The sequence below is a fragment of the Ambystoma mexicanum genome, chromosome 6p (assembly GCF_040938575.1).
Source record: "Ambystoma mexicanum isolate Mex_15411 chromosome 6p, UKY_AmexF1_1, whole genome shotgun sequence".
Lineage (NCBI taxonomy): Eukaryota > Metazoa > Chordata > Amphibia > Caudata > Ambystomatidae > Ambystoma > Ambystoma mexicanum.
The window spans coordinates 860523467-860595555 of record NC_090935.1 but is presented as its reverse complement, the minus strand read 5'-3'; positions in this window follow the sequence as shown (position 1 = coordinate 860595555).

Sequence of the window (72089 nt, the reverse complement as noted above, 5' to 3'; positions counted from 1 at the left end):
GTTTGAATCTAGAGGGGCCTAAGCTTGGTGAAGGGAGCCCTGAGAGGCCTAACAAAGCTGAATACTTATTTTGGAAACAGAGAGGCACAAGCTTGGGGAAGGGAACCTGAGAAGCATAACAAGAGTTGTGTTATATTTTGTTTTGTGTTGAACTTCGTAAAGAAGGGGATAGGGTTGAGGAAGGGAACCCTAAGATGCCTACTAAAGACATTGTTGAACTTTGTGAAGATAGGCCTATAGTTGGGGAAGGAAACCCTGGGAGGCCTAACAGGAACTGTCTCTTTTTGTTTGGAACTGGAAAGATTGAAGCTTGGGGAAGGGAACCGCGAGAGACCCAGAGACATTGTAAACTCAATTGACTTACTGTAAGAGCCCTACGTAGAAGGTTCCAAGGCCAACCCTTTTGAGATGAACTATTTTGAACTGGCAGAACTACACCTATTGGTAAGACTACCTGAAACCAGCTGTGGTTTACATTTCCTTTTTAACCACTATTTTTCTTTAAGAAGACTTCCTATCACATTTTGTCAAAGAGTGAGGGCAAGCATAGGTTTAGATACAGGCGTATTTTGGTTTTGGACTTTCAGAAATCAACAGCCCTTAGAAACATCACTTGAGGGAACAATCCCTTTAGAGGTAGGGCCGCTTAGGTATTACACCATTCCTGGATCTTTATTAAATAAAGTTTTTGAAACTGTTACCTTTGAATCTGTGTCTCTCTTGATACCATGCCTGTATCACAACTTCCAAAAATAGTATCCCGCTATGGTGCAAAAATGCCATGCCCAACACTGGCTCCCACACATTGTAAAGTGCAGTGCTGCTCTTGAGCTAAGTTTGTGCTAGAAACGATAAAATATAACAAAATAAATAAGTACCATACCTAGTCCTTAATGAAGCCCATTGGTGGTGTGGGGATACACTTCCCCATTACTCTTCCACTACAAGAGGCTGAAATCTTGGTCAATATTTTCATGTTGAGGTATGATATTTATTTATTTAATTATTTATTTTAAACAATTGTATTGATTTTGTCTCAAACAAACAACACACAACCAAACTTGCAGTACATGTTGCATTATTTCGAATTTTGTACAACTCAATCAATGTCTACTGCATTCCCGCCCCCCCCCATTCGAGCTTACTCTACTTCGCGATCTACTTCTTTATCTTGCAGAGGGATTCCCTCTTCTATATTCTCAGCTGGGTCCTGGTCACACGACCAGTCCTGAGGGGGTCCAAACAGTGTGGCTATTAAATGTTTCCAGGCTGTCAGGGTTTCTGCCTCTTCCTCCCCTCCTCTATTGCCCGCTTCTTGCCACACTGCTGTTTCAGCTTCTGCCCATTTTTGAAGGTCTTTCCACCAGATTTCTATCCTTGGTCTGTAGCATGCCTTCCATCCCATGGCAATTCTATGCTTCGTGAGTATATATGCCAAATCCTTTAGTTTACTTACATGTTTTAGTTTACGTGGTCTAGGGAACCCTCCTACCAGACATGCTGATACTGTGGGCTCCTTCTCCCCAAAATTTCTCAATTTCTGGGCATGCCCAGAACATAAGCGTCATCCCGGCGTTTTCTTCGCTGCATTTGGGGCATGCTTGTCGTTCTGCGTTTTTAAATTTAGCTATCCTCTCGGGTTTCATAGAAGCCATGTGGGTTATATATAATTGTATTTGCTGTAGCCTCACATTCCTTGACACTTTCTTGTGGTATCCTTGGACACGCACCCACATCCCCTCACTCATTGGGGCACCTACTTCTTCCTCCTAGTCCTGTCTCAGTTGTACCACTTCCTTCCCCACTTTAGACATCACCAGCTCATATATCCTGGATATCTCGTGCCCTCCTTCTGCTATGTCGTATACCATTTCTATGGCAGCGGCCGGTTGCTCCTCTAGTATTATTTCGGACCATGTCTCTTTGATCCGCCGCACCAGTCTATGATATGTAATATATTGTCCCGTATGCAACCCTGTTTGCTCCACCAACATCCCAAATTCTTTTATTCTCCCCTCTTGCCATATGTCACCCATTGTTGCTATCCCTACCGGTTCACAGTGCTTTCTAATCATCTTCATTAATTGTCCTTCTTTTCCCGTCAATGTGACAAGTGGCACTTGCGGGGAACACGGGATGGGTTCTCCATTACCTGACAGGCCTTATGCCATACTTTCCATCCCAGTGTCATCATCTCTGGGCGTTCTTTCATATCTAATTTGGGCAGCCATATCATTTCTTTCAGGAAGAACGGGGCACTTTCCAGTCTAAACAATCTAGATTCTGAGGTTGGATCTTCTGATAACCATTTTGCCACATATTGCAGTTGGCTAGCTAGATAGTAGATCTCGTAATTTGGCAGTTTTATACCCCCTTTATCATATGAATTTTGTAACTTTCAAAGGGCAATTCTATTCCTCGTCCCGTGCCAGAGAAATTCTCTACATATGCTATGTATCTTAATAAAAAATCGTTTTGGTATCAGATATGGTATGTTCCCGAAATAATGCAAGAGTCTCGGCAGAACTACCATTTTCAGCATGGCCCCTCTTCCCATCATTGCCAAGGGGAGCTTTGCCCAGAACCTCATACTGTTTTCGATGTTCTTAACCGCTTTCTCAGTTTTATGTTGGTGCTCTGCCTCCACCGTATGATTTATGTCTATCCCAAGATATCTGAACGTCTCTATCTCCCATGGTATTTGTAAAATCAGTAATTGATCTTGCGGGATCCCTACATACCTACCCAGCGGAAACATACACGATTTTTTGGGATTTACCGCTATGCCAGATAGCAACGCAAATTGCTCCATCACTTCCAGAATATATTGGAGGTTTGCTTCCGGGTATCGTTAAGTACAACAGCATATTGTCCGCATATAAGGAGACTAAGTGCGGCTCCCCTTTTATGTTAATCCCTATTATGTCATACTGCTGCCTTAGATATATCGCCAGGGGCTCTAGCGGCTCTAGCGCTAAGATATACAACATAGGGGACCACAGACATCCCTGTCTGGTGCCCCTACTAAGTTGCCACCTCTCTGATATTATTGCTCCTATTGGTCCTTTGACCCATTTAAGATACCCAGGCCCTATCCCACAATTGGTCAGGGTTGCAATCAGCCAGGGCCATTTGACTGAATCAAAGGCTTTTATTGCATCCAACGATACAATTGCAATCTCACCTGTGTCATCTTTCGTGTGTTCTATAACTCGGTGAAGTCGCCTAAGGTTATCGGATATATTCCAATGTGGCACATATCCGGTCTGATCAGGATGTATCAATTTAGTAATGACCCGTCTCATTCTATTTGCCAGAACCGATGTGAGAATTTTGCTATTTTGATTAAGCATTGACAGCGGTCTGAATGATCCGCAATCTGAGCCAGTCTTATTGGGTTTAGGGAGTGGTATGATGATCGCCTCTCTTAGGGATTCTGGCAACCTTCATGATTCGTATGCTTCGTTCAGCGTTGACAAGAGCGGGGGAAGCACCTCATTTCTATACATTTTATAAAATACACTAGGGAGTCGGCCCCCGGAGTCTTACTAGTGGGTAGCTGCACTACCACCTCTTCTAGTTCCTCTAGAGTGATCGGGGCATCTAAATCCTCTCACTCTTCCGCACTGATCCTTGGCATGCCTATATCTTCCAGTGTTTCCCTTATTTCTCTGCAGTCGCTTCCCCTTACATCCCCATACAGTTGTTGATAGTATTCTAGAAACTCGCGATTCACGCCCTCTTGGGTGTCCACTATCTGCCCATCCTCCCTCATTATTACTCTGATTGTAGATCTGGGGGTTTCGTTTTTGTATAACCATGCCAGCATCCTCCCTGGTTTGTCTCTACCCGCATGTTGTCTCTCTACATATTTTTTGTAGTTTAGATTGCATAGTCTTTCCCATTATTCAGCACATTTCTGTTGCAGCCCGAGTATGATTTCAGTATCATCCTTGGTGTTACACTCTTTGCTCAATGCTATTTCTAGCTTTGCTTCTGTTTCCTGGAGTTCTGTTAATATCCCTCCTTGTAGTCCCTTGGATTTAGCTATAGCTATCCCTCTCACCACCACTTTGAAGGCTTTCCACAGCGTGCGAGCGGACTCAACACTGCCTGTGTTGGTCTCAAAGTAACTTATTATTTCTTCTCTCAAATCCTCCCTGAACATTATATCTTTTAGTGCTTCAGCTCTAAGGCGCCATGTTGGTATCCTAGCTCTTGGGGGTCGATACTGCCCGATTAGGACCAGTGGCGAGTGGTCTGATAAGACCCTCACTTTGTATTCTGTCTGTGTTATTTATACCAGTAGCTCCTGTGTGGCAAACATATAATCCAGCCTAGTATGCACATTTTGTGGGGCTGCATAATGTGAATACTGTCTGTCCTGTGGATGGCGCACCCTCCATACATCCTCGAGCCTGTAGTTTGTCAGCAATAGCTGCAATGCCTTGGCTGCAGGGGTGGGTCTACCTATTTTGTTATCTGATCTATCTACCTTTGGGTTTAGTGTACAGTTAAAGTCACCTCCCCAGATCACCGCCCCTCCCAGGTACATGCTCATTTTGTTATATAGGGTCTTGAAGTATGCCACCGTGTCCTGGTTTGGGGCATATGTATTTATGATGCATATTTCTTTATTTTCCACCAGCCCCCTTATTGCAACCATCCTCCCATCTGCTTCCACTGTGGACTGTAGTACCTGGAATGGAACATGCGGTGCTACCCAGGTGATCACCCCTCTAGCATAGGCTGAATATGTTGAACCTACCACGGTCCCCTTCCACTTCTTCCGGATCACCTCTAGTCTTTCTTTTGTGAGGTGAGTCTCTTGTATTAGGGCTATATCTATTTTCTGTCTACGCAGATACATCATACCCTTATTCCTTTTTAGGTAGTTGTTAAGCCCTCTAACATTCCAAGTGATTACCTTAAGGTCCCCCATAATCCGAGTACTTCCCGCTCCTCCCATTGTAAGTCTCCAGATCTTGCTTGAAATCTGTCGCTCGTGTATGTAAGCTCGTTCCCCAACTTCAAACTATCCCTCCCCTTTAACTTTGCTACTTCCACAACTTCCCTCCCTCCCTCGCCCCACCCTTCCCAACCCCAACTCCAACTCTAAGTCCCCTCCCGCCCGCCCCGCCCCCAACCCAACTGATACCCAGCTCCATCACTGGATCTCAGGCACCCCCGCATCTAGTCCTTTTTTCCTGGCTATTGCCTGTACTCAGGACACAGCAGGGAAATATTGACCTAGTGGCATTTCTACTATTCTACCTCTTGGGGATAGGTTGCTATCTCCTATGGCTCCTATATTAGCTCCAAATCACTGCGCACTTCAATTTATCTGACATGCACACTTCCTTATTCCTGTCCAACAAGTCTGTACATCGGGTGTGCCAGTTACTTAGCCCTGGCCCTGTTGTAACATGCCCTTTGCACCCCCTCAGGCACCATTACTTGTAATATCTCTCCCCCCAGCATTATCAAACATAGCGTCGGATTACTTAACCTGTCCATCTTGCTCCGGCCCCTCTCTAGACTCTTGACATCCCTGGGCGTCCAGCCATCGCTCTGCCTCGTCCAGGGTTTAAAAAAAAGTTGCTTTGCCTTTGTGTAGGATCTTGTTTTTTGCGGGGTACAAAAGCATATATTTGAATCTAGCCATTCGTAGTTTTCTTTTCACTGCCACATAGCTATAACGCTGTCTCTGTACCAACGTAGTGTAGTCCAGCTATGCAGTGGTGATCGCTGATGCTCGGGTTATAGTTCCACCTTTCTGAAAAAATTCCAGGATCTTTTCTCTATCTCTGTAGTTCAAGATCTTTGCTACGATCGTGCGAGGGGGAGCCCCGGGCTGGGGCCTCTTCATCAGGGCCCTATGTGCTCGTTCAATCGCAAATCCCCGGGAGGGCCAGCTGGCCCCTATTTCTTGAATTATCATATTTTCCACATAGTCCGCTGGGTCCGAGCCTTCTTCCCCTTGAGGCAGACCAACCACGCCTATGTTGTTGCGTCTTGCTCGCCCTTCCGCTTCCTCTGCTTGGTTTTCCAGGTTGGACACCTGTTGTTTTAATATGTGGACTTCTTTAGTATTGGTGGCACTTGCATCTGTGTTGGTTTTCACCGTGCTCTCCTGGTCACTCGTCCGTTCTGCCAGTGCTCTCACATCTTGTCTCAACAGGTTGACCACTATTCCTATCGCGTCTATCTTGGTTTCCAGTGACGCTTTTGGGTCTGCAATTGCTGTCCCCCGTTAGGATTTTAGTTATGTGATTGCTGCAAGAATCAGGTCATCATCCCTTGGTGGGACCCCCCCCTTCCGATGTAGTGGCCAGAGTTTGTGCCGGCATGCCTGTGGACTGCTGCTGTTTCGCAAATATGTCCATTGTTGGTTGTTTGCTTTTTCCTTTGCCCCCTTTAAGAGCCATTGCTCTGGACGCCCCCGGTCCTGCACATCCTCTGGGTGAGGGTGCGGCTCCTCAGCGCTGCACCACTTCCGCGCCAGTCTCCTGCCCCACTCAAATGCACAGGCCTGCTTATGGTGTCCTTCCGCTGTCACGCGAGGCCGCTTATGTGGCACAACAGGGCCGCAATTCCAAATTCCCACACGGGGAGCCCTTCTGATACTTGGTCCTTTCAAGCAGTGGACTCTGGTCCAGGGTACAGCGCGATATTTCTTCCGGCTTTGCTGAGTGTCGGGGTCCAGGCTGTGGTTATATATGCTAGGTGCGGGATGCTATGTTTGTTGCCTTGTCTGCCTGCTATCTCTTCTATAGTTAAGGGAATTCCATGTGTCAGCTCTGTTGTGCCCGTTTGCCACCTCTTACAGTGTGACCCACGGGGGCACCCCAACTCGCCTGCTGCTATCACCAAGGTGTGCTTTGTGGTAGCAACATCTCCTGTGTGCTTTGTGGTATTTAGCCCCGTCCAGCGAACGGTATGAGCCGCCAGCGCCCAGAATGGCTGCGTCGTGTTTAAGCAAGTGTTCGTGGGCACCATACAACATTATTTCATCAGTCAAGTGTTATGGTTGGGCCTACTATTCTGCGGCTGCCTTCCAAACCTTCAGGTCTCTGGTGGGTTTTTATACTCACTTTTATTTTCCTTTAAAGGTACTGGGCAGGTAGGAACATCAACAACTACAGGTAGCACCACCAAGTAAGCTCTGCTCGCAGTCTGCCCTGTGCTTTCAAAATCCCTCTCATGCAATCTGTTTCTGTCTTGGATAAAACTTCAGAATCAGGCCCCCATCAGCTACATCCAGTTACCCCATTCAACACTTCTTGTGTCGGACAAGCTCTCCTCATCTCCAGATTTCCTAAAAACGCTCTCAATATCCTGTGTGTTTGCCCTTAAATACCGGATAAAGGCCACCCATGCAGCATTGTTTGACATAACATTTTCTCATTGAATGGGTCCTATGATAGGTTCTGCTCAGTCACTGATGACCAATTATCCTGCCAATTATCCTTTGTTTTGATTGGGCCAATATATTTTGCTACATGCAACAAGGGTAGGTTTTTTTTCCTCCTATCTGGAGTTATGATCAAATTGGATTGAAATCTATTTTCCTCTCAGAACGTCTGTTATGAAGCTGCATCATTGTTGAGGTCTATGAGGATCATTACAGCTTTCCCGGTATCCAGCTGGTAATTCCGTTGGGATACCGGGAAAGCTGCATTACTATCTCTGCCACCCATTATCCCAGTATTACTGGGATATTAGGGTTGGAGGAGTAAAGGTAAGCTCCCATTCCCATGCAGTCCGACAGAACTCCATGGGATGGGAACTACTGAATCACCAGCATTACCAGTGCCGGTGATTAAGTCATTTAACTGCCAGTGGGGACCTGATCTACCGGCAGGTTTGGCCCCCACTGGCAGACATGTACTTTGCCGGTTTGGAAAAAATGCTGGTGCCGGAATTACCAGGATTTTTTTCTGTCATTTTTTACAGACTAGCAAAGTTATAATGAGCCCCTATATGTTTGGAATTGCAAGAAAATCCCAAATGTGTAGCAATGTTTCATGTTTCAATAACTGGTAATATGAGAAAGTTATTGCGTTATATAAATGTATTAATAATTTGCATATATTAGTATATCATGTCAATAAGTGTGTTATGGGGAACGCTTTGCTAGATTCAAATCTGTTTTTCTTTTTTAATTCAAGCAAATCATTCCAAACTTAAGCCGATAGTATGATTTGATTTTGGTGCCATTTAAATGAATAATTTCCTTCATTTTTTCCAAGTCTGTACATAGCATATCTCTATGGAACATTACCTTAAGTGCTGAACTAATGCCTGCGAGATTCAAGGCCATGAAGTCGACACATAATAGTTAATGGGTAATAGTTAATGGGTTATAGATCTACCTCTGATCAAAAGAGCAAAAAGGTCTAAGGAAAGTTGGTCCTTTGAAGCACAGTTTCACTAAGTAGCAGACCCATTACGTTTTGATCTTGCGTCACTCAAACTGTGAAACTTCCACAAATTGGCGATTTCCTTAACACATGGGCCTTCATTCCTTGAATTTGTAAAAATGTACTATATGATCGGAATACACATGCTCTGCATGACTGAGCTAATAGATTGGTTAATGATTAACGGTATATCTTGTTAAACCAGAGCTGCCCTCTGGACCTTTTGTTTTAGGAACTGACCTGAATAAGCCATGGCAGATTTCAGCTGCTTTTGAACATTTTCAAAAGACATACACATAGAAAGCAATGCTATGATGTAATTTTACTCAACCAGAAAGTTGGTGATCCAAGTCTTATCAATAAATGTAATTCAATATGTATAATGCATAGTACATATGTACTTAATTTTCTCACAGAATATTAAAATACACTTCATGGGACATTTATCTAACACTGTTTTCTCAGAGGAACACTGTGTTGAACATTTTTTGGGAGAATCTTATTTTGTGAGATTAACATTGTGGGGATGAAGATCCAGGTACAGTGCACCTTATTTAGTGAACATATATAAAGTATATTAAATAAACTTGAGTCCTAGAGAACCATAGTGATATCAAGACAATTTCGAGTTCAGACATCTAATTTTTCAAAACATTGAAACCCCTTGTGGTTATAATGGGGCTACACACTTGGAGCTACTAAGACGTAAAACCCCACAATCCTACACCATGGAACAACAGTGATCATCAGTGCATTCATATATTACTTTGGGATTGTGCTCTCAGTAAATCTCTTGTAAGTGAAGAGTTGGCAGCTATCTCTGACAGGATATCTAAAAGAATACAATGAAACTCAAATTTAAGTAAAAATATATATTATAAAACACAGTGGAAAGGTTTGTGACAGTGGTTCTGAAAATCTTTAGCTAGCTTTGGGCGCTTCTCTCTCTCTCTCTCTCTCTCTCTCACCCTCCTCCCCCATTTCCATCTCTTATTCTTTCAGCCTTCCTCCTTTTTCTCTTTCCATCCCCTCTCTCCATTTTCCCTTACCTCTCTCCTCCTTTCTGTCTCTCATCCTTTCCCTTTTCTCCCTTCTCTCTCCCGATCTCCACTTCCCCCTCTCAAAACCATCCCTTCCTGTTTTCTCTATCTATCTCCCCTCCTCACCCCTTTTCCTCTCTTCCTCCCTCGCCCTTCCTCTATTGATTCTTACTTCCCTTTGTCTCCTCCTTTCCCACTTACTTCTTCTCTATCGCTCTCTCCCGTATACCTTCACTCTCTCTCCCTCTTTAACTACTCCTTCCTTTAGATAGGTTTTGGATTTAATATTTTGCTTTTCACAGTACAATAGGTCTCTTGAGTTAGCCTTTCTTTTTTTTCATTACTTTTTGGGGTTTTGTGGGAAAATCAGAAGAAGGACTCGGATGATTGTGAGTCATGTTTCAAGGGTCTTATTAAAAGAAAGGAATCAAACAAACACCTAATTTGCCTTATTTCTATGAGGGAAATTCCCTACCTAACAAAACAAAGGGTTGATGCTAAAGTCCAAACTAAAGCTCTTTAGTTTGAATCCTATCCAGCTAACTCACCTTAACACTATAGAAAACAGCTAACTAAAAGAAGAAAAAGGGAAGGTTTGTACACTAGCCTCAGCAAGGCCCAGTTTATACTTGACCTGTTTTCAGTCTTCCAAAGTTCCTTTACCTTATCAGGATATTCTTTCCAGCCTTGATACCGAATTAAGCTTTGCAATCTCTCCTTTTAATAAAGAAAACTGTTTCTTGATGCTAACAGTTCCATTCCTTCAGGATTGGTTGGGAACACACACCCAAAAATATTGTATTTCTTTCCCTCTTTGATGAATTCTCACTGGTAACCTCTCCCCATGCGGCCAGGGGACGTCAGCTGGTACCTGATCCTGACCCTGAGGGTGGCTATATGAGGGAGTATCACATGGGGGGGGAGACAACTTCTGGAGGAGTAGCAGGGCACCATTGGACAAGGCATGGTATTCCCCTTCCTCTCTTGAGGATACTCCATCCATACTCAATGCCTTAATGGCATATTGTTACACCTATCCATATCCATCCAGGAAAAATCCGAAAGACATTTTCTCAAGATCTGTATGGAAGTTTCATGAAAACACCTTTTCAAGTCATTTAGAGCTGACTTACCCTTAAGGATCACTTATCCAGACCTTGTATTTAAACCATCAAGATTGGACTACCATTCCCATAACTACAAGGATACTGGGACGAGGAAGATGAGCCGATTAATACAGAGTAGAAAAGACCAAGAGTACAGGCTGCGCTCTAGTTGTTCGGTGTGCACACCTGAAAGCTCCAAAAGCTAACTAGGGCTTTGTGCTGAAGGGAGAAAGCTGCCTCTTTCGGTTTGAACCGAGAGACGGTGAGACTGCACAGAGTGCTGTGGAGCCATCCGGCTCAATGAGGCAGAAGAGGGAGGATGTCCACAACAGAAAACACGCTGCTGGAACGCCAGAGGCCAACACAGGGCTCCTGGGCATTTGCAGCTGTTGAGCGACAGCATTTACATGATTTAAGCCATACGTGGAGCAGAAGAGCCCAGCAGGAACCGCGAGAGGCAGAAAAGCCGAAGAACGAAGGCGGCAAGATGGGAAGAGATGCCGAACGGCTACCACCGGCTTGCCACAGGAAGAAGGAAGTACACCAGTAAGAGCTGGTGAATCCCCAAAAGGGAAGCAGGAACACTGTGATATATTGGCAGCCATGCCACATGCAAACACATGTTAAGAAATCAAATAGTGCTGGAAAGAGAAGAAGCCAGTGAGCATTTTGTTGAAAGGGAAACCAGAAGAAAAGTATGACTTGTAAGTGTGTATGTGTATGCAATACACATTTAAGAAAAGCCCTGGCAGGATAGTGTACCAGGCACAGACACAGTATTGGATAAAGCAAATACAAGAAGATATCACGTTAGGAAGTGTGCTCAGTGCCCACCCGAGAAAAGCCCTGGAAGGAGGAGTACAACAGGCAAAGTAAAGCTGCAAGTGTGTGCATTTCAGAAAGCCCTGGTAGGGAAGTATAGTAGGCAGTTGCAAGTGTGTCCATTTAAGAAAGTCCTGACAGGAATGTAAACCAGATAATTGCAAGTGTGCTCACATAAGAAAGTCTGGGTAAGGAAACACAGCAGGCAAGGACATAGTTTTAAGTGCGTTGATTTCAGAAAGTCCTTGCAGGAGAGTATACCAGGCAAGTGCAAGAATGTGCATGTGACAAAACCCTGTTGGGGAAGGTATAAGGAAGGCATGGTATAAAAAGTAGGACAGACATAAGTGAGCATAGTTCAAGGGTGTTTATTGAACTTCAATAAGGGTTTGAAAAACGCAGATCTAAACCTAAATCTAAAGATGGGAGCAAGCTATGACTATCAAATAATAATAACGCAGTACTACTGGTGTCTTGTCAAAATAAAAGGGCCTATACTAATAAACCTATTGCCAATCCTTACCTATAAATACAAATAGTGGTGGAAACAATGTTATGTAAAAATAAAAGTGTTCAAGAAATCATATGTCAGGATATTCTTCCCTGCCCCACGTTTTTAGCATGGGACAAGGTGGCACACTCGAGCTTAGCACAGTCTCTGGCTTCTTCCGCACAAGGCTACAGTTCAAAACTCCAACATCATAGCCTTCTGCACCAAAGTCTCTTTGCCGTTCAAAGTCTCCTCTTTGAGAAGGTCTGATGCAACAACCAAATAACTAAGTTCCTTTACTTTCCGGATTCTCCTACACACACTTTCCTCAGGTGATTTACTATTCAGTTAGGATCTCCCTCCGTCAGGCTCAGATCCACTTTAACACAGTTCAGTTTTCACATATACACAATTTTTGTAGGATTTCGACGTATCCAATTTCTCGGGTGACATACGGTTCTCCCCGGATCCAACTCTGCCGGGCTCAAATCCGTAATAACCCAAAATATTCAATCAGTCTCCCCCTGCCAGCCTCGGACCAATTTGTCTATTATAACACAAACTTGCTTTAACACAAAGCTTTCAATTGATCTCCCTCGGCCAAGCTTGGACCAACTGTATCTGCCTTGCCATGAACATTCTTTACTGTATTGATATTGAAGACTTTCGATTGTGCACAAGATTTAGCTTGACCCGTTGCAGGACCATTTCGATTCACAATCCTTTGTCACTCTTTCACTTTTGTCAGCTCTCAGCTGAACACCTTACAGAGACCTTCAATTGAGCACGCATGTGGTGCCAGACCACCCTGTCAAAGGTATCATATATTTTGGCTTCAAAGTTCAATCACTCATCTGCAGTTCAACTTTACTTGCATTGGTTATCACATGCGTTTCATACAATGTTCTCAGATTCAGCGCTCACCATACAATGTTGCCGCTTGCAATCTTGGCACACAATGCAGGATTCCTCAGCCTGGTTTCCTGGTCTTAAGTTTTCTATTATTGAGGTTTCATGAAAGTAACGGTTCCTTGTCGAAAAGGTCAAGAACTTCCCTCCTTGCAATCCCCTTCTGTTTCGCTGTCTTTCTCCTCTTGTTAAACTTCCATCTTGGAACTGCTGTTTACTTTTGTGCTTTGCCTTGCTTGGAGTGTATTCTCGTGCTCCACCTTTTATCTGTGTTGGGAAATGTACTGGAAGTCAGGTGATGGTCAGTAATTGCCTGTCCTCACCTGACCATTGTATTGGGACACGTCAGGTATATTGCTCTGGCGTTAGTCTGTTTTCTCTCAGAGCAGGCTGACCGTGAGAAAGTGTTTGTGTTGTAAAAAGGGGGGGGAGTTGAGTTCCTAAATATCCTACTAGGTAGGATTGGGTAAAGTTATTACAAGTAAGGGGATATCACATCTCGCAATCCGGTGTCCCACTCCCTGAAAACCCCTCATCCAGGGGATGATCCCACACTGGTCCACCCCCAGGAACTGGATGCAAAAGCAATCGCTCTGTCCTGGCCACCTGAATGACAAACCACCGGGGACTAGCGGGAGAGACACCTTCTGGTATCTCACAAAGCACACCAGGCAAGGACAAACTGAACAGTGTGTGAGAGATATCAGGACTAGGAAAAGGCTATGTAAAACCAAACAGAAGAGGAGCAAAAACCTGGCAGGAGAGTACGCTAGGTAGCCTAACAAGACAAAGAGCCAAGTTGTTTTGTGTATCGGTTGTATAGTGGAACAAGAAAAACTAAAGGAACTGATATTTTTGAATAGACTACAGAGAGAAGAAAAATCCAGGGGAAGGGAACCACCCTCTGGAATAAGAAACTCTATGCTTTTGTAATTTTTGTGTTGTAGTTATGGATTTTCCTTTTTGAACCTTTATAAACCACTTAAGGCCAAAGACATTAGCCTTTTTAACTTAGAGTTTATTTTGTTAGTATGTGAGGGCCAGAATAGCACTTTGGATACAGGACAGTTTTGCTTGGGACATTCTGACATTGGCAGTTTTGGTTTTAGGTAGGGAAACCCCTCTGTTGCAGGGACAGAGCAGTATTTTCCCACCCCTTTTATTTTAATAAAAGTCTTTGACCAAAACTATGAATTCCTTGTGTATGAGTATCATTCCTGGCTCCTCACACCTCCTTCGAGTCCTGTAGTCCTCAGATCGCTTCTTTTCTTTCACACAAGTTATTTTGGATAGGTTGTTCAAAATTGTGTCGTTTTTCTGGCTTTCTTAGCCTTAATTCAATCATCCATATCACCTTTTCCACCCTTTCATATGATAGTTGCATACTCTGGTTTCTCAGGTTCCTGTAACCTGAATAGCTTTTTCTAGCCATTGTTCACAATGCTCATATTACTCTCTGTGAAGACTGGAGGGGCCTGTATGTACTTCTTTCCTGTATATAGTAGGGTAAAGGAACAGAACACCCCGTCAAGGCTCTCAATTTGATAAAACATGGCAAGCAGCCAGGCTTAAGCTTTCAGGAGGTGATGCAGGCAGGTTCTTATTTACAGTTTTTCCCCAATGCCCCCACTAAGGAATGTCCACACACTTAGGTGATAACACAGCTTCTTTATATAAAATGAGATCGCTATTTCTACCAAACACATTGAAATAATAACACTTTGTACTTGGAATACTTGTCCAAAGAATGGTAAATATATACATTCTACGTGGTACCACACGTGACTTAAATCCAGTAATAGATGCACTAACTGCAGACAGTTTTAAATAGGCAGGTGGATTCCTAAATTAGGTATAACAGCATAGAATAGGGAAAAAGGCAGGTTCAGAATCAAACTCTCACTCCCCCTTTAATAAGTTATTTGCATACTTGGCTTTGTTAGGCTCTTACAAACTGCATATGTAACCCAGCTATAATTTGCAATGTTCGTACCTTGTAGCGGTATGTCTTTTGTTGGGTTTCTCAGGCTCCCGAAACCTGGCTGACTTTCCCCATGGCTATGTATCTCTGTAGCTGCAGTCTGATGTTCACAGAGCTCGGGGATCCGGGCTCCCTCAGACGTTCTGGTCTTGGCATCTGTTACCAGCCTCCGGGGCCACCAGAGGTCCTGCGTGGTCACACCACCAGACGAGACCAGTGCCTTTCCGTCTCTGCTCGGATTCCGACCTGGGCTTCTAGGTCGGATAGAACGCCAACCTCCAGGTATTCGGTTACCGTTTCAGTCCTTGCTTCTGCTGGCTCCATGGCTCGGCGTGGCTCTGCCTGTCCGGGACGTCAATGCTGCAGAGGCTTGCCTCTGCATAGCAGTCCCACTTCCTCCATAGGAGTCTGCAAGCTACGACCATCAAATAATAATAATGCAGTCCTAGTGGCGTCTCGTCAAGATAAAAGGGCCTATACTAAAAAAACAATTGCAAATCCTTACCACTAATTTACAAATAGTGTGGGGAAATGTTCATGAAAAAGAAAAAGTGTTCACAAAATGATAAGTCAGGATTTTCAGGCCGTTTGCCTCTCTTCCCCATGTTTCAGCACGGGACAAGGCGGTTCACTCAAGCATAGCACTCTTGGGCTTCTTCGGCACAAGGACACAGTTCCATTACCATCATCAGGGCCTTCTGTGCCCAAGTCTCTTAAGTTATCAAAGACTCTTAATTCAGAGGGACTGATGTACCAAAACAACGAAAAGTTCCTTTACAAACATTCAAGTCGGGCATTTCACTCTTCACCCTGGATCCCCCTCAGCCAGGCTCAGATCTTTTTTTCTACCAAAATCCTTAGTTTGGATCCCCCTCTTCCGGGCTCAGATCCTCTTCTCCAATGCTTATGGAATATCTTTTCTCAGGTGACTCACGGTTCACCCTACATCCCCTCAGCCGGGCTCAGATCCCTGTTACACAATTAGTCTCCCTCAGCCGGGCTCGGACTACCTACAGTTCGTATTAGCTATCGAAGACTTTCGAATATGCACAGGGTTTGGGTTGAACCTTTGCAGGACCACTTCGATTTCAAAGTTCACAATTTTACACTCTCAGTTGGATGCCTAACAGAGACCTTCAAATGAGCACACAGGCGGCGCCGGACCACTCTGTATATGGCAACTACCTTGGTTTCAAAAGTTCAGTCACTCCCTGGATATTCAATTATATTCGCGTCGCTCATCACATACACCTTACACTGGGTTCTTTGCAGATTTCTTCATACAATGTTGCTGCTTGCAACCTTTGTTCTAACACAGACCAGTATGCTATCAGTCTCCTGGACTCACCGGCTGTGCTGACATTTACTGGAGCGTCTTTGTTGTAAGAGCCACAAACAGTATCACTCGAGCAATCGCTCCTCCCCGCCTCGGCTATCGATGCGGGAGAGCCCCGGGTACCTTCAACACACAATGCACCCTTCTTCAGCTTTAATTCCCAGTGTTATGTTTCTTATTCTCGAGGGCTTGTGAAAGTAGCGTTTTTCTTCCTCTGAAAAGGCCAATGGCAATTCCCTCCTTGCAACCCTTTCTGGTCTTGCCGTCTTTCTCCTCGTGTTACACTGCCATCTCAGAACTGCTGCTTCTTCGTGTGTTTTGTCTTGCTCAGAGTGTGATTTCGTGCTCTACTTTTTATCCGTGTGGGGAAGCATGATGGAAGTCAGGTCTGTGTAATTATCAGTAATTGCCTGACTCTGCCTGACCCTTGTGTTGGGACATGTCAGGTATACAGCTCGGGTGTTAGTCCGTTTTCTCTCACAGTGACCTGTCTGTGAAAAAGTGTTTGTGTCGGGAAATGGGGTAGGGGGGGTTGAGATCCCAGGTATGCTACCTGGTAGGATTGGGAAAAGGTGTTACAAGGAAGGGGATACTGCGTCTCACCCTCCAGTGTCCCACTTCCACTCCCCGAGGACCCCTCATCCAGGTGATCCTCCCGCCTGGTCCACCCCGAGATACTGGATCCAAAAGCAATGGCTGTGTCCTGGTCACCTGGATGACAGATCCCTGGGAACTAGCGGGTGAGACACCTACAGATTTCTTTCACTATGCTACGCTTAGAAAAATGCAGTGCCTCAATTACTTTTTTTCACGTGCTGGACTCTCCCATTATCAGATATGAGTATGTCTTTGTTTGTTCTCTGGTTTCTGTTATGCTTTGGGATCCTATGTAATTTATTTTGCAACAGCAATAAGAACTAATATATACCACTCCCATAAACCCTGCCTAGAGTACATGGCCCTTATCAACCTCTTTCTTACTGCTCTGCAAGAAGGTACGTTGTGGGTCTTCCCTCCTGGGGAAGTCCTTAATTACCCCTTTAAAGAACCCAAGATAGCTACTTCCTTAACCAAATACGACTGAAACAATGCCAAAGTGATCGAGAAGGCCTTTCAAACATGCCAAGACAGACTGTTTCCACTAGTTAAAAATAGTTATTTTGCAGAGGAAGCCAAAGCCTTGGTTACTGCGTTGGATCCTGAAGTCATTAGTAGCTGGGCACAAAGGGTTCTTTTTTGGGTGGGGAGGCAATGCCTCAATTGTACATGAGTGGTGTTAGATGATGTTTCTTAAGATAAACCCTAGACCTAGGGGTTTGGCAGAGTCTTGGGTGCTGGAAGGCACAGGTTCTGTTGTAAATCAAGGGATTCAAGTTCATTAAAGTAAAGAAAAAGCCTCCACTATCCTCGCTTCTATGATAGTGAAGGATACCGATCCTAATAAAGAACAAAAGGGTGCTCGTCAGGACGCCCTACACAAAAACCCTTGTCCTCTGTTCAATGTACTGAACCTGCCAATAATAACAACAGCATAAGTTGGCCTGGAGAGGTATTCTTACTCTGCCCTTCTCCTTTCTTTTGGCTTGTGCTGGCTGGTGCATCCCAAATGTCTCTTAAATTCTCCTCTTGGTCTTTTAGGCCCCTGCTGTTCATACAGTTCAGACAGTTCATTGAGTTCACATACACAAAGTGGCCTCCAGACCCCCTCAGCAAAGTCTTGCTTATCCTAGAAATTCTGTTCCTTAAATGCAAGAGTTGAACTTGTAGATCCTTCACTTTTGTAGCTTGTATCTCTTGCTGACCCCTTCATGACGTATCAACTCCCTTGAAGCAATGCATTTTCTGGAAACAGCATGGATCTTCTGGCCTTACTGGTAACTTTGGTTGGTCATGGTTTGCCATCCTTTGTGAGTGCTTGAGTTCAGAACCCGGACTTGGCTCCTGGGGCCTTCAGAACTATTGTTTTTCTGGTGGCTCTGACCCCCTCGCTGGGTCTTGGTTTCAGGGTCACCATTCCAGGGTGTTTCGCTTTCTTTCTGGAACCCCCTTTGCAGGGTATTTGTTTCAGGTCCAGCCCACATGGGTGTTTCTATTTCTCTCGGGTCTGTAGTAGCCTCAGGTGGAACCCGCGCACTTTAGCTTATCTCGTACTGTCCTCATCCCCTTGTGACGCTCCTCTGAGCTCTGCTGTCCTCCTCCCTGTCCTTGGTGTTAACCGCTTACCTGATTTTTTGCTGCGTTCTTCATTGGGTCAGAGACCAACTCCATTAACTGCGGAACCGCGCTTCTCGGGTCGTCGGTTCTCCTGCAGCGCTGCTTCGTTACGGCATTGTGATCTGTGTATGCCAGTATGCTGCATCTGCAGCAGTTCTGTCTCTCTCTGCCTTGGGCTCTCCATACTCCTGTGCTCAGCAGTGTTTCACAGGGTCTTGGATTCCGCTACCCACCACAAAGGCAACATGGTTCTGCCTGCAAGCTGGTTGGCTCAGCAATACAGCACAGGCTTCCACTGTGCACAGCCTTGCTAAGGCTGAACCTCTTCCAGGCACTGGGTCCGTCCTCAGAGGCCATCTCTCTCCTCGCAGGTAAGGTCCTCCCTGAAACGAGAGCTATAACACCATTGGTCCATGTTTCTGGCATCAAGGTGGGGTCAGCAGCCAGACCAAACACACTTAAAATCCCCTGTACATTATTAGCATGTTCATCCCCATGTATCCAACTAACAACTGGAACTCTTGGGTTAAGGGAGATGTTGCATATTTGACAGCTGGGGCTTCCTTGTGCCCCTTAAGGGGGGTCACCCCCAGTGAGATCTTGCTTGCCCTGTTCCAAAGAGAGTGTTTTGCGTAGTGGGCTCACCTCCATAGTATCAGAGGGGGTGTCTCCCCCTTGGGGAAAACGGATACATTCCCTGGTTTCATCACAGTCCCCTCCACTTTGGGGACAAGTTTGTGAAGGAACTCAAGAAATATATACACACTTTTGCTTCCTTAGAGAAGGCTCAAATGCATATTTCCCTGGGTATCTTGCAGTTCCAGCTACAGCAGGTGTCGTTTGGCCATCTGCAACTCACAACGTGCAAGTGCAAGCCTTATGGGACAGAAGCATTTCAGAGGTTAGCCATCCTCCCACCATCCCAGAAAGTCAGTCTTCTATCCCCACCCAGCCACAGAGCCTATGGCTTCATGACCATGGGATGCAGAGAGGCTGGAGCGAAGAGCTGGATTGCACAATGATAGGTATCTTTTCTGTAGGTGGGAAGCATAACTTCCCTGTAGGTGGAAAGTTACACTTCTTTATAAGAAATTGGTTGCTCGTTTCTCTAGAGTCTTGGTGCTGAGGATGGTGAAGGGGCTCAGGTTGGTGTTCCTGGCCAAGCTTGTCCAGCCAAGACCCAGGAGGATAGCCATGTTTTACGAGAGCCATTTGTTAATGTTGCTGAATAAAAGACACACAGGCACCGCAAGGAGTTTCTTCCTTGCAAAGAAGCACAAGCGATACAGCCTGGTAATACACCTTATGAAATGCAACGCTTTTGTGAAATATCAGCGCTTCAAGACAGAGATGATTGGCATGCTGCAAGATATAGGCGTATAATACAATAAAGAGTAAGATAACACGTCTTGTTTTACTTACATCCAACCCCCTTTACACAGGAACTCTATAAGGTTTTCCGGCATCACTAGTCCTGACAAAATGGACCGTCTGCTATGATTGATTAAAAAATGTGTATAACAAATTTTTATTCAAATAATTCGAACTGAATTTAAACATAAAACACTACCCTCACCTAACACAGTGTACTAAACACTAAAAAACAGTTACTAAAACATGAAATACAAAATTCACTTATTTGCATGACACAAAAGATATCACATAACATAACACAAAAAAATCTCAATGTGTCTCTAAAACAACAACCATCCCAACATGTTTCTGTTCTTCACTGCCCAGTTCGGGCGAACATTCTTCAGGGGAAATTTTTTTATTTTATTTTTTTTATTTTTTTTTTTTCTTCAACACCGTGCTGAAAGGGTAGATTCAAACGTCTATACAGGCAAAGGAAGGAAAGAACCTCCGAGCCTTTAAATGGTGAAACTTTAAAGCGCGTCACAGGATGACAAATTCGCTGGTTTCTCGCCAAATGAGAGACCACTACTTCACAAAAGCGTCATAGTCCGCTAAAGTATCGCCACACCTTCACAGATGTAGGGATCAAGACTGTAACAAGCAAAGCAGCAATCAACGTGTTTGCAAAGGAGAAATCCACATAGTCAAGCCGTAAAGTATCAATCTGTACACTCAGAGGGATTAAATCACTCTAATGGCAGCTTCCAAAAGCACACAGCCAACACTGAAAAAAAAGAAAAAAAAAAAAATTCCCCTGAAGAATGTTCGCCCGAACTGGGCAGTGAAGAACAGAAACATGTTGGGATGGTTGTTGTTTTAGAGACACATTGAGATTTTTTTGTGTTATGTTATGTGATATCTTTTGTGTCATGCAAATAAGTGAATTTTGTATTTCATGTTTTAGTAACTGTTTTTTAGTGTTTAGTACACTGTGTTAGGTGAGGGTAGTGTTTTATGTTTAAATTCAGTTCGAATTATTTGAATAAAAATTTGTTATACACATTTTTTAATCAATCATAGCAGACGGTCCATTTTGTCAGGACTAGTGATGCCGGAAAACCTTATAGAGTTCCTGTGTAAAGGGGGTTGGATGTAAGTAAAACAAGACGTGTTATCTTACTCTTTATTGTATTATACATATTGATATCCCTGTCAGTAGAGTAGGATGTTATTATAGGGACTGTTTATACCTATTTGAACATACTGCAAGATATAGGCGCTCATCATGAGTTTGCCGGTCTGGAAATAAGGTGCCGGTAACAATGTGTACCAGCACCTTTCCGGACTGGCAAACTCAAAGTCTGCTTGTAGGGGCTGTGATCTACCTACAGGCCTGACCTGCTGGTAGATCACAGTACCTGTGATTGCAGCATACCCATCCCATACTCCATGGGAATCGGAATTTACTGGCCTCTCCATCACCTGTAATATCCCGGTAATATCTGGCAGCAGGGTCGGTACGGTAGTGCCCCAGTATCCCACCGGAATTACCGGCAGGTTACCAGGGGACTTGTAATGGGCCCTATTGTGAAGCCATGAGATTGGCTGGTGAGACTGGACCTCAAAGATGGCTGTTTCGTGGTTTCAGTCTACAAGCCACTCAGGAGATTCCATTGGTTTCTTTGGGCGGAAACCTTTTACCAGTTCTTGCACTTTGGCCTTTCCATTGCCCACTATGAGGGGTCAGAAGTGTGAGGCGGACAACTTTGTGAAGGTTTTTCAAAAGATGCAATTTTTATTAACTCAAAAGGTTGGTTAAACACCTCTCTATTCCTACCCTAACGAGGCTTTCCCTGCCGAAAATAAACTAAAGGAAAATACTCACACCTATATACACAATAAATCAATAAGGAAATATATGTCAGTTTAACAACCACAAATATAACCGTATAAGTCACACCACAATAGCTGCTTCTTCTGATAACCTGGGCGTACTCCCCTTCCACAAATTCAAGCAGGCTTTTCTTTAAATGTTCAAAAAAGGAAAACGAAATCCTGTGTCATAACAAACAGTTCCACTTCAGGTCTCTTTTTTTAATCCAACTTGACAACTTCAAAAGTTCTAACTTGGATTCCAAAGGTAGTTCACAATTGTTAACAAAGTCTTCCCCTTTCCACTTATATCCAATGTCTTGAGATTGCTACATGAATTTCCACCTTGTTTACTCTCTACAGGTTTACTACTACATCTCTCTGCTCCAGTGTATTCCTACCAGAATAGAACAATTGGTTACAAGGGCTCTTGCTCTGGTATAGTCTCCTACCAGCCAAGATAACCTACTGCAGTTCTACTTCTAAATACTTCTGTGGTAAAGGTCCTCCACTTCAATTGTTTTAACAATGTCTTCTGCTTTACACACATGGGTTTGGGATTTTCTTCAAGTGAAACAAGTATCACACTGGTGCTAATTATTACACCTAAGTGTTTGCCACACGCAAGACAGGCCATGCTATCTTCCCCCTGAACCTCTTTTATCAGGTGGGCAGCTATCCTGCCAATCTTGTTCCACCTTTATTATTATTAACCAAATGCTGATAATAACTCTTTCTCTCCTTCACACTTCATTGGCTTTGGCAATGTGGGTTTAAGGCATTTTCTACACCTGGGAAATATTCTTCGTACCCACTGTTAGGCTCAGCTATCTTCTTTTGGTCTAGCCAGCCCTGGTTTTTTATCAATTGCCTTAATGTGCATCACTTTTGGCTTTGGCAATATTTGTTTGTGTTCCCTTCTTGAGGTACTGTCCCTTGGTGTGGTTGGTTGTTATTAGTACCCACTATATCACAATCACCTACTTCAGGTGGTATCTTTAAAGTCTCTTTATGCCCTCTGCCTTATATCAGCTTGGTATAGGTCATTTATTCATTTATTTGTTTATGTATATGGCGCCGTAGTCCACAGCATCAGGGTGCGTACATGAAGACAAGGACAACAATTAGTAACGGGACATCCATATTTGTTTCCTGAGGTGGTGCTAACTAATTACTTGAATAAGCTTGTTTTCAATCTCTTTCTAAAGATCGCGTAGTTCGACTCTAGTCTTAAAGAGCAGGGAAGGCCTTTCCAGGTCAGCGTGGCTCTTACAAGGAAAGAGCGTCCGCGTGCATTGGTTCTTTTGACGTCTGAGCGTACTATGAGACCTTGAGCCTCTGATCTCAGGGCCCGGTCCGGGGTGTGACGGGTGATTTTGTTTTTCAAATATGCTGGGGCTAAATCATAGAGGCAGCGATGTACCGTGGTCATTCATTTGAATATGATTCGTTCCTCTAATGCTAGCCAGTGGAGGGATTTATGGTCAGCTGAGATGTGCTCCCTTCTGGTCTTCTGTCTGGTAATTCTCACTGCGTGGTTTTGTATGGTCTGGCAGTGCACAATGGATCCCTTACTAGCTTCCAACAAGAGTGTGTTGTCATAATCCAATCTGGAGAGGATAGTGGCTCTGGCAATCGTTGCAGAGTTCTTTTCACTCAGATACGGTCTAATGGATTTGAGCAATCTCAAGTGATACTGGCAGTTTTTATTTAGGTAGGCAAAATGCGCTTCTGCTCCCAGAGATGCTTCAAGGTACATGCCTAATGTTTTTATTTTCCCGGAAATCGGGATGAGAGAGTCTCTGATCTTGAAGGAGGAATAATCCAGGCTTAACTTAGACCTTGCTTGATGAGAACAGAAAATCATCAATTCGGTTTTGCTCCTATTTAGGCAAAGCCAATTAGCCTTCATCCAGGCTTCAATAATGTTATAAATATCGGCTACCTTGCTGTTGTCAGTGTTATAACAGCCGCTCAAATCGACTACCAGTTTGATGTCGTCTGAGTATTTGGTAAAATACACCCCCATGTTGTGAAGCAGGGTACATAGACACTGTAGGTGCTGCTGTTTCTGCTTTGGCTGCCTCACCTTCTCCCACCTTGGTCTAATGACCTGCACCTGAGGGGGCCTTAAATGCCTCTCAGCAATCCTCAGGTGTGGGTCATTAGCCTTAATGGGCTGCACTCTACAACCTTGTGCTTCTGCAGTTCTCTTCTTCATCCCAGTACTCTGGGAATTCTGGGACTTGAAGTCCCTAATACAAAAGTCAATCCTTTCAACAGGTTCTGCTTTACAATAAGATATTAGGAGATTGAGATCTCGAGGAAAATTACCTACAGGGGCTCCCAACCCTATTGACATGTTGCCTCTCCCTTGTGATCCTCCCAGCTAACACCGTACCCAGGGTCAGGATCAGAAAGCATCTGCCTTTCCCTGGCCACATGAGAGGAGTTCCAGGCCAGGTTTCCTGGGTGAATCACTTCTGATTCATCATACCACCTGGTGGTTCACCGTAATTGTATGACTAGCGGCATCCTTCCTCAGGGCAGGAGGGATAAGGCACCTGGTTTCCCTAGATGATATTTGGATAATGAACACTTCAGCTGATGTTTCTTTGATCCATGCTTTGCTTATGATAAAGATATTTCAGTTTCTGGGGTTCATCATAAACTGGAACTGATACCCTTGCAGACAGTGCAGTTTCTTAGGGGTTATGATAAAATGCAAGACAAGATTGTTCAACCTGCCCCAAAAGATGGTAGTATCTATCCAAAAGGAGCCCAAAAGGATCATTTGACTGCAAGTTATATAGATATTAGGCATTAGGCTAGACTGATGAATATTCGCTCCTCCTCCATTCATGCAATTCTTACATGGCCTCTTCACTACAGAGCTCTTCAAATACTAAAAGTTCAGGCTTTACATCAATGTTAGGCTAATCAAGCTGTGTGCCTCTTTCATTACAGTGAAGGGAAGTGTTACTGTGGTTGATACTACTTATGGAGACAAGGAACAGCAGAAGGATCTTTGCTTCTGACCTAATCTTCAATTGGAATCAGAAGGAAGTCTAAGATGATGGGGAGTGTGAGAAACCTGAAGGTTTCTAACCCGCTAGTCCCCGGGGATCTGTCATCCAGGTGGCCAGGACACGGCCATTGCTATTGGATCCAGTTGCTTGGAGTGGACCAGTGCGGGAGGATCACCTGGACAGGGGGTGTTCAGGGAGTGGAAATGGGACACCGACAGGTGAGACGTGGTACCCCCTTCCTTATAACACCTTTTCCCCATCCTATACCATAGGATATGTAAAAGCTCTACCTCCACCTCGCTTTCCTACACAAACAGGTTCTCACACCACGAAAGACAATGGACTAACACCAGAGCCGTTTACCTGACATGTCCCAAAACAAGGGTCAGGCGAATCAGGTGATTATGCTCACCTGATGACCCTTTCACATCCCAAAAGGCGGAGCACGAGAGCACACATTGAGCAAGGCCGAAAGCACAAGGAATCAGCTATTCCAGGACAGCAGTTCAAACGAACGAGAAAGGCGGAGGAAACCAAAAGATCGAGAGAATTGCCCTTGCCCTTTTCAACCGAGACCTGTGAAGCCTCCGCTAAAGGAACATTAAGATTGGGAATTGCAGCTGGCAATTGGTGTGGCAGATGTCAACAGTACACAGGGCGCTCTCACACTGATAGCCAAAGCGGGGAAAAGCGATTGCCACTGTGGTACCATCCTTCACTCCAGTGGAAGAAAGGCAGAGTTCAGCACCGCCGGTGAGTCGGAGGAAACTGATAGTAAACCGGACTGTGTTAAGCTCATGGTTGCAGTGGCAACATTTACGTAAAGAAAAGAAGATAATAGACAAAGGTTGTTTGTGAGCAACCGAGGTATTAGGTTTAGAGTGGTCCGGTACTGCATGGGCGCCTATTCGAAAGACTCTAATGAATGCCCCGCTCCTGAACAAGGAGGATGTGTTGAACTAGAGAAAATTACAAGAACCAAGAGGCCCCAGGGGAGGTCAGCGAGAGATGTCAAAGTGGTCCTAAAAGGGTCGAGTCAAAACCCCTTATACACTCGTAAGTCTTTGACACATGGTGAATTGAAAAGCTGACTGAACTCATTGGCATTGTGTTGACAAACGTGAACTCGTTGAGGGATGTCCACAGTGAGTTGTTCGTATGAGCCCAATTGAGGGAGAATTATATTGTGAAAGGGATCGGAGCCCTGCTGAGGAGGATCCTTGGGTGAAGAGTAATCACCCGATGTGAAGAGAAACTGAAGGAACTTTTGGTTGTTGTTTGTGATGCAGTAGGACCTCTGAAGCAAGAGACTTTGCATAAAGAGACTTGGGCGCATAAGGCCCTGACAGGAGAAAAAGAAACTGTAAACTCGGGACGGACAAGCCCCAGAAGTGTGCTGTGCTGGAGAGTCCCGCATTGTCCTGTTCTTCAAACATGGGGAAGGGAGACCCCAGCTATAACATCCTGACTTATCCTTTTGAGAACACTTCTTTCTTTCTTTGTGAACATTATCCCACACTATTTTGTATTTAGAGGTAAGCACTGGCAATTCTTTTTTTTTGTACAGGTCCATTTTATTTGACTATACTCCACTATGATTGTATTGTTATTTGATGGTCGTAGCTTGCTCTCACATTAGATTTAAGTTTGGATTAGGCGCTTATGTAACCCATTTTTACAGTTCAATAAACACCCTGGAACTGTGATCACTTGTGTCTGTCTTGCTTTGATACTTTGGGCCTCATTATGAGTTTGGAGGTAGCCATGGTGCTATTAGCGCAATGGCTGCCTCCAAAATTGTGTCTCGGTCCGTGATCTGTGAATGAGGAATTACCGGGTCATTCCAACCTTGGAGGACCCGGTAATTTCTACTTCACAATACCATTCCCCATTCCCATTTGAGCCCCCATAGGGCTTAATGGGAATGGGGATGGAGCTAATAACAGACTCGTTAATAACAGGCCCGTTATTAGCTCCTTGGTCCCTCTCGCGAGACCCGGAAAGGACGTCTGGCTTTACCAGACGTCTGTTCCGGGTCCCACAAGGGATCCTCGTAATAGGGTGTTAGGCAGAAACCTGTGCAGTTCCCTCTGGGACAACTGCAAAAGATTTAAGACTACAGGTGTTTGGCAGTAAACCCACTTGGTAGCAGTCTGTACCACACAGATTCACCTGGTAGCTGTGGCTGAGCAGTCAGACTTCCCTCAAGAAGAGTTAGGCAGTATACAGAGTATTGACAATAGGTCAAAAGAACACAGTAGAACAAGCAAACACTGACCAAAGCTTGGTGTAAAAGAGATATAATTATTTATTTAAAACCACATCTAGTAAAACACACAGGTACTAACATTAAGCAGTTCAAAAACACGGTCACTAAAAAATATACACTCCCTTAAAAGAATATTAGACAAGTCTTAAGTAAAGCCCCACTTATTTTCAGACAGCGGTGAGCGCTTAACGCATATGGCACTCTAATAATTCGTTTTAAAAGGGAGAGAAAAGCAGAGTATAAATTGAAACAGATCCCAACACTTTCCCAAGAACACAGCAAGAGAGGAAGGCAGAGTCAAACCGTGAAGTTAGAGTTCAGAAGGCCGGATCCACTTTAAGAGGATCAGAACGAAATGTGTCCAAGGTCACACGGTTGAAGTGCACAAAAGTCTCGAAAAGGTTCAGAAAGAGTTGGACTAAAAGAAAGGGACCAGTTAGATGGTCAAGGCAGCCAGCCCAGTCCAGAAGGTTAAGGGATTATTATTACCTTGTAGCAATCTTTAGAAAGGGAGGCCTGGCAGACTCGGTACCTTAAAGTGGTGAGAATACTCCAGCGGGGGCAGTTGTTCCTGGCAGCGGATGCAAGTCGGTGCTTCGTCCGGGGGAAGAGAGGATCTCGTCGGGGAGGAAGACAGGAGTCTGTTGCACTGCCAGGGAAGAAACCAGCCGCGGAGTTCTCAGGTCAAAAAGGAGCAGTCCTTTTATTCGCGGTTCAGTGGTAAGTGACTATCCGGTTGCCGGGGTGCTTGGCACGGGCAATTCGACCACCAGACGTCCTGGGAGGCGAGGAAAAGAAGGTAACTGGTTGTGCCCACCAGTCAGGGGAAGAAGACTCTCCAGCCGGGAGATGTTCTCTGTCGTCGGGAAGTGGTGAGTCGGTTCCGCAGGGCTCCACCGGTGGTGTCGTCATAGCAGGCTGGCTCAGCTTCTCCCTCGTCGGATTCTCAGATCCTGTGGCGACTTCTGAAGTTCCAGACCCCAAAGCCCTGCTTTTATGCAGCATACCCCCATTCACTCAGCCTAGCTGTCAATCAAACATGCTAAGGGGTGAGCCGGCCGGCTCACCACTTGGGCCAATCACACAAGAGTGTGACTTGAGTTACCAAGGTAACTCAGTCCAGGGTGCCTAAACCCCCTCCCACGCCCCCTGTGGTACCCAGACAGAGTGGCATAACTTTTGGAAGCTTCTGTGGAGAAGCCCGCCAAAAGTGGAACAAAGGGCTCGACTTGGGTTGGAGTCACAGAAGAGAACATAAACGCCATTTTAGAATCGAGCCCTGGCAAAAAATACCAACCGGCGAATTAATATTAAATAAATAAACCGGCGGTATGTTCGAGGCTATGAGAATTACTCGATCAGGGGGGACGGAGACATGCCCCCTCGACTAACAGACCCCAGGGCAATCGAATTTCCCCGACCAGTACATCCACAATATGATGGTTTGTACTGGTTTCTGTTCATAATTTGGGACTAGTAAAGCCAATGGTGACTTTACATGCCCTGGGAGACAGTAGTCAGTCCCAGGGTATGGCGTCTATGGTGGGGTGTCACTATGACACCCCTGTGTCACTGCACGGAGGGTGCTGTGTAACACACATAGTAAAAACACATGAGACCCTATGGAGTAAAGGACCCCATAGCCCATAAAACACATTTTTTTTTTATTTATTTGCGTTTAGTTCATTAACAAGAATAAATTCGAGTAGAACCTTTGCAAAAAGGAAACATGTTAAAATCCATGTAAAGGAAAAAATCTAACATTTAAAATTGCATTACTTTACAGTAGCACACAGTACTTTGAAATACAGTTTAAAATACAGGTACAAAAAAATTATATCATAGTTAATATCTGGCTCCTCATTTACAATTGTACCAATCGATTTACCATCCAAACATTTCAATCTCCACGCAGAATCAGTTCTTTTTCTATATGCTTACAAAAGCTTACTAATTCATAAATTAGACTGTTGTGAACTCCTTGCATCATACGAGACCATAGGAACATAAAACACATTAACAGTCAAAGGAACACCATAAATCATGTCCAAGAGGGGGAGAGAAAGAGTCTCACTCTTGGCAGGAGAAAAAAAACAAACTCCAGCAAAGCTGCTGGGGGACTCACTAGGTTAGGAAATTCAGCCTAAACAGAGAATTCTCCCTAACATAGGGCGGAATGGATTTACCGGCACTGGCACCATTACCGGTGCTGTTAAACCCATTCCGCAAGGGTCGTAATGAGGCCCTATGTCTTCCTCAGAACAACCTTGAATGGGGCTATCGTTGCCACAGGATTCTCTCTCGCTGACATGTACACTGTTTAGAAATGCTCACCAGATCTTTTGTGACCAGGTGCTTTACAAGCAAGTTAATGCACTGCGTGCTATGGCTGTTGATGGATAACAGGACTGCAGTCAGGTACAAACTGGGGGATTCGATCTAGGCTTTTGACAACATTTTTTGAACCTTTGCCTTCATTATTGAATACAAATTCATGTGGTATCTATTCAGAGCACTTTGTACCTAGTGGTCTATTCATGTTCATCGCAATGGGTAGATGGAAGCGACTGCAATTTCCATCGGTCTCCATTTTTTTAGGCTTAAGAATTTGTGCATTCCCTTCTGGGCAAACATGTTTGTGTCTTGTGTCATGGCTGAACACCCATCTTCCAACATTTTTTCAGTTGGAGACCATATCCCTTTGCCCTTTGCCCTTTGCCAGCTCAACTGGTATGTTTTTTTCGAAACTAGGTGTAGGTGTGCACTATGCCCTCTGTCTTTGTTGATAGCCTTTATGCTTTGAGGAGCATGACTCAGGTGATTGGTTTTTACTGTCTCTGGAAGTGACCATGTTGGTACCACTGCATGTTTCTATTTTCAGAAACCTGCTGGCCTCACTTCTTCATCCCCACCCTATGGTGCTGGGGGATCACTTTAGCTGATGGTGTTCCACCTTGCTCAGAGTGTGTCTCTAGGTTCTGCCTTTTTTCCGTGCGAGGAGAGCTAATTGTTGTCAGTTGTATGAACTTAAAGTCCAGTGCCTGCCTTTGCCTAACCTGATTAGTGGGACATGTCCAGTGTGTTGTATAAGAGTTAGTCTTGGTACTCTCAGTCACTGTCTTCCTCTGCCCAGTGTTTGTGAAGAAAGGAGGGGGGAGTTGGGACATCAGAAAATCCTAAAAGATAGGATGGGTTAGTTGTGCAAAAAAGGGAGGAATAATGCGTCTAACCATCGGCTGCCTCACCTCCCACTCTACGAAGACCCCTCACCCACGTGATCCTCCCGCACTAGTCCACCCCCAGGGTCAGGATCCAAAGGCGATGGGCTTGCCCTGGCCACGTGAGAGTGAGCTCCCCGGGGACTAGTAGGTGAGATACCCTTTTAGTTTCTCACAGCTTGCTGGTGCATTCAAAAATGTTTGGATCCCCTTCATGAAATATTAACACGGGTTGTAAAGTTTTCAGCTGACATCACTACATATGTGTAAGTAGGTTGCTTAAGGGTATCAGGGTTGGTCAGCTTCCTGCACCTAAGTATTCTTGCTTGTGGCATGTGAATTGTGTGCTCACAATGGTCAGGAATTGGCTAGGTAATGGACAGCTATCTCTCCAGGCTCTGTTGGTTACATGGGTAATGTTAATTTGCCTGGTCCCATTTACGAAGGTGATAGATATCAGGGATCTAGATCTCGCTGTATGGAATCTCACACTGGAGGGCATCAGGTTTCAAATATGGTTTATGAGTACAACAGGTTCTTTTATCATTGAGTTATCATTGTTTGTATTATTCCTGTGAACCTTGTTTTCATTGCCTGTGCAGTGTTATGAGGCTGGCACTGCCAACCTAGGAAAGTCAGATCAGTAGTTCATATCTTTCCTTTATCCATTTCCCAGTGTGTTTTCTCCAACCCTAGCCAGATGGTTCTGAGGTTTTTGTCCCAGGCGGACAATGATGTCTCTCTCTTCTGGGCTCTCTCAGCAAGCTTTGCCATATGTTAGCATGTTAGCATGCGCCACACTTAGATGGAATTCTTGAATTTAGCCTGCAACACATCTAGACAGGATTATGAATGTTAGCATGTACCACATTTAGACGAAACTCATGACTTTAGCCTGCATCGCATCTAGATAGAAATGTGAATGTTAGCACACACCACACTTAGATGGAATTCTTGAATTTAGTTTGCGTCACATCTAGACAGGATTATGAATGTTAGCATGTACCACACTTAGATGGAATTCTTGACTTTAGTCTGCGTCACATCTAGACAGGATTATGAATGTTAGCATGTGCCACACTTAGACGGATCTCTCGATATGTTAGCATGTACCACACTTAGATGGAATTCTCAATTTTAGCTTGCGTCACATCTAGACAGGATTATGAATGCTAGCATGTGCCACACTTAGACGGATCTCTCGATATGAATGTTAGCATGTACCACACCTAGATGGATCTCATGACTTTAGCCTGCATCGCGTCTAGATAGAAATGTGAATGTTAGCATGCGCCACACTTAGATGAAAATGTTAATGATGACAAGTGCAACACCCAAATGGAATCATGATCACTAGCCTTCCTCACATCTAAACAGAATTTTGAAATTAGCAAGCGCCAGGCACTCAGAAGGAATAGTGAATGATAGCAAGCATCACACCGAGACACAATTGCAAGGACAGAAAGGCCAACTAACCAATCCACTAACAATCTCATCTCTCTGCATATACCGCTCAAACTCTAACCAAACACAACCACAACCCTAAAACGCAGCAAACCGCACAAACTTCACTACATTGCAACAACAAAACAAACCGCACATAGACTTGCACAACAGCACACGACGACTACAGACCGTAAAACACCCCAAGCCCAGCCAACGGACCCACCGGGCTGAGGCTGCCAACAGCAAATCACTGCTCTCTTGCACTTTTCCAGCTTATTCCCACTAACTCACCCCCCCCTCCCTCTTTCAGAGCCGCCAGAGCGCCAGGGGACCACTCCGGTGGTGATAGTGCGCGGTACAAATATCCTTTAACATTAACATTTAACATAGTTTCAAAAGCATTTTGATCTGGGGCCATGTTGGAAGACACTCTTAGGTCAGCTGAGTGGTTAAGTGAGAAGACCTCCACAGATTTTATTGCAAAGCTGTTGTGTATGCTTCAACGGCAGGATTAAAGAAGCTTTGAAGGTGCATATTAGGAAGCCTCTGTTCCTTGCCACATAATGTTGATTGTTCCTGGTAATTTATGTCAAAGAGGAGAATTCTCCCACAAACTTCCTCCCTGTTTTTCTGTTTATCTTACAACGACAGAGCGATTAAAAATTGATCAGATGCTTTTTTGTAAATGGGAGGAGAGTTTTCATGGTGCCCATGGGAATATGGTTAGTTTTGTTATTTGTGGCGAACCAGAAGAAGAAGATGGACAACGGGGTAGAGTTCAAAGAACATCTTTTTTTTAAATGGAAAGAAAATGCCTCAACTAGTCTTAATCTACAGTGCAAGGTCAATATTATAGTTCTCTATCTGGCCCTACCACTTGATAAAAAGGAAAGAAAAAGGGAACACCTGTTCAGCTGACGCACTCTTCTTATGCATAGGGTTGAATTGCTTTTATAGACTTCTTGCCCCTCATCATTAAACTCAAAGTTTGTATGTTCTCTTAGGTGCTTCTGAACTTTACTGAGCTCTAAAGCCTCTTGGTTAGGCCATGTCTGGTATTCCCTCTAACTCGTTGCAAGGCTCGACTGCCCAACTCACATTCTCATGCACAGACCGCATACCTGCTATTCTGCGATGCTTCCTCTAGAACGAGTCAGTTACTGTGGTGTTGACCGGCTCTTTCATGTCGGGTTGTTTCTGGCGGCTCTCTATTTGGCAGCCTTCCCGGCGGTTTGCCAGTTCATTTGATTTTCCCAAGCAATGGCATTAGGGAAGCTTGGCTGATGTCTTGTTTCCTGATTTTCTTAGGCGGAAGTCTTCTCAGGGATTTCCCGGTATCTCGTTCTCTGGCTCTCTCAAGCAGAAGCCTCTCTGGGAATTACTGGGTCTCTCGTTCTCTGGCCTGCTCAAGTGATAGCCTTCTCATGGCTTTTCCGGTATCCCGTTCTATGGGTGTCTTGGGTGATAGCTTTCTTGTGGCTGTTCTGGTATCATGGTCTTTAGATCTCTTAGGCGATGGCCTTCTTGTGAAGTTGCCAGTCTTCTTCTAGCTCAAATACTGGCTTTTGGGATGCCCGAGGAAAAACTTGGTTGATCAGCATTCTGGTACTCTGAGGCGCTCTGCAGGCTGTGCACCCACCACATACTGTCTGTGGTACCACCTCCAGGCAACCATGGGTACACAGCGTAGCAGCAGCGTCCACTCTGCATGTCTCTTCCCATGCCGATTGAATCTGTGTCAGGTTTTCTTCTTCTCCAGGGAAGGATCTTGGTCTTTTTATAACTCTCTCTGTGAAAAGAGACAGAAGAGCATTGGTCAGGCATTGTAGGTGTAGAGGAGGGATCAGCAACACAATTCAGCACAGTTAAAGACCCCCTAACATCAACACACGGCTCAGCTTTCCTATGTGTAGAATTTACTTAGGATAATGATGTCACGGGAGATGTTGCTGTCTGGTTCATAGGGAAGTCTTCGGAAAGATCTATGGAAGCGGCGCTATTGCATAGCAAAGAAGATGACTACCTTTACTTAAGTGCTCCGCAGCTCACCGGCATCATCCTTTCTAAATAATTATACCTGGTGGAATATCCTGGGCCAGAGCTGGCCACACCCTGTGGCGCAGGTAGCCGTGAGGTGAGAAAGACACTTTGGTGGCATCTCAAAATGGAATGCTGCTGCAGCAACCCAAGTGCCGAGGGAGATGACCGAGGCCTGCACTGGTCGCTGTGAGGTGTACCTGGGAGAAGGGATTAGCGCGAGCCTGCAAAGTCCAGAGGGCACCCTGTGGCAAATGCAGACAGACGGCTTGCAGAGACGGGGTCAGCTGGGTCAGGACTGTGCACACTGGGGTGGCTTTCCTGGCGACTGCGGTTGGGCCGATACAGGCGTGTGAACCACACCCCCGTGAGCACAGAAGACTGATAGAGCATCGCCGAGTCCTGGTGTTCTGACCTTGTTGCTTGCAGGCGTGGGATGTAGAGGGGGTGAGGAGAGGCGGCTCAACATACTGGGGGGTGTTCTGCAGGAGAAAAGTGGTGTTCAGAGGATCCGGCAACTGCGATAAGAGTGGTTATCAGCTGCCCCTCCTGACTACAGGGGTTCATCTAGGGACCCTGAAATATTGGCGCCCACAGTGTGTTATTGGGCAGGTAGCTGGGCCGTGGCTGAGCAGTGCCTCAAATCATGTAGAGGGCCCTGTAAGAGGGGAGCTCCAGGGTCTGCTGGAACGAGTAGACACAATCTACAATATTTGGACACTAGAACTACTTTATGATACTGGTGCCCCCTGATTGTGAATCCACTATGGCAGGGAAGCCCACCCCCTCCAAAAAGTAATCCAAATTGGATGGGTATATGAAAAAAGCAGCACCAGGAGACATGCAGTCGGAAGTGAGGGAAGACGTCCCGGAAGAGGACGTAGGGTACCCCAGTCTGCTCGACCCTATTACTAAAGAGCTGAGCAGCCTCCAAGAGAGTATGGGCATGATAGGTGACAAAATGGACTCCCTGGCAGCCAAAGTTGATTCATCCAATGCAAAGATTGAGAAATTGTGTGCTAGGGTGTCAGAAGTGGAGCAAAGAATTTCTAAAACGGAGGATGCACTACACAAACTGGAGAGCGCAGTAGTATTCTTACAGGCAGAGTTGAAGATTGTGCACACCAAAAATGACGGCCTTAAGAATTGTTCCATACACAATAATGTGCATATATTGGGTCTCACTGAGTCAACCCAAACGGGTCTCCTGAATTAGTTTCTAGAAAAGAACTCCCCAACGATACTGGGTAACCCGGACTCCCCCCCGCATTTTCAGATTGAGCTGGCCCACAGGTCGCTTAGCCCGTGTCCGGCACTGGGTCTTCCGCCATGCCCTATCATCGACAAAATCTTACGTTTTTTAAACAGAGATTTGATTCTGAAGGCCGCTAGGGAAAAGGGCATGCTACAGTTCCAATCTGCTAATATTCAAGTCTTCCCGGACTACGCCTGACAGTACAGGCTACCAGAAAAATCTTCAATGATGTTGTCAAATACCTATGAGACAGACAAGTGCTATGTTGTTTCGGGTCAAACTCAAAATAATCCATAACTACAAGTCTCGGAAGGGAAGCACCCAAGATGGCCGCCTGTGGACAAAGGGCCATAAAAAGTCAGACGAGCTGAGGGAGACAAGGTTGGTCGGAACGTGGGCGAGCCCAACCAGATAGACGAGTCGCATGCGCCTCGGGCTGAAAGCAAGAACATAAGGGCGAGCTCCCACTGCAGAGGCCATGGGTCGTGGCGGGCTAGCAGAGTGAACCCAGGTTCAGCGAAACCTCGCTGAGAAGGGGCCGGCGAGCGAACCCCGCGAGGATACAGCTGGGCGCGTGGGCCCAATCGACGCAACAGGATGTCTTCCAAGGTGGTGCGACCCCGGATCAAGCAGCCTACGATGGAGACCTATGCTAGGTCGCCCTCGGGCGCGGAAGGAGGCAAGAGCAAAGAAACCCCTGCGGCGGCGACGGACCCACCGGGTACCATCCAGGAGGTGCTGGCAGCAATTGCCGACCTGAAGGTGGCCTGGGAGACGAAGCTGGGCCTGGCCATGAAAGAGTTGCAAGAGGGCCTAAACCTCAAGATAGGAGCGGTCCGAGAAGAAGTGAACCTGTTGCGCCAGGATGTGCGAACGATCGCGGAGCGCACTGGGGAACTGGAGAAGCAGTTGACCCCGACTGTGGACGCGTGCAATAGACACGACAAGGAACTTCATGCCCTTGTGCAGCGAGTGGGCAATTTGGAGGACAGAGCAGAGCAGGCGGAGGGGCGCACCAGGCGCAATAACATTCGTATAGTGGGGGTACCGGAGGGAATGGAAGGATCGAACCCCACGGATTTCGTTGAAACCATGCTTTTGCAGGAGATTACAGGGGGAGAGCTGACCCAGGGGTTCACGGTCGAAAGGGCGTACAGGGCCCTGACCAGGAGACCAGCCCCAGGAGCCCCCCCCCGCGGCCGTTGATTGCAAAGATCTTGAACTATCGTGACCGCGAGAAGATTCTCAAATTTTTCCGGAAAGGGGGCACGATAGAAAGGGGGTCAACGAATATAACAGCGTATCCGGATTACACGCTGCTTGTACAACGGAGTCGAATGAACTTTGGAACGGTGAAGAGGAGGCTCAGAGAGGCAGGCCACCGCTACATGTTGCTTTACCCCGCTAGGTTAAAGGTGATTCATAAGAACAGATCCCTCTTCTTTGAGACGCTGAGCGACGTGATGGAATGGCTGGATATGCAAGGTCGACCACAGGAATCGGATGCCCAGACAGAAGCGGATGGGGATAAGTAGCACGCTGCAGAGGCACCCGTGAGGCCATAGCTATGACATTGGGACTAGAATATAGTTTGATATTGTGCTTGTGTGGGGGAAGTCACGCCATCTGCCGGCGGGTCCCGTTGAATTCACTTCTCCTAAATAGATGACTGGGAGCTCCTGGGGAGCAACCTCTGCACCCGATAGTAGTACACTTAGTTAGGTCACTGTTAGATTGGTGACACCCCGCGGGGTCCTTGTTCTTGGTCATGAGACGGGTCCAGACGTGGGTAGGCCTGAGATCCAGGGATGGAGCTGGGCTATTGTTGGGTGTTGCTGGGGAGGGGGGGGGGAGTTTTGTGCAGTGGTGTGAGGTTGGGGAAGGGGGGAGGAGGGCACGGTTCGTTAACATAAGGGAAAGAGCCAGGAAACGACCCTACATGGGGAACATTATGGGGAGGGATGGGACGGAGATAGACCGACTAGATGGCATCGGGTAATCTCAGAATTGTGACCTGGAATGTACGGGGCCTCAACAGCTACCTTAAACGCAACGAATTGATGATGTATTTAAAGAGGATGCGCGTAGACATAGCCCTGCTGCAAGAGACCCAACTCACTAGGGAAAGGCTGGAGGTGGTCGGGAGGAAATGGAAGGGCACCGTTGTGGGGGCGGCGTACTCAGCGTATGCCAGAGGGGTTGTCACTTGGGTGGCGCCCCACGTGCCGTTTCGAGTGCATGATTCTACGGTGGACCCGGAGGGTAGAATGGTGGTGGTAACGGGTCTCTTGGAAAACAGAGAAATACACGTCATAAATTTGTACGCCCCCAATAACGATACAGCGGCTTACTTTAGGACCCTCTACGGTAAACTTGGCCCCCTGGCGGGGGGTACGGTAGTGTGGGGGGGGACTTTAACTGTACCGTAGACCCCAGTATGGATAGGTCCAAGGACAGGGCAGGAAAAACGGCACCGGCGGCTAAAGCGCTGAGTACCCTACTGAAAGACCTAGGCCTGGAGGATGCGTGGAGAAGGCTGCATCCCACGGATATACAGTACTCACACTACACAGCACCACATGATTTGTACACAAGGTTAGACTACATGTTTGTAACAGCCGGGATAGTGAGAGAAATAGAAGGAGCAGAATACAAAGCCCGAGTGCTGTCGGACCACTCGCCCTTGGTGGTAGACTGGAGACACCAGCCCCCACACCCGCAGATCCCTACATGGAGACTTAGGACCGAGGCTCTGCAGGATGAGGGGTTTCGGGAGGGCCTGAGGGACGCCATTGAAGAATATTTTGATACAAACACGGGAAGCGTAAGCTCTGTGGGCACACTGTGGGAAGCGTTTAAGGTGGTGGTGCGTGGGGTAGCTATTTCCCAAGTTAAGGGGGTACATGGGGGGGTCGAAAGGGAGCTCTGGGAGGCGGAAAGGGAGCTAGAGGAGCTCACGCGTTGCGTGAGCACCGCTCATGATAACAGAACCAAAGTAGAGGAGCTACAGTTGTCCTGCAGTACACTCTGGGATAGACTGTGCAGACTCAGCTACAGGAAATATACAGAGAGGATACACGCAGGGGGCGATAAGCCGGGCAGATTGCTGGCTTGGCTGTACAAGAGTGAGACCCCCCGCTCGGTGATTAGTGAGATTCAGGGCGAAGGAGGTAGCATATGCAACACCCAGAAAGAGGTAAATGAGGAATTCCTTAAGTTTTACAGACACTTGTATGAGGACACGGGGGAGGATATGGGCCAAGACATACTAGACACATTGGGAGACATTGAGCTGCCCACCTTAGATGATCTAGAACGTTCTGAGTTGGACGCACCCGTCACCTCGGATGAGCTGGAGGTAGTGATTCGGAACTTGCCCACTTGCAAGGCGCCGGGTTCGGATGGGCTGCCCAACGAGTTCTACAAAACATACCAGCAAGAGTTGCTCCCGCCACTGCTTGCCACTTTCAACGAGGCCTATGAGAAGGGAGAACTCCCGTTGTCCCTCCGTGAGGCTGTAATCATCCCACTCCTGAAACCAGGCAAGCCGGCTGTGGAGCGCGGGTCTTACAGACCGTTGTCCATGCTCAACCAGGACAGCAAAATACTCACGGCGGTGCTGGCTAATAGACTGAAGAGGGTGATTAAGAAACTGATACACCCAGATCAGACGGGATATGTTCCGGGCAGGAACATCACCGATAACCACCGGAGGCTACACCATGTCATAGACCAAACTGAGGAGGACACGGACGAGCTGGCTATAGTGTCGTTAGACGCGGTCAAGGCCTTCGACTTGGTACGATGGCCCTGGCTGAAAGCGGTCCTGAAGGGGTATGGAGTGGGACCCGGATACCTCAGATGGGTACAGTTGTTTTACAGCACCCCAATGGCGAGGGTCAAGACAGGGTCCACGGTCTCAGATTCTTGGCAACTGGGCAGGGGGACCAGACAGGGATGTCCCTGGTCACCTATGCTATATATACTGTCCTTGGAGCCGCTGGCAATATGCCTGCGTCAACAATATGGGGAGGTGGGCATAAACACGGCCAGTGTAGAGCATCTGATATCATTATATGCGGATGATATGCTCCTTTATTTACGCTACCCAGAAGAAAACCTACAGTACGTCTTAGAGGTGATAGAACGGTACGCCATCCTCTCCAGTATATCGGTGAACCCTGGAATGTCCAGCCTGTTCCCTTTGGGTAGATATAGGAATGTCCCGGTGCAGAGGCTGCCTGTTCTGCCAATACCATGGCAGCCCGTAACATTTAGGTATTTGGGAATAAACATTTACCACAAGATCGAGACAGAACACAAGCACAACACGGAAAAGGCGAAAGAGGGGATTAAGAACAGTATGGTATTTTGGTCCAGACTGCCCCTGACCATGATGGGGAGGGCGGCCTTGCTCAAGATGGTGGTCCTGCCTAGACTCTTGCACTTTTTTATAAACGTCCTGTTTCTGATACCCAGGAGCTTATTCGCGAAACTTCACAGCGTGTGTAGGGGTTTTGTGTGGGGCAGCTCTAGGAATAGGATGGCTCTGTGGAAGCTCCAGAACCCTTGTGACAGGGGGGGATAGGCCTACCTAACTTCGAACTCTATTACCTGGCGGGGCAGCTGCAGTACGTGGCCAGGTGGCTCTCGACTGAAGATTCGGCGGAAGCCAGGCTAATGCGCGAAGATACAGCCCCATACTTTCTGATGGAAGTGTTGTGGTTGGGCAGAGATAAACTGGTGGGCAAGGGGCGGTTACCGAGGTTGGGCTGGGAGATCTGGCACAGGACATGGAAGATTGGGGGGGACTCGGAACCATACTCCCAGCAGGCCCCTTTGGCGGCTCTGTGTGGGAGCGACTCTCAACTACTTGAATCGGTCCGCAGATACTGGGAACAGGTAGGCCTAGCCACCCTCGGGGACATATGGCAGGAAGGGGAGGCGGCGGACTTTCAGCGGCTGCAGGAAGAGACGGGAGTACATGGTGGCCAATATATAACCTACACTAGGCTGGTGAAAAAGACTAGAGAAAGATGGCCGGAGACAGTGCTCGCGGAGGATCCAGATGCCTCCCTGGAAACCATGTATGATGTATCGGAGGGCGGGCACGAAATATCGAGGATATATGAGCTCCTGCGAGCAAGGGCAGGGAAGGAGTTGCTCCAACTGAGACAAGATTGGGAGGAGGAGGTGGGAGGACCCATGACCCATGACGGATGGGCAGTGGGAACGGGCCCAGAGGTACCATAAAAAGGTGTCCCGTAACGCGAGATTCCAACAGCTTCAATTGTATGTTACCCACAGGGCTTATTTAACCCGCAGGAAGATTGCAAAGTTTGGGGGATCAGCTATACAGCAATGCCCCAGGTGTAGGGAGGTGAACGCGGGACTGCTACACATGTTTTGGGCTTGCCCGGAGGTGCATAGATTTTGGAACGAGGTCAAGACGAAACTGGCTGGCGGGGGGGTGGTGCTGGATGTGGAATCGGCGTGGTCATGCTTGCTTGGACTATTCCCTAGACCCCAGCATTTGAAACACATAAGCAAGATGAAGGACCTGGCCCATGTCTTGGCCAAACGTAGGATCGCCATGGGCTGGAAGGCGGCCCACAGACCTAGGGTGGAGTTATGGTGGACAGACCTCTTGAGGTGGGCGGAAGCTGAATCCGTAGTCTGGTTTGAAGCGGTCACCAGGGGGGGCAAAGAAGAAGAAGTAGGGCCCTTGCTGGCCTGGCGGCAATTGGTGGCCTCGTTGGCAAACCCTAACAAGGGTGACAACGAAACAGAGGACCCGGTTGATGGCTGTCTAGGTAGTGTGCCACCCAATGATGTTCCCGTAAACGATATGTGAGAATTGGCTCTAGTTTAAAGGGGGAGGGGGGAGTTGGGGAGTTTGAAAATGTGTTGAAATATGATGCTTCTATGTTTTAAACAGTTGTAGTGTGTTTGTTTGACCTTAAAAAATAAAATAAAAATATATTGCAAAAAAAAAAAAACTACAAGTCTCATTTTTTACCACTCCATCAGGTGCCATGAACTTCTCAGGTTGTGCTAGTTCAAGTCTCTTAAACCCAGGACGTGCCCAAAATCATCCCAAGGGCTCATTGAAAGAAAATGTAAAGTAGCATCCACTCCTGAAGGAAACTGCATGACCACATTCTTGTTAAGCATTGTTTTCATGCCCTTTATTAATGCTGCTCACTTGACTGGGTTTTCTGGAGATGGAGTCTTAAGAAGAAACACTTGTGTATAGGCGCGTTATAAATGGCATATCATATCAAGAACAAAATAGTGAAGAGGTTGAACCAGCCTGCCTATCTGGTATCCAAGCTGCACTGAAATACATCTAATATCCAAGGGGGGTCTGATGTGCCCCCAGGCCACTTTGGAAAGTACCGAGAAATCTGATCCCCCACCTCTGATGAAGGCAGGATCCTTTGAACGTTGTTGCATCTGATCAATTGGGCTACCGTCGGAATGACCTATGGCTGCTCCCACTCCTCTGTTGGCATGGCCACAAAAGGAGGTTCTTCACCACATAGCTCCCGGGAGACATTCTCTGAAAGGAAAACAAGCAAGACTGACTAGGCCCTTGTTCAAAAATAGTCTTGAACTGATGTCTCAAACCTCGGACCGAACCAAGTTTGGCACAGTAATGACGTCAAGTCTACTTTGTGAACAGATTCCTAAATATGGGACCAACAGCGTCAAAGCAAGCCGTCTACCATGCGGAGCACACAGAGTGAGCAGAGTGTTCTTGTGTCTGCTTGCTGCCGTTACTTTGCCCAGTGAGCTGGCTTAGATCACAACCTTTCTACCATTTCAATTTCCCTTTCTGCTGGGAGAGGCAGTGACTACTACTAAAGCCTCACTCCACGCAGAGCGCGCAGAGTGTTCAGGGGTGCAGGGTGCACTGCTAAAGAGGTTACCATGGCCCCGCTGAGTTTGCTTTCTAGAACCAGCAGGGGTCCTGGTGTAATCCCTCTTGGCTATCTGCACCCCCTCCACAGCATCACTGGCAACTAGAGTCCATCTCCTGGGAACACGCATGTAAGCTATTTGATTTAACTAATAATCTGTTACATCAAGTGTCTACATGAAACCCTCAAGAACGCTCCGTACGGGCCTTTGTAGTGGAACTACCAAACTGGGAAAGCATCTCCGGAGCCCGGCAGAGAATTTGGTGACCGACAAAGATAGGCCCTGTTCCAAAAAGGGCAAAAGTGATAGTCACTTCCCCCACAAATACATTGCAACCAAAAATTCACGGCTTCCTAACCATAGTCATGCCTCTCCAAGCGGGGACTAATGCACCATTGAATCTAATTACAGTAGATTCATCAATGAACTTGGAAACAAACTACGCACAAGATTCACAGACCATTGATAATGATGGATCACTACTTAATATGTGCCTAAACTTAAAACGTAACTCCTTGGGCCACACTGCTCCAGACGTCAATAACATTCGGGATTCCAATCTATTAGCTAGTCCTAATCTAGAAGAGCTGTTGCCATGCTCTGAGTATGCAGTGGAAGAAAGCAACGGGAATGAAAATCACATGGTAACAGCGAAGCAAACTTCGCTGCCTAGCATGACAGACCTAATGTCCATAGTGAATACGATCCTGGCTAAAACGGAGGTTCTCTTCATGCTTTGTACAAATTTAGCACTTGTGGAGCACAAACTGAAGTGCACAGTTGCCAGGATCGTTGACATCATAGTGGACAACAGCGTGGCATTATCCGAATGCCCGGCACCTATGGGAGCAAAAAACTGCAGACTTACTCCCCCTTTGATGCTGAGCAATGAAACAGTCCAGGCGGAAGGAGATGACCTTACAAAGTCTGACTCTGAAGGCATGGTTATGGAAGCACAATCAGATTTACCATCTGTTGTCCCGATAATATCACAGAGTGACTCGCTTACCATTGCAGCCGAAACAGAACAAGACGCGATTTAAATGTTATGCCGGGAGAAATCTATGCTAGAAACATCTTGAAAGACTCAGAAACATAAGAAAAGCCCACTCAAAAGGAACCCCTCATGCAGCCTAAAATGGTTGGAATCTTCCAACAGGTTTAATGATGAGAAAGAAAAATCAGGCGCTCTGACCCAGCTGTCTTTTCTTCTACCAGACAACCTGTCGTGATTACTAGAGACATGGGTCATGGGGCGACTAGGTAGGTTGAACTCAGAGGACCTATGGATAAATGGCTTGGCCGAAATACGGATTCTCGCTCTTGTGATCACCTTGTAAAATTATCGACGGCAACCCCTATGATGGTGCTGTGCTGCAGAGGTTGTCTGGCCCTCAATACTCCAATGATCATTAATAAAAGATCTAAAGAGGGAACTGCCCATCAGCATCCATCAAGTGCGCAAATCCTTGACACGCTTGGCAATTTGATTAAATGAGAAGAACTAGACCCCAAGGTGGATAGCCCATTCTTCAAACGATCTCACCTGTTATTCCCTTGGAAAAAGATACAATGGCTATCTGATATCCACAGCAGAGGAGACCTGCTATGGCTTGAATTACCTAAATGGAACAGCACCACGAATTGGGTGCCGATTGAATTCATTACACCTGCCATCTCCTTACTATGATCTTGCGCCAGCGTATTATTAGACCTAGAGCTTCAACTTTCGATTTTGCACAGCGCTACCCATGGAAGTTGTTCCACTGACCTGGTTCCCTAAATGTATGACAGAGCAGAACACATTTTAAATGCCACACATCGTTCCCAACAAGAGAGGTTCAAGTCTAAGACTCTTATCTACATAAACTACACTGATCGAAATTTGTATTTGTTCAGAACCATCAGTGTCTACATTCCTAATACACAATGACCTTGTTTTAATTTACATTCACTAAACTGGATCAGTTGGAACACACATGGTTTTAATTCTTTTTTAAAACATCCCGGGGACAACGCAGTGATCAGGTCCAGTGATAATTGTGTTCTGCAGGAAACATGGCAGTGGACAACTTTCATATTGATGGATACAATGTCCTGTGCAGCCGCGCCAAGCACATGGCACGCGGAAGACCTATGGGTGGGGTTGCCATTGGCACCCAGTCATTTCTCTCCCTACACCCTTATGGTGTGGAATACAATTCACTTTACTTCCTATCTGCGCTTTTACAGATACAGCATCCTGAGGTAAACCTACTTATAATTAATATCTACTCTCCGCCTGGCAGAGCTAGGGTCAACACAAATATAAACACCATAGATAAAATTATAAACAAATGGGCTATTCTACGCCCACATGGCAATATTCTTATTGCGGGCGGCTTAAATGCACTGGAACTAATGGAATTTAATAAACTAATACGTGCCGACTTAAATTATGTGCCAGTGCAAACCGCCCAGGAAAATGTTAGTGATCAACGATGGGCACAGGCCTTCAACACATACGACCTGACATGACTACATTTTTAATTTAAGGACCCACATTCCAGATTATACATGTGGACAAATGGGCACAGTTTTTCTTGTCTACATTGCGTTTATCTGGATCACAACATTTTGCAATGCTGTGGAGTAATAACTAAAACTTTCACGGGATACAGCGATCATGCAACTCTGACATGGACACACACATTATCTCATCCACGTAAAATCAGCTATATTAATGAGAAGATTTCGGTAACCCGTATCTGGAATACCAGAAATGTTGCCAAAATTAGCAGCTTTATCAAAGCTAACTTTGCTCTTATTTACAAGTGGTTCGTAATAGATCACTGGGATCTTAAACACCTGAGGTTTACACTTATGGACCACATTAATATTCAGGCTAGAAACAGGAGCTCCATTAAAAAATGATGATTTTTTTCCTTTGACACTGAGATACAGTAAGTGAAGAGGCAATTTCGTACTATTATTAAATAGATAACCAAAAGCCTGAGACCCTCTTGGGCTGCGAAGAGAACGTTGAAGCCGCAAGCCAGCATCCACTATAAAAATTTCTTAGAATGCACAAATTCTCAACCACCAACGCCAATTGGCGGCATTTATTTGAAATCATTAAATAACATGATGAAGGGAAATTCTGGATTATGAGTAGAAGATTTTTAAACACCAACAGTAAAATTGACACCAATACAATCAGTGTACTCGATTGGATGCGGGCAGTTAAAGAATTGGATTATGCACCAAGCTGCCAACTTCTTATCGATGATAGCTACTTGCCTTAAACTAACTTTTCTGAGGGATTCGATTGTGATGACATACTTGAGAATATCAAAACCGCCAATAGTTCCTGTGCCCCTGGACGTGACATGCTACTTAATGCGGTACTAAAAGAGAACCCCTCTTTTTGGGCCATCATCCGAGAGCAATTATTTTGCAAAATAATCAAAGAAGGCATCATCCCCCCAGTTGGTGAAGATCAGTCCTGATCCGCCTCAGGTGAGGGACAAGTTCTTTGGCGTGGAGACTTCAATACAATACTAGACCTGTCCCTAGATCGTTCTTCGACCTCCCGTAGAGCCCCATCCAAAGCTGCACTAGTCATGAAACAGATGATGGAACAGACGGACATGATAGATGTGTGGCGCGCGCTACACCCAGGCGAGAATAAATTCACCTTTTACTCGTCTGTCCACGACTCCCACTCGCGCATAGATTACTGGCTCATTAGTTCATCCGTAGCCGGGACGGTCACTGATTGCACAATACAACCTCGCACTCTTTCAGATCATTCACCGGTAACACTTGATATCCAGTTAGGCGACACCCCATCACCGGCTAGAAGATGGAGAATGCCCCCCGCGATCCTTAAGGATCCCAATATCTGTGAAACCTTACATACAGAGATAGCGGAATTTCTGGAACTGAATGAGGGATCAGTGACTACCTATGCTACCCTGTGGGAGGCATTCAAGGTCTGGATTCGGGGAACCATCCTGGGCAAATCTACGGGTATGTTGAAATCTGTGCGGAGGGAATTGGGTGTAGCTGAAGCCAAACTAGACTCATTACACCCGAATATGGTGTTGGGCAGGACAAAGAAGCCCTATTGAAGATCCAGGCCACGCTAGAGGAATTCAATGAGTTAGCGAGAAGGGAAGTTCTGTACATGGCTGCACCAGCTAAGGCCCGCAGATACGGGGAAAGTAACAAAGCCGGGAAATTTTGGGCCAATATGCTTAAAACCGACAGGCACCACAACCCGATCCCCGACATACAGACAACAGCTGGTGTAATGGTCAATAGGGAACAGGACATCAACTCCACCTTCGCTGAATTCTATTCCGCCCTATACTCCAACCATGATAGAAAAACGAAAGAGGATACGTTGCGATACTTAGATGGCCTCGACCTCCCCACACTGACCACTGAGACACACAATATTCTAGATCAACCTATTAAAGTGGAAGAACTTATAGAAGCCATCAAATCCTTTTCCGGAGGCCGTGCCCCCGGCTCAGACGGCCTGGGTGCGGAACTATACAAAGAGTTCCACAGCGAATTGGCCCCGGTGTTACTTAAGGTGTGGGAGGAGGCGTTGAACCATGGTGTCCTAACAGAGTCAATGCGTGAGGCAATCATCACAGTCCTCTTGAAACCTCGTAAACCGGCACAAGACATGGCATCCTATAGACCCCTCTTCTTGATAAATACTGATGCGAAGATTTTCGCCAAGGTACTCACCACCAGACTCCTTCCGTATATGCCGATTCTGGTCCACCCTGACCAGGCTGGATTTATACCAACTAGATCTACAGCCGTTAACTGGAGGCGCCTATTCAATGTAATGGCACAGATAGACCCGGATGCAAAGGCGGCTGTGGTGGCCCTAGACGCTGAAAAGGCCTTTGACTCCGTCTCCTGGACATACCTCTTCCTGGTGCTCAAACGGTTCGGACTTGGCCAGTATTTTATTAAATGTGTGCGGCTACTATACACCCAGCCATCCGCTAAAGTCCTCACTAACACCACCGTATCTTCTGCATTTCAATTGCACAGAGGGACCAGGCAGGGTTGCCCCTTTTCACCCATACTCTTTGCACTCACCATTGAGCCAATGGCGGAATATATTCGTCAGAACCATTCACATAGAGGTCTTAGGATGACCGGTCCTCCACAGATCATATCACTATACGCAGATGATACCCTTCTGTATGTCCGAGACCCAAAGGAGAATGTGCAACACATTATGACAGACATACATGAGTTCTCAGAGCACTCGGGATACAAAATCAACGTCCCCAAGTCCGAAATATTCCCCTGACCGATGGTACGGGTGACCTATCCGAGATAGCAGGACTCAGATCCGCTCCCACCCAGGTACGCTACTTGGGAATTTTGGTGGCCAGAGATAGACAACTGCTATACTCACATAATCACGGTGAATTGTTGCTACACCTGACAACTAAGTTCCAGCTGTGGGCCAACCTCCCGCTGTCCCTATATGGCCGAGTGGCATTGCTTAAAATGATAGTCCTCCCCAAACTCCTATATTATTTTAACAACATCCCGATCTGGCCTGGTAAACCCTTTTTTACGAAGCTCAAGTCACTTGCCTCCTCCTTCATTTGGAACGGGAAGACGGCCAGGCTGGGGTGGGATAAGATGGTGGAACTGCGGTATTGCTGCACCAGATTTTGAACTATATTATTTAACTTCACAAGCACAATTCGCGAAACATTGGTTCGACCCCGAAGACACAGCCCCGCACACTCCTCTTGAAAAACATGCTGTCTGCCCGAACGACATACGATCAGTGCTCCTTAACCCGGTGTATGGGATATCTGCCCTTTCGACCTGGTGTACACAACCACGCGTGCGTGGTCCATGATCTACAAGAAGATCGGCCTTCAGACCCCCTATGACCCAGAAGTCCCCCTGTGGAACTTTTCCAGTATTTCCCCGACATTCGATAAAGCCCTTCAACAATCCTGGGATCCCAATAGGCTTTTCACATTACTTGACATGTTCCCTGATGGCACGTTCTGCAAACTCACAGACTTCATTGGAGCGGTGGGAGGGGGTCAGCTCAAACGTTTCCAATACCATCGCATGAGAGGCGCTTTTGCGGCTAGAATTAGAACCCCAACCACACGAATGTATTAGAGCGATAGTGTCAATGAATAGCCATAATAAAGGGGTCTCGTTATACTGTTTAGTGCAAGCCCATACCCCGTCTCGTAACACGATAAAAGAGACCTGGGAGCAAGACATGGGCGCCCAGATCGATGATGTCGGATGGGCCCCTTACTGTCAACTCACTAGATCGGTTTCCATGAACTCTGGGCTCCGACTGATCCAGTTTAAAGTTTTAAATCAATTACACTATGCCCCGGCCCAGTTAGCTAAATTTGTGGAGGGCTGTTCGGGATCGTGTCCCAAATGCAATGCCCCGAATGCGGGGCCATATCACATGTACTGGTCATGCCCTATAATTGTTGAATTTTGGCAGGAGTTGGCAGTCCTCCTTGAGGATATTATGGCGATCCCTTTCTCCCTTGAAATACTTACTAGGTGACATTGGCAAAATGAAGGAAACCACGCAATGCCTATTTAATATTTCATGTACTGTCGCCAAGCGCTGTATCCTTAAATGCTGGAAATCTTTAACTGGACCGACCCGAGCCAATTTCCTAAAAGACCTATGTATGGTTAATGACGATGAGGAACTTTTTGTACTATCAGTCCCATCACCTTGACGTCCTAAAGACATTTGGACAGTGCTGCACTTATACTTGTGTAATCTAATTCCTGAGACGGATACAACGCCCTCATCTTTGCCCTGAACTGTAATGTTTTCTACCCATTGTATGCACATAAGTAATGGAATTGCGCTTACACTGTATTATCATGTTTATGTTGGTGGTCTTGTTGTGAACCTGCTCTCTCTGACGAGAGAAGAATCAATTTGAAAGCAACTGAAAATCGAAACAGCACGAGGCAACTAATGACAACGAAACGGTCTAATAAAGAGACAGAAATCTCAATTTTGTAAAAACTGGTAAAAACAGTTCAAGCAAATAATGTTTTTATTTTTAAAACTGATTGTTGTTAATCAAGTAGACCAGCTTTCCTTTATCCCATACAGAGGAGCTTTATGTTCAGGATCTGATAGGAGCAGGTTTCCTCATCTGGGAACATATATTGGCCAAATTCAAAATTGCATTGGTCATAATGCATATGTTGGTCTCCGGTCAAACTGTAATGCTGCGGCTCCCGTGAGAAGGTGCAGGTGTTGCAAAACACATCTTTATGGCAGAGCACTAAACCTTCTTCCCATCACTCTGTAAAGAGTCTCCCTTTGCAGTGCAGCCTAGGAGAGGGAGCAGAGAAACTGACTCAAGGCAGCATCCCCTCACATCAGCACCACATGAGCCTTCTCAAATCCTCCAGTGCTTCGAATATGGAAGGGCACTTGGGAAAGCTGAGACTCCCACCCAAATATTGTGCTATAATAGCATCACAAGAAAATTAAATCAAACAAGAAAATATACTTACATTGCAAGGGCCTGTAAGGTAGACAGGCAAAATAATCCAAACTCTGGAAGAAGAGTCCACCTCTTTATCGTTATGGACAGTGCTGGAATTGAGCCAGATTTTCCTGAAATTTGAAATCCAGCAGCATTCTACACAGATTCTTAATGCTGGGACGAAATGACTACCGAAGCTCAGCCCCTCTAATCCTGAATTCCTGCTGCTGACCAACAATACTGAACGCCCTGACATCCAGACCTGGCTCTCTGCTATGAACCTGAAGGGCTTCATACCCCAGCCGGCCAATTGCGCCAAGTCCCTTGGGTTCGATATCAACAGATATCTCTCCTTAGAACAGCACATAGTAAGAAAGACACAAATGGCTTGGTATCAACTTTCTCGCCTGTGAAAAATCATCAAGCCCCACCTACCCTCCGGCACTATCTGAAATGTCGTCAGGCCTAGTATGATAGTCGCTTGTTTTGTTCCTCCCCAACCTTTCTGCACCCCTCTCCCTCACCTTTTGTTTTTCTCCGGCTCTACTAGAAATGTCATCAGGCCTAGTGCGGTAGTCACCTTTCTGTTTCCATTTCCTTCCCACTCTCTCCCTCCCTTTCTTATCTATGTCTTAGCTCTTGCACTATCTGAAATGTCGTCCGGCTGAGTACGATAGTTAATTTCACATCCTTACTGTTCATGGCCTGTAAGAATGTAATTGTATTTTCCCTTGCCTTGTAGCGCTTTGAAACACATTGTCTATAGGCGCTATATAAATAAACTATCATAAACTATCATCATATCATCCCAGAAAACAACTTCAGGTCTGTTGTCCATACCTTGGTCGTCTCCCACCTGGATGGTGGAATTGACCTTTTTGAATGCGTTCAGCAATTATATTGGCACCACTGTGATGTGTCCTGCATGCTGCAATGCGTCTCAAAGGACTCCACAAATGTGACCACATCACCGTGACCCTCATTGAACAGCACTGGCTCCCAATGCAGGGTCGTATCATCTTCAAATCCTGCTGCATAACCTACACGACGGCCACCCTGTAGCCCATAAGCTACCTCTCTGAGAAACTCAGCATCTCCAGAGGCCTATGATCCATCAGAAGTAAGGACATGTGCAGACGTGAACTCTGCCACTGCATGAAGGAAAGAACCAAAAGACAGGCCTTCTCTGTCTATGCCCCAAGAGTCTGGAGCCGCCTCCCTGTCAACATAAGACTAGCCCTTTCCCTTCTACAGTTCTGGAAGGAGCTAAATACCTTCCTCTTCAATGAATGGCTCCTCCCTAACACCTAGATCCACACAACCTCCACTCCACTCCCCACCCTGCCTGAGACTGGGTGATCTGATCCCCGCTGTTTCCTCTCCTGATTGTTTGAAGAGCCACTGCTGCCAAATTGTCTGCCTTCCCCTGTTAGCTCCTTGCTCCTTTGTTTCTCTGCCTCCCTTACCGGGTCCTTCCCTCTATGATTGTAAAGTGCTCTATTGTGTCCGGAAGCTAGGTCTGCACTCAATAAATGGCATAATAATAATAACTGCAAATAGGTGTATTTTCTTTCTTTGTTTTTCTTTTCAGAGGTGATATTTTTTGGCTCACGTTACTTCATACGCATGTAATTGGAGGCTTTGATTCAAGATGGGGAAAATAAAGCTAGACTCACACTCATTTCCAGTTGGATTATTTGGTGATTTGTGTACATTTCAAGTCACCTCTCTAAAACATAGTGATATTTTGTTCGTGTTTTTTTTACCCGCAATTTGCTTGCAAGCACTCCACCCTTAGCCACTTCTCCATTGTTCCTCTGCTCCCTCCCCCAGCCAACCCCTGCTCCACTCCCCCCTCCCCCGCCCCTCACAAAAAACAATTGTGACAGAAGCCATATTAACGAAAGTTGACCAATCCATCTATATCTGTGCTTTATTTACGAGTTACACTTTGCTATAAATCCAATTATGTTGAATCTTTGCGTTTCGACTCTGAAACAGGCCTATCATTATCAATCCAAGACCTCTACATGGCCCCACTCTCGCCGCTTACTTCTCCCATTCCTGCAAGGTTGAAATTCTTTAAATGGCGTGGTTAGTAAAGAACAGTGGACCAACAGTGACATCTGGTGGCCAATTAGATCACAACACATATTTCAGGGTTTTGCCATTTCTTGTTATTCATTACAATACTAGTCTTCTTTAAACTATGTATCTACATTCAAAGAAATTAAATACAACAAGAAGTCTAATGTTGGCTTGACGGTGTGCTCACATGTAGTAATGATCTGTGGAATGAGTTTCACTCTCTCTTCTTCTAGGGGATGTTTCTATTGTTTATCTACCGGGGGTCTTTACACTGGTAGAACTGCTATTTTGCTTAAAAACGTAAACGCCTTATGGCAAAAATGGCCTTAGTGCAAAAACTTGTTCCTTTAATGCATTTTTACACAAGGGCAAAGTTAGTGATACTTCCTACCAGTATTAACATTAGGGAAAATATTGCTTTGATGTAAAAATGCTCTAAAAGAATTTATTATTTTGACATTTGGGCCTCATTACGAGTTTGGAGGTAGCATGGCTACCCCGAAACTCGGGTCCGGGTCCTGCAAAAGAGAATTTACCGGGCCATTCCGACCTTCGAGGGCCTGGTAATTCCCATTCGCGGGACCTGGACCCGGTACGTCCCCATTCCCATTTGAGCCCCCCATAGGGCTCAATGGGAACGGGGAGGATGGTAACAAGGGTCCCGTTAGTAACGGGGCCGTTGCTACCACCCGGTACTGCTCGCGGGTGGCGCTCTGCACGCCTGGTCTGACCAGGCGTCCAGAGCGGCACCCGCGAGCATACTCGGAATGTTGCGGCGAGGTAACAACGGTGCCTGTTGCACTACTGGCGCCGTTGTTGCCTTACAGCAACGCTCCTAATGAGGCCGATTTGTCCCTACCGCTAAGACGGTTCCAGATTGCACTTTCACAAATGCAACGTTTCTATAATGAGGCTCTAGATGTTTGTCTAATTACTTTTAGGCACTGTAGATGGAACCCGTTCTTACCGCCCTCTTTGGGTGCAGACAGACCAGGTTAGAATTAGGTGAATTGAGTCCTTCAGAAGTAAGAAAAAGAATAGGCCCGTCTCACACAGTTTTTGAAGTGGTGCCTATTAATGTGCAGACTGGTATTGTTGTGACTATATCACGTTACCACGAGGGTGCATGCTGTGTCACATGTGTGTGATGAATAAATATCAGCGGACAGCTTCCCGCCCGCCAGATGCCACCCAACTCCGACGACAGCAACATTATTCCAGCCTTGCTTGCTCAGCACTCGCAATGACCATGGAGCTGTCGCTCTGCCTCCCAGAGCCCAACTAACCGCGTGGGCCCTATAACATTGGCGACGAGAATGGGATCCGGCAACCTGCCGATCCTGAACTAGAGGGGCATGGTCAGTCCTGCCAGCATGGTGGAAAAGCTTGCTCCCGCACTGGGAGTTAAACCAGGCAAAAGGGGCCGCAGCCTGCCCACCTGCCAGGAAGCCGGTCTCCTCAGCCCTGGTGAAGCTTGCTCCTGCTCAGAGCTGGAGCGAGGGACAAAAGTGGCTGGTGAGCTTCCCCCGTTGCCCTCCCCAATGGGTGTAATGTCGGCCTCCCCAGCATGCCAAAATGGTAACTCCCACCTGGGGGAGCCTGTCCATGCCACAGCCTGCACTGCTGCCTGGGATGACTCCTGCCTGGGGGAGTCTTATCTGGGCTTGGTGGTAAGCCTGCTGCCCTGTCATTTTGGCTCCTGAGGTCCACCATCAACAAATACCTGGCTGGGCTTCCTGCGGTGTTGCCCCGGCCCTCAATGATCGCTCCCGCCTGGGGCAGCACTGCAGATTTGACCGCCGCCGTACTGGGGGATCTCATGCTCCTACCCAGGTAGTGAGAGCGGAGGGGCTGCTGGTAAAGAAAAGGTGCCCATGCCTGGGGGGGTGAAGGAGAGCGGCATCAGCCACAGGGCTGGTGTCAAGGGTGAGTGTAAAGACTGGAGGGGGGCTCTGAACTTCTGCTCTCTTTATGGTAGAGGAGAGGCACAGAGGACCCCAGCCAAGATTCTCTATTACGGTAGCAATGGACGAGCAATCAAGGCCTAGCTTCTCAGGAGGTGATGTAGGCTGGTTCTTAAGTACAGTGTAGTCCCCAAACCCCCACAAAGGAATGTCCACACACTGTATTAGTTAAAACACAGTCTTTATATAATTAATATTCAAGGTTATGTGTACTTTCACAATAACTCAATTTGTGCTCAGCAGATCTATAATGGCAAATATATACAGTTCTACGTGGTACCACAATTATTATTAGATTCCTTTAAAGGGCCTCAACTGTACTCTGGTCAAATGTCACACAAATTAATTAATAGAGGCAACCAACAATAGACATAGGAGGAAAGCCGTTGGTTAGAAAATTGGCAGAATACTGGCCCTGTTACCTAGACACAGTTCTGTGTGGAGATCCTCCCCACATGGGCAACCTGTCAAGTAAAGATATATCACAAGCCCAGTCCATATATTGTTCGAGAAGTCTTATTTCCTTCTAAAATAGTTCTACAACCCCAATGTACCTGGAATAGCAGAGTTCGTTGTCGGGTCGTCGACGGATCCTTCTTGAGCGGCTCCCTTTAAGGCAGGAGCCACGGACCGTCGAGATCCCACGAGGAAAAGGGTTGAACGACGACGGTGAGGGGGCAGCTTCGTTCCTAGTGGTGCTCGTCGAGGCAGGAGCGCTGGCGTCCTGCAAGGAAGAGGCGTGTGGGACACCTCGGTGACGATAGTTCAGGACCGCAAAGAGATTGTGAAGAACTGTGGCCCAGCAAGGGCATTGAGGTGTCTGGCGTCTCTACAGTCGTCAGTGGTGGGAAACCCACCGGCGGATACTCCTTGGCGCGTCAGCAGCCTTGACTTTCTCCGGCGGGACAAAGCAGTCGATGGTGCACGCGAGAGCATCCTTGGATCAAATGTTACTTAGGCAAAGGGAGCACAGCGGTTCCGGTCGGCGACGGCGGTCGGCAACAGTGATGGACAACAGTGTTCGGGCGCTTCTCCTTGTGATTCCGCGGCAGTCTCCATCTCTGGTCGGCAGCCTGTCGTAAGTCTATCTACCAGGGAGCTTTGGCAAAGATCAGCTGGTGCACAATGGTCCCTCGTAGCTCGTGAAGAGAGTGCCTAACCAGGTCCTCTCTGGGTCAGTCCTTGGAGGCACAGCAGCTTTCAGATCGAGGAAGTAGAGCAGCGGCAAGACTTCTCTTCCAGCAGGGCTTCAAGGTTAAGCTTCAGTTTCAACTCCAGTTTCTCTTCAGCTTCTGAACACGAATTCTAGCAGTGAGAGGCCTCCAGATATACTAGTTGATCTCCCATTCATTCTGCTGGGTCACACTCAGGCAACCAATCGGTCAGAAGGGCATTCATGCAGGCAGGCAGCCAATCAGGTGCATAGTGCATTCAGGCCATTCACTTCTCTCCAGAAACTCACAACAAGTTATGTGTATTGGGACAAGTAGCCTGCCATTCAACACTCCACCCTGCATTCATAACAGCTTTGGGCAGGATTGTCTCAGTCATTGCGTCAAACACCAGAAACTAGACATCCACAACAAGAAGTGCATATTCATCACACACTCCATTCACCCTGGTCCCACCCACAGGGTGTACCCACAACATACAGTCACTGGGAAGGCTCCAGCCAGTCTGGCCTGGACTTCACAACAACACCATATATGGAACTTCCAACCAACAGCCAATCAGGGAGGCCCTGTCCCTCCAATGCATTTCCAGCATCATAGCAAGCCCGACGGGAAAAGAAGAGAAGCGGCCCCCACTGCCACACTGCTGCGAGGGAGCGTGATCATGGGCCCTCACCATGGTAGGACGTATGGCCCGCCTGCGGGGAGAAAGGAAATGGAAGCTGCCCGTTTGTGGCCAGCAGCTGTCTGGGCCACAACCACAGGGTGCTCACAAGTGCTGTGAGAACACAACAAACATTCTTGCCCTGGCTGACAGCCCAAGGACAAGGGACACCAGCTGTCAGTCTCTCCAACAGCAGACTCTTGCCACAGGCCATCAGCACTCGGCACAGCAGATGTGGCACCCGGCGTTCTGTGGCGCAGCTTTTCCTCCACCACCACTCCTCATGAACTAATATAGTTGTACATATAATTCACTAGTGCGGTGGCTGAGTGTCCCCAAGTTGATCATGACATGTGCACCATTTTCCATGCGCATGATCCCAAAATGAATTGAATGTCGCGTTTGTAATTATTTGAAACTTTACACCTGGCATGGGATGTTGTGACTACAGCACGTCACCACGAGGGTGCATGCTGTGTCACATGTGTGGGATCAATAAATACAGGTGGATGGCTACCCGGCCACCAGTCGCCACCCAACCCTGGCTCCAGCAGTTATTGCAGCCCTGCTTGCGCAGCGCCCGCAATGACCACGGGGCTGCAGCTCTGCCTCGCAGAGCTCCACTAACCACGTGGGCCCGGCACCCGCGGGCCCTATGACAGGCATGACGAAAGTAGCAGATTGCTATCCAGGGTGGACAGTCTTAAATTACTCCCCTCCACATACGCGGTCAGAAGCACTCGCACAGAAAATGAAGATTTCTGCACCTATTTCTCAAATGGCTTGGGCACCAAGGCAACAAGTAGGTTAACGTTCTCACCTAAAAAAAACATGCTTCGAATTAGACAACGTACTGTGCATGAGCCAAAATAAAAAATAAAACGTAAGCATAGTTTACATTTTTATATAGTGCTTGGCTTTACAGCACCAATATTCATATTGGGAAAACTGAATTGGTCCTTTGACAGGTGACCTGCAGTGCGAACACAGTTCTCAGCAGAAAGCACCTACCCGCATGAACAAACTGACCTGCAGGCGAACATGAGACGTGGGGATGTGGATTGCTCATGAACAGGCATGTGTTTGCAATGGTCAATGCAGAGTGGGGGCTGCCGCAAGGGCCATAGGTACATTATTTATGCTAAAGACACATGCTGTATTGCTTTGTCTCAGTTGAGGCATTCTTGGGCTTGATGGGGGGAAGTAAGGAGGGTATCGATCACATGCTTAGTGGCAGCCCTAAACCAGCAGGCACCAACTCTAGAGGCGCCCATGTTGGATACAGCCAGGTGCTAACCTGCTTAGCTTAATGCCCATTCTGTCCCTACTACGCCTGATGGAAACACTACTAGAGACTTTGCATCAGCTGAGTTTGAATTCACTGATCTGGCATATAAAAGGATTAACAGATGGTATGGGACGTGGATACCTGGGTGGGTTAGGTCGATGCAAGTGACCCATCATTTTTATAGCACATAACACAGTGAATGTTACGAACAATAACTAGATGTGGCAACATGTAAGATTAGACCAGCAGTGGGTGGGGTTGTTGCAAGTGCTCGAGTGTAAATGTTGAATTGGCGGTGGTAACTGAATGGCCACAGGATAAGAGAATTGCTCTGTTTTACCAAGGGTTAAGGGAGGAACTCAAGGACCTGATAGTGCAGGTGGATCCATGGCCAGAAACCTGTTCCACTATGATATTCTCAGCTATGCGTCTTGACCAGAGACAGAATGAACGCACCGAAGGAAGTGGGAATCTAAGCCCATTGCTCGCTTGGACCAACAAAAAGCCTTCAAAGCAACGGAAAATAACCAAGACGAGCACATGCAAATTGGATCTGTGCGGGGGCCAATAACAAAAGAGGAAAAGGATAAGAGACAGCGGGACAAGTTGTGCCTCTATTGTGGAAAAGCTGGCCACTTTGTCCAAGATTGTCCCATGAAACCCAAAGGTTTCGTGTCGGGAAACGCCAGTGCTTGCCAGTACTGAGGGTGGCCTGGGCGAGCAAGTCCAATGACACCCGGATATTCTTAGCCAATACTGAACAGTCCGAGTCGCATATGTAACCATCTCAGGTCATCTAAGCTGGCAGGGCACGCAGGTTATCGTTAATGGTGGATTCAGGGGCCACGGGGAACTTCATAGATGAAAACTTGGCGTGTCAGGCATGCCGCTCGTGGACACAAAACAAGTGGAGGAGGTTAGGTTGGTGGATGGCTCACTGTTGGTGTTGGGCGCGATTAAGAAGCAAACCGGAACAGTCTTACTGGAGTGCAGCCAGCGACACCAAGAGGAGCTGAGGGTCGACCTCATTGCAGCTCCACAATTTGGACTGATTTTGGGGCTGCCATGGTTAGGGCTACACAACCCAACGGTGTACTGGACTCAGGGTTCCATACAGTTCTTGTCAAAGCATTGTTCAGAGCACTGCAACAAGGCTGCAGTCACCCCTGCCAGTGAGCCAGACAAGTCGGTGTCCATGCACGTTGTTGGGAATGTTGGTAATATATTGCCTCTGGAATATCAGGAGTTTAAGGATGTCTTTAGCAAAACGGCTGACGTAATCTTTACCTTTACCAGTGGATCCAACGTTCGACTATAGAATCGATTTGGAGCCTGGGGTCACCCTGCCTTGCAGCTGGATCTACGCATTAAAAGAGAACTCGCACCTGAAGGAACACATAGGGCCTCATTACAAGGTTGGAGGTAGTCATGGCGCTATTAGCGCCATGACTACCTCCAATACCGGTACCGTGTCCGGTCCCATTCAATGGGGATTTACCGGTCTATTCTGACCTTTGCGGAACCGGTAAGTCCCAATTGAAAAAGCAATTCCCCATTCCCATTTCAGCCCCCATAGGGTTCAATGGGAAGGGGGAAGGTGCTAATAACGGTACCGCAAATTGCTGTACCGTTATTAGCTCTGAAGTCCCTTAACGGGTCCCTTCCATAACGCCTGCTAAAACCAGGCATTAAATAAGGGACCCGCTAAGGGACCTCGTAGTAGGGCGGTAAGGGATTACTGGCACCGGTGCCGGTAATCCCTTATCGCCCACCTTGTAATGAGGCCCATAGAAACAAACCTGGCTAACAGATTCATAAGACACTCGACCTCGCCAGTGTCGTCTCCCCTGTTTTTCGTGCAAAAGAAGACTGGAGACTTACTGTAACGCTTACCTTTAATCACTGTAGGAGCGTCCCGCAATAGGTCCACCAATTGTCTCCCCAGATGAATCTTGGAGCATGCACTGTGGGCAAAAAAATGACTATTTACTTTAGGCTGACCCCTATCGTTCCCACTCTGCCCTCCCTCTGCCCCCCCTCCAACTATCCAAAACCACATCAATAACAGTCTTTGGGCCTCATTAGGACCCTGGCGCTAAGTGTTTCACGGCACCGTAAAAGGCTGCAGCGCCGTTAAACACTTAGCGCCTTACTACGAGGTCCCTTTGCGGGACCCGACCTGAACGGCTGGTCTAGACCAGCCGTTAAAGTAGGGACCCACAAAGGGACCTTGGTGCTAAGTACGGTACCGCAATTTACGGTACCGTACTTAGAGCCTTCCCCATTCTCATAGAGCCCTATGGGGCGAAAATGGGAATGGGGAAGGGCCATGGTTCAATGGGGAATTACCGCCCAGCCAACCTTGGTTTAGCGCCGGTGTTGTAATGAGGGCCTTTCTCTGTAGAGAGGGTTCTTGGGCTCACGTCACCTGGTGCGAGTTTGGGGCGAGCTCTTCATCCTACTCGTGGTAGGGGTGCAGTGTTCTGAAGAAGGAATTATTTTCTGGAAAACAACAAAGCTTTGGATCCTGATGTCATCAAAATGGAAGGTGACTGTAGTTTAGCTGCAAAATGTTCTTAATGGGCTTTTCAAAAAACTGCAGTTGAGGAAAATTGCTTGGGGTCAAAATGTCTACAGGGAGCTCACTGTAGGCTATGAAAAGAAATACTAAACAGTTGGGATATATTACACTCTATATCCCTATACCCTAATAACCCTGGAAATATTGGAACAGGAATAATTAAACTGTAAGCGCCTGTTAATGGGAATGCTAACCCTGTAGTGGACAGATAGTATACTAGGAATGAACAACTAGTGTTTCATGTGAGCCCCTCAGTGTGTGTAAAATGAATGTCCTCTAATTGGTGAGAGTCGCGAGACTCACGTGGACTGACAATATTTCTAGAAAATACTTCAAACGGCGAACTCTATTATTACAAAATTAACTAGCGGCAACGTGCCACCGAAACGTTATGAAACTCGGATGTAACAAGTATCGTCTAAACTCTATGAAGTAACTCTAAACCCCTGCCTAGCTTCTAATATTCATGCCACAACCAAAGGAGTGTTCGAAAATTACCTTTTGACTTCTTCCAAAGAGAAACAACGAAGACAGTTCAAAAGTCAGTCGCTTTAGGAAACGTCCTCATAAAACGAGGCGACAGCTCCCCCTCGTGTTTATATGAGGAAACAATACAACTATTCAAAAACTAGTTTCTAGAGTATGACTAAGGATTTAATTAACCTGCGGTGAGGTAACCGAGGTGCTGTGATAATTTTCTGAGGAAAATAATAACTACGAATAGGCTGGAAACGAAAGCTCAGAAATCTGCAGTAAGCGTCCGTACTACATACACAGTTCAACGCGAAGCACGGCGACTGAGGAGAGCGCGGCTTATATTGACAGCAAAGCTCTAAGCCTAAAATGTAACTCGTAAACAATGTCATTCACGCCAGTGGGCCGCCATCTTAGGAACTGAAGGGGTGTTTTAGCACTAAGGCAATTCAATAATCATCAAGCCTTAACCCCCTCCTTTCCAGGCACGCCAAGCAAACCCTAAACTAGGGGTCACTCGAGTATCTACTCGAATTGAACCATTAGATTGGGGTTTTTTGTAGGGGTCATGACACTTATGGACATGCATCAACTACAGAGCGGTCAATCATATCATAGTAAAGAACCGCTGCTCTTTACCTTTGATCCCCGTTTTATTAGATCAAGTACGGGGTTCAACTGTCTATACCAAATTAGACTTGTACTGGGCATACCATCTGGTGCGGGAAGTGGACGAATGGAAGACCGCCTTCAGAACCAAATTTGGACTATACGAATATCTGGTCATGCTGTTTGGTCTCTGCAACACACCCGCTGTTCAGCATTTTCTGACCGAAGTCCTACAAGGTTTCTTGGATGTTTTCGTGGTGTACATCGACGACATACTCATCTATTCTCGAAACATGGAGGAACATCAAGACCATGTGAAGGCTGTTGTGCAATGATTACGGGAGCACAAGCTCTATGCCAAGCTCGAGAAATGCGAGTTCCACCAGTCCACCGTAGAGTTTTTGGGATTCATTGTTTCCCCTGAAGAGTGACCATGGACAAGAAAAAGCTGCAAGCAATTGTAGATTGGCCGTCTCCCACCTTGGTAAAGGATGTACAAATAGTGCTCGGATTCGCAACATTTTTACCAGCGGTTCATTGATGGTTTTGCAAAAAAAGACCAGCACATCCCCTGTCTGTTAAGAAAAGGTGTTGCTTTCCAATGGGATGCAGTGGCAGAATCAGGCTTTCAGACCGTATAGAAATCTTTTACCACAGCTCCCGTACTGCTCACCCAGATCCTTCATGACCCTATGTGGTGGAAACCGATACCTTGAGTTATGCCATTGGGGCCATCCTCTCACAACGGGACAATTCAGGACAACTCCATCCAGTGGCGTATTATTCCTGTACATTCCTACCTGAAGAACAAAATTACCTAATCAGCGATCGGAAACTATTGGCCATAAAAGCAGCATTTGGAGAGTGGCGTCATTACCTTTTGGGAGCCCAGCATACGATCACCATACTGATGGACTATCAGAATTTGCAGTTCCTAAAGTCAGCCAAGGCATTAAGTCCCCAGCAGCTGTGGTGGGCGATGTATTTTGTGGATTTTGACTTTGAAGTAATCTACCGCCCAGGGGCGGAAAACAAGAAAGTGGCCACCTTGTCTCGTTATCCAGAACCCACCACAAGACCAGTCAAAGAAATAGAGGAGCCTAAACCCATAGTACCTCCCATAAGCTTCATCAGCAGCATTGTAATGGACGATATGTTTGAAAACATCCGAAAGGCCATTACGCCACAAGAACTAGCCCAGTGGAATGTTCTGAGCAAACAACAGGACGGTTTACCCTTGCATGGATTAGCCCTATTCCTGCCAACCAAGGCCATCCGACAACAGGCCATATAATGGTGCCACGATTTGCCCTTTGTAGGGCATCCTGGAATAACCAAGACTCAAGAACTGGTCGGTCGTCATTTATCGTGGCCCCACATGAAACAGATCATACAAAAATATGTGACTACTGCGAAAAGTGTCCACGGAATAAATCAGAACTCCAGAAACCAGCAGGAGAACTACGACCGCTTCCTACACCGCCCATGCCGTGGCACACTATATCACTAGACCTGATAGTTGAGCTTCCGGAAAATCAAGGATTCACCACAATGTTAGTGGTGGTCGATCCATTAACTACGGGGTACCTCAATATATCATATCCGATAGGGGTTCACAGTTCACATGGTGTTTTTGGCAAGCCTTTTGCAAAACTGTTGGGATCGACATGCGACTGTCCACCAGACCTTAGAATAATACTTGCGCTGCATGACATATGACAATGAGTCCTCACGGGCAGACACAATCTGGCTGGCCAAACTAGCCTTCAAAAACGCTATACACTCCTCTACTAAACAGTCCCCCTTTTTCATTACATGCGGTTACATTCAACTAGTCCCACAACCAGGGGTATCAAATGTCCCAGCAGCACAAGCACACAAAGAGCTACTTGAGGAGGTGGGGTGGGGCATTCACGCTAATCTAGCAGAAGCCAAGAATAAATACAAGCCATATGCAGATAAGAAAAGGAGACTGAGTCCTGAGTATAAGGTTGGCGATGAGGTATGGCTAGCAACACACAATATTCACCTGTTAGGACCAAGAAAGTTCCAACCCTGCTTCATCAGACACTTTCATGTAGAGGCTGTTATTAATGCAGTAGCAATGCGTTTAACACTTCCCCCACAAATTCAAGTACACCCAGTATTCCATGTAGCACTGCTCTAACCAGCCCCGGCCTCAGTACGCCCGAAAAGACCCCCACCAATCCTTGTCAAAGGGTTTCCTGAATTTGAAGTCAAGGCAATTCTAAATTCACGGTTATGTAAGGGGCAATTGTGGTACCTAATTGACTGGGTGGGATATGGGCCAGAAGACCGACCCTGGGAGCCTGCACAAAATGTACATGCTCCTCGATTCCGCTGCATTTTACACTGCAATTATCCTGCAAAAAATGGGCCTGCTGGGGTGAGGGGGTATACTGTCAAGCAAAAGCATGTAGCTGTTGGCACAATTGAAGCCAAGAGACTGTCTAATGCCAAGAGAATGCTTAAAGTTAGCTATACACAGAGGCTCATTTGGTTTTATTGTAGGAAGAGCCCAAAAAGCAAGACACATGCTTCCAGATTACATTACCCAGAAGGCTTGTGTCAGCATGAGCCTTCCAGCATTGCCGGAAACACACCCTGCAACGCGCGCATGCAAGCACAACACCTGCGAGGCTTCGCTCACGCTACTGCCCATCAAACAAGACAGATGTGTCTCCCTTGAGCTCCTGCAGGTAAGCCACCGCGCGGCCAGATTCCACCTGTTACTCCTGTTGGCCCTGCTCCAAGCATCAGATAAATGAACGCTTTACTTGAAAATGAATACGCGCTCTGGTGCTACTGATTCCTAATAATAGAATGCAAATACTCGTACAGCAACATCTGTGGGAAGCAAGGGAACCGTTACGGCCGCACTGCATAAACCAACTAAAGGCAGAAAGCGGCTCCGCCAGTCGTGTAATGTTAGGGACAGCTTCCGCTGCGCACTCTCATTGACTCCTGACTTTGTTTTCTAGCGGAGTTCGCCGCACTGTGCGAAGCACAGAATTCGGTGTGGATGACTCGTTGCACTGGGAACAAGCTACCTGACAGTGACGAAACGACACACAGCTAAGTGGTGTTCTACTTATTTACCTAATTAACGCTAAGGACAGAAGTGTGTTACATGCTGACCTCACAAGAACACTACACGTGAATCTAAGCTAGCATGAAGGAATGCTTTTCCTAATCAATGCCAAATACTGAAGTCTGTTAACTGCTGATTTGCTACAGGCAAAACTGCACATATTGTTTAAACACCAGGCCAATATTCAGTGTAAGTGAAACCATTAGAGTGTAGTAAGTATAACAGGGCTTCTGGCTGGGAAAAAGCCAGGGGGCTCTCAGTTGTGGTGTGCATGTATGGAATGAAAGGGCGAAGATCTACCCATGGAGGGGACAGCAGAGTCGAGGAACATAGTTTCCCCTAAAACCCCCATACCTATCCAGAACCTCTCCTGAATCCTCTTCCCAGTCATCCTCATCCCCTACCTATCCATTCTATGGACCCTAACCCTCATACCCCGGCGGGTCGCGGTGGCCTGTGGTACTCCTAAAGTGCAGGTCCCAAGACCTAAGGGGGAGGTAGGTGTTTGTGCTGCCTTTATGCAAGACCGGGCAAGACGCTGACACCCTTCCCCTTACGTTCGTGGCTTCCCCTTCTAAAAGGGTGGATTTCCTCAAGTTTCCATGGAAGATGGTGTAGTCGGGGTTGGACTGACACTTTTTGGGGTTTTTGTTCTCACTCCTATTTGGGCAGCATGGGTGACCCATTGATCGAACTGAGGAACAGTACTTCCTATCACCAATTGGGTCAGCAAGTTGGAAATTACTGCCACTATGAGACACAGTTCTTTTCATAAGATTGTTACGGGTACTTTTGTCTGTGGGTAGGTTTCTGTATGCTCATGTATGCACTGAATGTCCTTCTTGGAAATTTCTTTCCACCCTTCAGATTGAAACTAGGGATGTAATTAGCAAACCTTCCTCCCCAGAATAATGGCGGGTATTGTGGAGAGGCCTGCGGATCCCCCACCAAAACCCTGCCTAAAGTCTCATCCCAGGTGGCCAGGAAAGGGCAGATGCTTCCTGATCCCAATCCGGGGGGACAGTGTACTGCAGGAGGATCACCTGGGCAGAGACAAGACCCAAGGTAGTGGGGGAGATTGTGCAGGGTAAAACATGGTATTTTTTCTCTGAGAAGGATACTTTTACTACCCTTTCAGAAGAGGTTATGGCTTGTTGTTGCTCCAATACTGTGCAGCCTACAGTTAAAGTAAAACCTAAGGTTGAAACTTCTAAATCTATCATATCAAAAGAACACATTTTCTTTTTATCCCTAAACTTAAATGTCCTCCTCAATGGCAATGGTACAGTACTAGGAGTGGTGAAAGTGTTGCCTTTTCTATACCATCTACCTCTAATAAGGTTAAACACCACAATCCCTCTTCTAAAAAATATTAAGGGAATGAAACCCCCCTTAAAAGTGTTATAGAAGTGGACAAATCGAATTCCCTTAAAATGGACAAAATGTCCCACAATCCCTCAGCAACTGTGAAGAATAAGAGGGTTGAAGAGGCATGTAGAGGTAAAGGCCAGGCAAGCAGGCCTAACAGCTTTTAACAGGGTCAATCAATTAACCCTACGTGCCTGCACCTGAAGACAATTGCCCCACCACCTGTGAGGTATAAAAGGCTACAGCAGGAAGGTGCAGTAGAAAGAAGCTGGAGCAAAAGCTGGAAGGTTGGCAGTATTTGCCGAAGAAGAAGCAGAGCACGAGGCTGGTAGTTTACAAGGAAGTGTGACCACTTGAGGGACGCCGGAGCGAGAGAAGAGCAGATTTCACCTGCAGATTCTGAGTTGGTCTTGTGTTCACAAACCCTGTTTGGCTGTGGCTGAATTGACAGAGACTGGGAGAAGTTAACAGCCTTTCCAGGTGTGCCTAATTATTCTGAATGCAGATCTGAAGCCATGCAACGACCCGAGGCCTGTGTGCCGAAGCAAGCCAAGGGAAGCCAAATACAAAGAGAATCCCTGAGGTCGAGGTTGGATCGGAGACAACCATACTGCAAAGGGGTGTGGGTCCCAAGAGTGCCTGAAGCAGTAGAAGCCAAAGGAAATTCGGGAGGTAGAAGCAGCCCACACCCGTTGTGACTTTGGAGCCAGTGAGTGAAACGCCATACTCCAATTCACAAGAAACGCCTTGCCGGTAACTGTAACCAGATAAATTAATACTTGTATAGAAGTGAGAGCGAGTAAACGTTGTTTGTTGATGTGGGAAGTCTTTACAACAAAGCACCTGTATCCCGTACGTCAGAAGCACAAGTTAAAGTGCTTGCATGGAGGAAAAGCCTATTAATTTCCATTGTTGTACTAAAACCATTACCAGAGTGGTCACGTGTCTCCTATTAAGAGGGAGAACATTAACCATAATAACTCGAGAGGTAGCAGCTGACTTTCCCGAATTGTTACAAGGAATACTTACATCAAAGACAGGTCGGGTGTAAGTAATTGTGATTCCCGGTTCACATTGAAGCAGAACTCTATACAAATAAAAGGGAACACAAGTCTTTAAGTTGTAATTCATGCTTAAGGAGTGCTCACGTGTACCTTATTTCGTTTCTCTGAAGAAGCCTGACTCTTGTAACATTCAGAACAAAAACTTTGTAGTTGTAGAAGTTGCTGAAGTCACAAGAAGCACAAGCATTATCCACGCCAGTAGACCGATCCTTTCTAAGATGAAACCAGTCCGATTAAGACCTAAACACTGATTGTTTTGTAGTTGTTGAAGCTGTTATAAATCCAAAATCTTCTGATACAAGGATGGCAAGTTTATCCAAGGCTGAAAGTGTGGCAATACAGCTTTCGAGTAACTACTGGAAACAGGAAGGTGTGCATACATCTGGGGAAGGGAGATGGCTTGTTAAAAGAACTGATCAAAGATCTGAGACGCTCAGACTATTGAAGCTGAGAGAGAGAAGCAGTCTAGAAGCCAAGACAGATTTTAGTGGTAGCTGTAAAACAGACAGAAGAGGCAAAGAGGCTGCTCATTCTTATGGCATAGGAAAGAAGAGTGCCTTGCTTATCTGTAGAGGTCAAAGAGTCTGTTCTAAGTTGCATGATAGATCCCTGGCATGGCTGACCTCTTTTCTCTCTGATCGACCCTCCCAGGTACAACTTGGGTCCTTCCTATCTTATCTCTCCCTCTCCACTTGTGGTGTCCCCCAGGGGTCTAACCTGTCACCCTGGTTCTTCAACCAATATCTGGCAACTCTCGCCTATGGCATCTCCATTTTCTGGTCAACTTTCCAGTGCTATGCTGACGACACCCAACTCATTTTCAGGCTTCCTTTGGCCTCCTCCTCTCCTTCCCCCACCTGCGTGGCTAAGAACCTCAGGGTTAACTTTGACTCTACACTTTCCTTCTCCGCACACATCTCTGATGTCTGCAAAAAGTCAAACTTCTTACTGCTCCTCCTCCGAGGTACTCTGCCTTTGCTCTCCTTCCCTCAAAATCTCACTGTCTCCCAAGTTCTGGTTCTTTCCAGACTGGATTACTTTAACAGCCTCTTTCTAAATCTACCTGCCTCCACTCTCCACCCTCTACAACTAATCCAGAACAGGACTGCAATACTTGTCCTTGGCATCAAGCCCTGGGATCGTATCTCTCCAGCCCTTAAATCCCTTCATTGGCTCCCAGTGGACGCAAGGATTACATTTTAAACCCTCTGCATTGTCCACAAGGCTTTCTGGGGCCTGAGTCAAAAATACCTTCAACTATCCCTGCGTAAATACCTCCCCTCTCGAGCCCTTCGCTCCTCTACTTCTAACTCCCTCAGGGTTAGTCATTTTGCAGTGAAACAAGTTGGGGGCAGATCTCTGTCTTTGGCTGGTGCCTCCCTTTGAAACAGCCTCCCGGCCACCTTGAAACTTGAGGAAAACCATCTCAGGTTCCAGAAGCATCTCAAGTCCTTCCTCTTTGCCTGTGCCTTTGTCCCCCTTCTCTCCTGTTGATCTGTTTCTTCACTTGGCATTGTGCACCTGGCCACCCTCTGTCATTCGGGCCTAGGTACCTGCTCACCCTGCCACCCTCCTGCACTGCCACCAGGCCACCCTCTGAACTAGGGTTCTGTATCTGTACCCATATAGTCCCCCTCCCACTTTTCTTCTGCACTTATCAGATGTACCTTTTCAGACTGACTTTCACCTGCTACTTGCTGGCTGCACTACCATGCGTTATCACCTTATTTATTTATGTATTTATTTATTTTATTTAATATTTATTTCTGCTCTCTCTCATCTTCTCTGCACTTTCCACGCCCCGACCTTCCATGAACTTTCCCCCTTTTCCATTTTCCATGCATTTGTGCTTTCTTAAATGTGAATGGGCCTAGTAAGATCGTGGTTTTCTTTTTGTTCTCCGTTGTTCCCCTCCCTTTTTGCTGGTTGCGCTCTGAAACACTTGTGTATGAGCGCGGTATAAATAAAATATAATTTCATTCTTAGTTTCAAGTTGCAGCAGAATCAATAAAAATGTGGTTGTCTATAATATTGTCAGAGCACTTTTTATTGAATGCCATTGAAGTAGTAGTAGACTGTGAAGCAAAGGAGCCTGCTTTCACAGTACTATTTGCAGAAGGCAGTTGTCAAGGAGAAAGCAACCCCCTTTGAAGAAGCATCCTGACAAGTTATATCCAAGACACTGCAGAGGTTACAAAAGAAGGATAGCTGTTGAAGTGGTACTTTTGTTTTGAACTTTGCCAATTCTATAATGGAAGGAGTTTACCCAGTATTACTATTAGTGCTGTGTTCTTTGTGGAGATTGGAAAGGGAACTTTTCAACAAACGAAGAAGGAACTGTTACCAGTGGATTTTTGTTTGGGTAAACCTTTGTTTCTTTGGAACGTTTCAAGAACTGATTTAAGACTTTACTTTTCTTAGGGAGAAATTGATGTTGGACATTCCAGGCGAATAAAATCTATCAAGAACAAGTAGAAGCCATCCAGGATACGGTGATAATCTTTTATTTATGTTGTTGATGCTTTGCTTTGACTATTTTGTTGTTTATAGTGTAAGGGCCAGATTTGTGTATGCTAGGAGATTTTCCCTAGAATTCTAGACTATGCAGGGAACTCCCTGGCAGAGTAGGCTTAGTTAGGTACTGAGCAAAGTACAGTTGTCTGCCTTGCATTACTGACCCCTCGAAGTATTTTGTAATGGTTGGGGTTTCCGAAAAGAAATATTTGCTCTTTTCTCTCTTCTTTTTTCAAATTTCCCTTAGGGAGAGAATGACCTAGGTCTTTTTCCTCAAAAGCTGGTATTACTGTTGAGGTCTGTTCATAGAGGATAATGGAATAAGATACCTTAGGATCTTCTTTTGGGATCGCTTCTTACTTTTTGGGTTCTTGCAAACATGGTGATGAGAAAGAAATTCTCAAATTTAGGGGACAGTGTTTTGTTGGGTGACCGAACCCACCGTGACCGATGATGGTATAGAGGACTTTATCAGGCTCTCTTCTGGCCCCATCATGAAGATATCTGCCAGGGTTCTCTTAATTCTTGAGCTCTCTGATGGTTCGGTTTCTCCTAGCTGTTTTGAAAGTTTCAACTTTCCCTGGGTCATTAACCTGTTTTTCATCCACTTCTTGTTTCACTGGGGATATACTCCCACCAAATCCCGAAGAAAAGGGGGTCTCATGGGGCTCCAGGTTGTCAGTAGGGATAGATGGACTTAGAGTTTTACCCCACAAACTGGGGACGCAGTTAGGACACTCTCTATGGTAGTAAAGCGTGATGCTGGAAATGCATTGGAGGGACAGGGCCTCCATATCCTTGTCCTTTATTGCTTTATCATCTATGTTCTGTTTTGTTTTCCGTGCAAGAGTTCATGTGGGACTCTTGGCAGTGCGGCTATTCCTCTTTTTAGTTTGGTGAACAGACCCATGGGATGCCCTTATGGCACCCATGGGTGGGGGTACAACCTTGTACTCCTAGTGTATGTTTTTGGGCACTTGTGTGTGGCCCACAGAGCAGGGTATGGGCTGGTGGCAGTTACATGCTGAATTTGACAGGTACTCTGAGTGTTCTCCATTTTGGGATACCCAGGCCCTACCATTGGAATCAGTTGATTCCTGATAGGAAACAAGATGGCCCCTGTGGCCTCTTGCTTTCTATTGCCTGTTAACTTATTTTCCCGAAGTCCTGGGGAAGCCCTGACTCTGTCCCTTCCCCCTGACTGACTGCTGGGTGCAAGTCCCATATATGGTATTGTGGGGAAGTCCAGGCCAGACTGGCTGGAGCCTTCCCAGTGACTGTATATTGTTGGTACGCCCTTGGGGTGGGAACTGGGTGAATGGAGTGTGTGACCAATAAGCACTTTTGTTAATGGGTGTCGAGTGCTGAATGGCTGGGTACCTGGTCCAATACACATTCCTTGTTGTGAGAGTCTGCAGGGAGGAGAATGGCCTGAATGCACTGTGAGCCTGATTGGCTGCATGCCTGCATGAATGCTCTTCCGGATGATTGGTTGCCTGAATGTGACCAACAGAGTGATGACAGACCAAATAGTACATCTGGGGGACCTCTCACTGTTGGAAATTGTCCAGAAGCTGAAGTTGATACTTGATGCTTAACCTTGAACCCCATCTGGAAGAAGAAGCATTGCTGGTCTTGTCCTTCGCCAATCAGAAAGCTGCTGTGCCTTCAAGGAACTGATCCAAGAGAGGACCTAGCTAGGAGACCTCTTCCTGAGCTTTGAGGGACCATCGTGCACCACCAAAGCTCCCTGGACGTCAGACCCTCGAAAGGCTGCCGATCGGAGACGGGGACCGCCGCAGAATCACAAAGCGAAAACCCTGGACATTGAAGTCCATCACAGTCGAAGACCGCCATTGCTGACCGGAGCTGCAGTGCTCCTTTGCCAAAGAACACTTTCAACGAAGGACTCCCTCGCTCATCACTGACGACCGCTTTGTCCTACTGGAGAAAGTCAAGGCCGTCGGCGCGTCAGAGAGAATCCGCCGGTGGGTTTCCCGCCATCGGAAGACCACAAAGACGCTGACAAGCCGACGCCCTTGCTGGGTCAAAGTTCTTCAGTAACTCTTTGTGGCAACAAACTATCATCGTTGAGGTGCCCCGCACACCCAATCTTCGCAGGACATCCATGACCGATCGCCAACAAGCACCGCCAGGACAGAAGCTGCTGCCTCGACGCCTTTGTTCACCATTTCTTCGAGGGATCTCGACGATCCATGGCTCCTGCCTTAGAGGGAACTGCACAAGAAGTATCCATCGACAACCCAACATCGAACGCGGCTTGTCCAGGTATATTGGGGTTTAGACCTGTTCTAGAAGGAAATAAGACTCACATAAACAATATATGGACTGGGCTTGTAGTATATCTTTATTTACAGGTTGTCCAGGCGGGGGGATCCTCACACAGAACTATGTCTAGGTAATGGGGCCAGTATTCTAGCTATTTTTTCAACAAACCTGCTTTCCTCCTATGTCTGTTGTTGGTTCACTTTATTAACTGATTTGTATGACATTTGAACTGAGTACAGTTTATGTATTTTAGTGGAATCAATAGTAATTGTGGTACCACATTGAGACTGTATATATTTACCATTTTAGAATTGTCGAAGCACAGAGTGTGTTATTGTATGCGTACCTAATCAAAGCCTTACTTATATAAAGACTGTGTTTTCACTAACATAGTGGGTGTACATTCCTTTGTGGGTGCTTGGGGACTACACAGTACTTAAGACCAGCCCCCATAACCTCCTGAGAGGTAAGCCTTGATTGCACATCCATTGCTACCAACAATATAGAATCTTGGCTGGGGTGCTCTGTGCCTCTACTCTGCCATATAGAAAGTAGGAGTACAGACACCCCCCTCCAGTCTTTACACTGGTGGCAGCAGTGGGATGCGTATGGTTTTAAGAATCAGTGTGTAACCTTGCCACTTACAAAATATCTACACTTTGTTATATTGAGGTTTAGTTGTGTACTAGATACTACATTACAAGCAATGGAATCTATTGCAAATGGTAAAATGACTAGGATGAGCTTAGAAGCTTTCCAGAGTGCTTGTGAAGCTAGGGGGTTAGAATTTGAGGATAAGTCTAGGGCTGAGCTGATAGCTGCCCTGGTGGACTACCAGACAGATTGTGAAACTCTTGAAGGGGGAGATGCACCCATTGAGGCACCTACCCCTGGGGTTGTTACTGAATCTGATTTTGGGAATGCCACCATTTCTGCTGCCTCTGTTCCGACCTCCAGCAATGTTTCTTCAGGGAATTCTTTGGAACTTGAATTATTAAGGATGAAATTGGCCTTGAATATAGAAAGTTGGAAACTGAAGCTGAACTTAAGAAAGAGGAGTTGGCACAACAAGTGATACTCAAAGATAAGGATCTTGAACTTAAAAACAAGGACACTGAATGTCAGAAAATCCAGCTAGAGAAAGCTAGAGTGGAAACTTCAGTGAAACCAGTTGAGAGTGTCAGGTCCCCAGCCACTAAGTTTATGAAAGATTTGGTTGGTGTGTATGTGGAGACCTCTGATATCCTCCAATAGATTGAAGCTTTTTAGATGGCTTGTGGAATCCATGATGTTGATAAAAGAGATTGGGATAAGTGTTTGTTAAGCAGAGTGCCTGAGACTGAATCTGACTGTATTCTGAAACTGAGTGTGGAAGAAAGGGGTCCGTATGACTGCATGAAGTCTGCTTTGATTGTCAAGTTTGGCAAGACACCTACACAATACCTTAAAAGGTTCAGGGAATTTAAGAAAAGAGAGAATGTGTCTTGGGTTGACTAGGTGAATGCTGCACATATGAACATGATGGGGTGGATTGATGGATACAAGGTGAAAACTTCTGTTGATTGTCCCACCTTTTGTTTTTTGAGCATTTTTCTGAAGCCTGTACACCAGAGCTGCGTCAGTATGTTGCTGACCAGAACATATTA